This window comes from Pelophylax lessonae (genome assembly GCF_965119305.1).
Source record: "Pelophylax lessonae genome assembly, chromosome: 10".
Classification (NCBI taxonomy): domain Eukaryota; kingdom Metazoa; phylum Chordata; class Amphibia; order Anura; family Ranidae; genus Pelophylax; species Pelophylax lessonae.
This window is the reverse complement of record NC_138777.1, coordinates 20,516,190-20,584,579: the sequence shown is the minus strand read 5'-3', so window position 1 is coordinate 20,584,579 and position 68,390 is coordinate 20,516,190. Positions and strand designations below refer to the sequence as shown.

Here is a 68,390-nt window from a genome sequence, read left to right as displayed (position 1 = left end):
GAGAGAGAAAGAGAGAGAGGGAGAAAGAGAGGGGTGAGAGAGAGAGGGGTTGAGAGAGAAAGAGGGGGATGAGAGAGGGAGGTGAGAGAGAGGGGGGTGAGTGAGAGAAAAAGAAAGAGAGAGGGAGGTGAGAGAGAGAGAGAGAGAGAGAGGAGGGTGTAAGAGAGAGAGAGGGGGGGTGACAGAGAGAGTGGGGGGTGACAGAGAGAGAGGGGGGTGAGAGAGAGAAAGAGAGAGAGAGAGGGAGAGAGAAAGAGAGAGAGAGAAAGAGAGGGGTGAGAGAGAGGGGGGGGGTGAGAGAGGGGGGTGAGTGAGAAAGAGGGGGGTGAGAGAGGGGGGGGTGAATGAGTGAGAGAGAGAGGAGGGGGGATGAGAGAGAGGGGGGGTGAGTGTGTGTGTGTGTGAGAGAGAGGAGGTGGCCAATAGAGTCTCAGATGGAGGGAGGGTGGCTTTTTTGCTGCCCCCCTGCAAAGTGCCACCCTAGGCCTGGGCCTTGCTGGCCTAGGCCATAATACAGCACTGCAGCAGAGCTCAGCCTGGTGGGAGGGAGAAGCAGCACAAGGAGCTAATTAGTTGTGCTGCAGTACAAGGAGCATGCTGATAGAAGGACAGGGCAAAGTGACAGAGAGATGACCTCATCCGTCTGCTGCTTCTTCTTTCACTGTCCAATCGCATGCTGAGGGAGGGACAAGACTTAAAGTGTTACTACGGTAAACCCACACAGTAAAATCAGTCTGTATATGCAGTAAAGCATGCTTGTTATACTCCCTGTGGAACCTAAGGGGTTAATCCTCCGCATTGTTAAAAAGGCTGTTTGATCCTGTCTTCTCTGATTCTCCCCTTCCACAGTCCCCAATCCATCTCCTGATAGAACAGAGCACTCTGCACAAGCTCAGTTTGGTGAGTATTGCTAGAGAATTTTATTTTTCTTCTTGGGAGGGTGCATGTGACCAGCACAGGGCCAATCAGCATTGTCCAGACCGAGGGTCAGGAGTCCTGCAGCCTCATAGGACAGTCAGAGGAGAATGAAAACTCCTCCTACAAGCTTTAACCAGACACTGATAGAAGTCACAAGACTGCTATATACTGCTGATGAGAAAAGGTATTTAGCAGTTTATATTTAGTAAAATAATTGCATTTCCATGTTCTGTGTAGTGTGGGAGAGCAGATATAGTGACTGCAGGCTCCTGGGGAGAGCAGATATAGTGACTGCAAGCTCCTGGGTTTAGGAACACTTTAAGGCTCAATGCACACTAGTGGTTTTTTTTTTTAAGCTAAAAAAAAAAAAACACTGGTAATAGCTTTTTGTAGTTGCATTTTAGCAGCGTTTTTGGAGTGTTTAGGAGCGTTAGCGTTTTTGCAGTAAAAGGAAAAAAGCTCAAACAACGCTATTAGTATTGTTTAGGAGCATTTCTGCTAGAAAAACACTCCCAAGAAATTCTACAAAAACAATTTATTTTCTGCTCCTAGACACTGAAAAAACGCTAATCGCCTAAAGTAGTGTGCATGGACACATAGGATAACACTATTTAGCTTTTAGGAGCTTTAAATAAGAAAACGAGTGTGCCTGGAGCCTAAGTGTTACTGAACCGCAGCAGAGCTGGGTAAAAAATCAGAACTGGATGGACAGAAATGACGGGTAACTCAGCTCCATATATAAATTTATCTGCATTTTGATTTTTTTTTTTTTTTTGCCTGGAGTTCAGCTTTAACAAAACAGAGTTTAGTGAACGTCAGCAGTGAACTTCAACTCATCTCTAGGAGTCATGTGATAACAATAAAGTTCTCCAGCCCCACCCCCGCCTCCGTACATCAGCCTGTGATGTGAGTAAGAGGAAACACCTGCTATGTGAGAGCCGGAAAGGTGCAAGTCTGCAAAAAAATCATTTATTTGCAGCGTTAAGACAAAGGGAACACATGGGGGGGGGACCAAATTGCCAGTGGCGTCTCCAGCTTTCATTTTTAGGGGGGGCACATGGGGGGCCAGGGACAAAAGTAGAGGGGCCAACTATAAAATGCAGATAGATCGATAGATAGATAGAATGCACTCCAGAGGTCTTGATACAAATTCACCTTTGTTTGATTTGTGCAATATACAATACACCTGTTCCTTGGGGGTCCTGTCCTGTTCCTTAGGGGTCCTGTCCTGTTCCTTGGGGGCTCCTGTCCTGTTCCTTGGGGGTCCTGGACCCCCAAGGAACAGGACAGGAGCCCCCAAGGACAGGACCCCCCAAGGAACAGGACAGGACCCCCCAAGGAACAGGACAGGACCCCCAGGAACAGGACAGGACCCCCCCAAGGACAGGACAGGACCCCCAAGGAACAGGACCCCCCAGAACAGGACAGGACCCCCCAAGGACAGGACCCCCAAGGAACAGGACAGGACCCCCCAGGAACAGGACAGGACCCCCAGAACAGGACAAGGAACAGGACAGGAGCCCCCAAGGACAGGACCCCCCAAGGAACAGGACAAGACCCCCAAGGACAAGACCCCAAGGACAGGACCCCCAAGGAACAGGACAGGACCCCCAAGGACAGGACCCCCCAAGGAACAGGACCCCCCAAGGAAAAGGACAGGACCCCCCCCAAGGAACAGGACAGGACCCCCAAGGACAAGACCCCAAGGACAGGACAGCACCCCCCAAGGACAGGACCCCCAAGGAACAGGACAGGACCCCCAGGAACAGGACAGGACCCCCCGGAACAGGACAGGACCCCCAAGGAACAGGACAGGGCCCCCAAGGAACAGGACAGGGCCCCCCAGGAACAGGACAGGACCCCTGTGGTCTAGCCAGTCTCCAGACCTTAATCCCATAGAAAATATGTGAAGGGAGCTTAAGGTTCGAGTTACCAAATGTCAGCCTCAAAACCTTAATGACTTGGAGAGGATCTGCAAAATCTCTACTGAGATGTGTGCAAACCTGGTGGCCAACCAAAAGAAACCTCTGATCTCTGTGATTGCCAATAGGAGTTTCTCCACCGAGTACTAAGTCATGTTTTGCGAAGGGGTCAAATATTTTCACTCATTAAAATGCAAATCAATTTACCGTATATACTCATAGTATAAGCCGACTTTTTCAGCGTGTTTTTTTATGCTGAAAAAGCCCCCCTCAACTTATAATCGAGTCACGGTCTCACTTACCTTTTCCCCAGTCAGTGCGCATGCGCCGCCGGCGCTAGGGAAAGCCCGTACACATTTGGCTATTCCCGGGCAGGCGGCGCATGCGCGGTGACGTGTTGGCGCCAGGCGGTGCCATTTTTAAATGTAAGGCGCCTCTTACACCCAACACCATAATCCCCCCTCCACCAAATGATTTGGACCAGTGCACAAAACAAGATCCATAAAGACATGGATGAGAGAGTTTGGGGTGGAGGAACTTGACTGGCCTGAACTAATTCATCCGAAAGGGGTTCTATCGGGGTGAGGTCAGGACTCTGTGCAGGCCAGTCAAGTTCCTCCACCCCAAACTCACTCATCCATGACTTTATGGATCTTGCTTTGTGCACTGGTCCAAATCATTTGGTGGAGGGGAGATTATGGTGTGGGGTTGTTTTTCAGGGGTTGGGCTTGGCCCCTTAGTTCCAGTGAAGGGAAATCTTAAGGCGTCCGCATACCAAGACATTTTGGACAATTTCATTCTCCCAACTTTGTGGGAACAGTTTGAGGATGGCCCCTTCCTGTTCCAACATGACTGCGCACCAGTGCACAAAGCAAGGTCCATAAAGACATGGATGAGCAAGTTTGGGGTGGAGGAACTTGACTGGCCTGCACAGAGTCCTGACCTCAACCTGATAGAACACCTTTAGGATGAATTAGAGCGGAGACTGCGAGCCAGGCATTCTCATCCAATATCAGTGCCTGACCTTACAAATGTGCTTCAGATGGTCAAACATTCCCATAGACACTCCTAAACCTTGTGGACAGCCTTCCCAGAAGAGTTGAAGCTGTTATAGCTGCAAAGGGGGGGCCAACTCAATATTGAACCCTACAGACTAAGACTGGGATGCCATTAAAGTTCATGTGTGTGTAAAGGCAGGCGTCCCAATACTTTTGGTAATATAGTGTATATTAGAATGGCAAATAGGCTCAAACTGTGCTTTGCGTTTGTTCATGTTGTTAAAGGAGAATAGATTTGTATACATGCTGATCAAGTGTATCCTGTAAAAACGGATCAATAAAGCTTTGAAACAGAAAAAAAACCCAAAAAACCAAACTCATCCTTTGTGCCAAAGTCCACACACCCGTGGCTCCATGGGACTCTATAAGGAAAAGGAGTCACCCAAGCAGCAGACATCAGGGCCAGCGCCCAGGGGTAAGCTCAATCTGCATGGAAAGTATAAAGGAATACAAGAAGGAGCAGAAAAAAAACTGGAAGTTATTTCAACAGCATCTAAAAATAACTGAGAAAAATGAAAGTTTTAATATCACTTTAATGTTTTATAAACCTTGCTTCCATGTGTAATGATGGCGGCCACCACTGACACCCATGGGGGCCGCCATACATGTTCATTACATATACAAAGTCCTCTTCTTGGTAGTGTTGTACTGGTGATTGTGTTTCACTGCAAGTCTACTGGTCAGACCCGACTGGATGCAATAAACCTCTTTTATATATAAAGGCAAAATAAACTCATATTCACAGTCATAAAGCAGGGATGCTAATGATGCTCTGATACGCAGATGACCACTAGAGGGCGAGTAAATGGAGTGCATGAGAATACGGAATGCAATGACATAAATAAAGAAGACGATAAGAAAGTGATGTTAAAAATGAGACAAGGCCATATGACCTGGAAATGAGCCCCTTCCGGAATAATCTCTTTCTATAAACTTTACATCCAGTACCTGCTAGAATGTTCACCATTCCCGTATTGCTGAAGTGTCATAGTAGTGTGTTTAGAAGACCCTTTTATGTCACAATTTTGCTATATTATACAAAACTCGATAGTCGGTCGGCATAGGTCTTCAGCTAGGCTCACACTGGGCCAGGGGGCAGGGGGGCAATTTCCCCCCGGGCCGCTCTGATGCCCCGTAAATAGGCTGCAGTACTTCTGCCATAGACATGCCTAAAGGATTCCTGGTGAAGAGAAGTAAAAAATCGCTGCCGCTGACCTACTGAGTGCGGGATGAAGACAAGGACAGAGTGCAGCCCCCCCCCCCCAGCATGGATGGTGTAAACTATGTCTGAGCAGAGGCCGATTCCATGTCCCACTGGAGACTCTCCTCCCCCAGGCAGTCCCATCCAAGCTGTCCCAGCCGAAACCGAAAATGTAGAATGCGCTTGGCTGAAAACCCGAAAATTACAGTTTTTAAAAAATATTTATATTTTTATATATAATTGTATTATACTCAACTTTTTAATTAATATCATCAATTTAAATGAATATAAATTAATTGTTGGCCATTATTGGCACCTTTAGCGCAAGAAAAGGAAAATCTATCCCAATTCTATGTATGTCTCACACTGGTCTGTTGCGGTGTTAAAAATCCTCCACAAAAAACGCACCTCCCCTTTTTGCATTGAAGACAATGAGGGGAATTTTTGCATTGAAGTCAATGGGGGGTTTCTGTATTTAAGTCAATGGGGGGGGGGGGCATTTTTGCATTGAAGACAATGGGGGAGACGATGGGGGGAATTTTTGCATTGAAGTCAATATGGGGGACATTTTTGTATTGAAGTCAATGGGGGGGGGGGGGGTTCTGTATTTAAGTCAATGGGGGGGGGGGGCATTTTTGCATTGAAGACAATGGGGGAGACGATGGGGGGAATTTTTGCATTGAAGTCAATATGGGGGACATTTTTGTATTGAAGACAATGGGGGGCATTTTTGCATTGAAGACAATAGGGGGGACATTTTTGTATTGAAGACAATGGGAGGGGGGGGGGCATTTTTGCATTGAAGACAATGGGGGGGCATTTTTGCATTGAAGTCAATGGGGAGCATTTTTGCATTGAAGTCAATGTGGGGGGGGGGGGCTTTTTGCATTGAAGTCAATGGGGAGCATTTTTGCATTGAAGACAATGGGGGGGGGCATTTTTGCATTGAAGTCAATGGGGGGGGGCATTTTTGCATTGAAGTCAATAGGAGGCAGCATGCTATTATCGGCACAGTTTTTTAAATTTTTGGCGAAGTGCGAATAACCTTTTTTTCAGCTGACAAATTTCAGTAGCTGATAAATCAGTGCATCCTTTGTTAAACCACTATTGGGTCATTTTTTTTTTTTTGGTTTTCTGGATCCCGCTGGGGAGATTTCCCTTCACTTCCTGTCCTAGAGACGTAACGAGAAATGAGAGGAAATCTCTCCAGAGGGAATGGAAGTCCCATCTTAGAGAGTTGTCTCCTCTGGAAGGTTTTCCCTCACCTCTGGTGAACACTCAAATTTTTGGATTTCCCTTCACTCTTTATCTCACCAGGAAAAATAAAAGGGCAAACAGGCACACAGAGAGCAATAAAAGACCTCATAATGGCTTTAAAGGGTAACTCCACTTTCGCGAGGTAAAAGAAAATAGCAAATAAAAAACAATTAATATAGCATGTACAATTGCTACATACTGTAACTGACTGTTATTAATACGACCTTTCATTTTCTACCTGCAGAGCCGTAATTTCCTGTAACATGCAATATGGCTACCTGGAGCAGGGCCGGGACAAGGGGTGGGCAGGAGGGATGGTTGCCCTGGGTGCAATATGTTATTGCATGGATGGGGGGTGCGCCTTGACCCTACACCTAAGGGAAGGGGGCGCAGTTTGGCATCCTTGCCCTGGGTGCTGGATGACCTTGGACTGACTTGGAGGCATTCTTTACACAGATTTTGTACAGAAAGACCAAAGTGTAATTTCCTGCTTGTGTGATTGGCTCACTGATTTTCCCAGCATAGGTGTGCGCACAGGGTGTGCCAGGTGTGCCCAGGCACACCCTAATCACCCTGTGCAGAACAGATTCCCTCTACTGCCCTGGCTCCCCTCCCCCTTATCCCCACAGCTCTTCCGGCTTCCCTCCTCTCCTCTCCAGCCGGCTGTTGCTGTGGGGATGTTTTAGGATTAAATGGGGAAAGGGGCCGGTAAATATATAATTTGCCGGCCCCCTCCCTTTCTGAATGAACATCGTGAGTGATCGCTAGTGTGTGTTTGAGCTTTGGTGTGCACACTATAATGCATTAGGCTGCGCACACCTATGTTTCCCAGTCTGCACTAAAATACAAGTCATATTTTGGGCATCCCCTGCAACAAAAATGTCCATTTTGGTGAGATACTCCCAATGAGAAGTCAAGTCTAAAGGGATGCAGGCCCTGCCACTTTCCTCATTTGATCCCTGCAAGTGCAGCAGCTGATTGATAATGATAAAATCACTACAATTAGATTCACTTTTGGACAAAAAAAAAATTGCTCTTTCTTCAGGATAACAAAAAGGAAGGAATCTGCAACAAAGTTTGTTAAAATCCCTGCAATGTACAGAGATCACCCAGAGGGGAATGTTATTTTTTGTCCACAAAAGAGGAGTTACTCTTTAACCCTTCTCTACCGAAAACCCAAACGAATCTGAAAAAAATAAAAAAAAAATCCTTTGCATGGACTTTTTAGGGAAGATCTAAGCGCAGCCTTTATCATATTCTATTATGGCCCCAGAGGGTGTCCCGAATCTCTGTAGGGTTTGGCTGTATGGCATTGATATTAGTGGGACCAGCCCACCAGTCTATATGTACAATATAGTGCAAGCACGGCACCCTACAGTGACAGAGATCTTGTGCTGTGACATCATAACGAGGGATCCTCAGCCGATCACCTGCGATTCCGATCACTTCTTCCCCATGTATTTGCTGTAGACCTGGAAGACCTCCGGGTTCTGCTTGGCAAAGCTTTCTGCTGTGTTCTGCTGCAGCCAATCGGAGGAGCGCATCTGGTGCTGGAGCTGGACTATGAGGTCGCTCAGGTTAGAGCCGGAGGGTTCGCGGTGGCTGGAGACGTAGATGACCTCGTCGGTGCTGTCCGCCTTAATGTCTTCTTCTGCCGGGTTTCTCAGCTCCAGGTGAAGCTCCTTCTCCCTCAACTCCAGGACCTTCCGGATCCGCTGCATTCCTGATGGTGGGAAACAAAAGACAACAGACCAATGCAATCTGAAGGGTGATGTGACCGAAGAGACAACAATTTTAATTTATTATTTAACATAGCAGGCCTTAGTACAAGCCAACATGTTCTAAAATGGATGTGTACTGCAATAAGGCGAGGAATTATAACACAGATCTGCAGAGATTTCATTTTGCTGCCTACTTGCTTACTGAAAGGGCCATTATCTTTTAGTGGAAAAGCCAAGACATCCCTTCAAAAAAAAGGGATGCAAAGCAACATTTGTTTTTCTCTTTTTGTAAAGCACTGTGGTTCCTTGGGGTGAGCACCGTGTCTGCTTGAGGGTGAGCACTGTGGCTCCTTTAGGGTGAGCACTAAAGCACCTTGGGGGGGGGGGGGCACTGTGGTTTCTTGGAGGGTGAGCATTGTGGCTCCCAGGAGGGTGAGCTCTGTGGCTCCTTGGGATAGAGCACTGTAGCTCCTTGGGGGGTGGGCACTGTAGCTCCTTGGGATAGAGCACTGTAGCTCCTTGGGGGGTGGGCACTGTAGCTCCTTGGGGGGGTGACCACTGTGGTTCCTTGGGGGGTGAGCACTGTGGTTCCTTGGGAGAAAGCACAGTGGCTTCTTGGGGGAGAGCACTGTGTCTCCTTGGAGGGTGAGCATTGTGGCTCCCAGGAGGGTGAGCACTGTGGCTCCTTGGGATAGAGCACTGTGGCTCCTTGGAGGGTGAGCACTGTAGCTCCTTGCGGGGTGGGCACTGTGGTTCCTTGGGGGTGGGCACTATGGTTCCTTGGGGGTGGGCATTGTGGTTCCTTGGAGGGTGAGCACTGTGGCTCCTTGGGGGGTGAGCACTGTGGCTCTTGGGGGGTGAGCACTGTGGCTCTTGGGGGGTGAGCACTGTGGCTCTTGGGGGGTGAGCACTGTGGCTCCTTGGGGGGTGAGCACTGTGGCTCCTTGGGGGGTGAGCACTGTGGCTCCTTGGGGGGTGAGCACTGTGGCTCCTTGGGGGGTGAGCACTGTGGCTCCTTGGGGGGGTGAGCACTGTGGCTCCTTGGGGGAGAGCACTGTGTCTTCTTAGGGGAGAGCACTGTGGCTCTTTGGGGGGTGAGCACTGTGGCTCCTTGGGGGGGGGGGGTGAGCACTGTGGCTCCTTAGTAGGGTGAGCACTGTGGCTCCTTGGGGGGTGAGCACTGTGGCTCATTGGAATATAGTACCATGGCTCCTTGGGGGGGGTGAGCACCATGGCTCCTTGGGGTGAGCACTGTGGCTCCTTGGGGGGGGGGGTGAGCACCGTGGCTCCTTAGTAGGGTGAACACTGTGGCTCCTTGGGGGGGGGGGTGAGCACTGTGGCTCATTGAAATATAGCACTGTGGCTCCTTGGGGGGTGAGCACTGTGGCTCATTGGGATATAGCACTGTGGCTCCTTGGGGGGTAAGCACTGTGGCTCCTTGGGGGGGGGGGTAAGCACTGTGGCTCCTTGGGGGGGGGTGAGCACTGTGGCTCCTTGGGGGATGAGTATTGTGGCTCCTTGGGTAGAAGGGGGTGAGCACTGTGGCTCCTTGGGGGATGAGTATTGTGGCTCCTTGGGGAGGGGGGGTGAGCACTGTGGCTCCTTGGGGGATGAGCACTGTGGCTCCTTGGGTAGAAGGGGGGGGGGTGAGCACTGTGGCTCCTTGGGGGATGAGTATTGTGGCTCCTTGGGGGATGAGCACTGTGGCTCCTTGGGTAGAAGGGGGGGGGTGAGCACTGTGGCTCCTTGGGGGATGAGTATTGTGGCTCCTTGGGGGGGGTGAGCACTGTGGCTCCTTGGGGGATGAGTATTGTGGCTCCTTGGGGGGTGAGCACTGTGACTCCTTAGGGGTTGGACCTAAACTTGTTTTATGGGCAGAGGTCATTGATGTCTGCATGCTCAGACCAAATTCAGTAGAGTCAGCATGTGCCGGTAACTTAGCAATAATTCTAGGACTAGTTTTCACACCTAAAACAATTTTAATTATATATGTAGGGATGTGCCAGGCTTGCTTTTAGTACACAGGTTACCAAAACAAAGCATTAAAGAAAGTCTAACCTGATTTTTATTGTAGGCTGACAAATGAACCAATAGAAACTTATCTTTTTTAGCCCCTGTTTAATCACTCACATATCTTATTTTAGACCTAGTGACATCATCACTAGATCTCTGTGCTTCTCTATGCAGTGCAGACAGATCATGGCTGGTGGGGGGAGGCCAGCAGGGCCCATGACAGCACCTCACCTCTGTACTCCTGTCAAGCGTCTTCGGCCCAAATGCAAGCAGTGGCCATGGAGAGGAGTTATGCAAATATCACAATGTAAATGTACAGCTATGCGTAAATTGCCAGTGCTATATAAATGCCTGTAGTAACAAAAATGACATCAAAAAGCCTTGATGAGTGAGTGTCAGTCTGGAGGAGGGGCTTTCCTAGGCAGGCTGCAATGGCATGCAATACTGTCCTAGGTAACGTCCACATGCGGCGCTGAGCTTTCATGATTGAAAGAACGGAAACCCAATGAATGAAAGGGGTGGGCCTGAAATTGTCAGAGTCAGGAAATAAGACCTAGATGATGCTGGGCATGCTCCAGCCAGGAAATGAGGCAGACTCTGACTTGCTGTAGCTTCTAATGCACACAGTTGGAAGCTCACAGTGTGCAGTGAAATCAGAGTAAGTCAGTACAGGTGGGGAGTCTGTACAGCTGTGCAAGACTGAAGGAAGGGTGGAGTTTGGGTGTAAGGACTGTCCTCATAGCATACACTTACCTAGAAGCAGTCGGTGAGTCTTGTCCGAGAATATGATTCGAAACCAGCCCGGCTCACAACATTCAAAGGCTTTCCCGCAGGACAGGAGAACTTTGTTATCCAGAAAATATCGCCACAGAAGGACTTCCTCCTCGAAGGTCGGAGCCCTGAGATACTGCGGGATGAACGGAGAAAGATGAGGTCAGGACAAGACACGGGCGTTTCATCATACGAAGCCAAAAAGACTGCAGGATCCTCGCTTTACTCCACAAACGCATCAAATACCAACTTGTGAACTGGCCCATTGTAACTTTACTGCACTATGCACAATCATGTGTGTACACACACACACACACACACACACACACACACACACACACACACACACACACACACACACACACACACACACACACACACACACACACACACACACACACACACACACACACACACACACACACACACACACACACACACACACACACACACACACACACACACACACACACACACACTTCTGTTCTTCCAGGTAGGGGGCGCAGGCGCACTGTTTCTGCTGTGATTAGTTGCAGCAGAAGCCAATCAGCGGGCGGTGGACAATGGATGACCGCTGGTACCCGCCGATCGGTGAGGAGCAGTGGCGGCTGGTGCTCCATGGGCCGGGGGGGGGGGGGGGGGATGGGGTCAGCAGATGGACCACACCATACCCCCTTCCCCCTTGGACCACACCAGCCCGCACACCGGTCGCCGGCTCACTCACCCTGGACCAGGGCTTTTTTTTCAGCAGGAACGCGGGGGAACGCAGTTCCGGCACCTCCAGCACTGAATATATGTAATAGCAAGGGGTATGTAGGAGGGTCTATTGATGCTGGCTGCTGGGGGATCAATTGTCACTGGTAGGGATCTGTTTTTGTGTGAAGGTCTATTGTTGATGGTGGGGATCTATTGTTGCTGGGGAGTTTCATGTTGCTAGTAGGGATCTACTATTGAGGGAAAGGTCTATTATTGCTGTCTGCTGGGAAATCTGTTGTTGCCGCTGGGGTTCTAATGTTGCTGGGGGGTGGTATTTTGTTGTTGGTGGTCCATTGTTGATGTGTGTGTGGGGGGTGTGTCTATTGTTGTGTGGGCTATCTAAATGTTGCTTGGGGGGACCCTTTTGTTGTTGGGGTGGGGTCCATTGTTGCTGGGGGGGCCTTTTGTTATGTGAGGGTTCTATTGTTGCTGGCCCCAGGGGATCTATTTTACTGCTTTTCTTGTTATTAGACAAGAACAAATTCAATACAATTATTTAGCACCACAAAATGATTATTGGGGCAGTACTGGGAGGTGGGTAGAGGTGGAACCGATAAACGGTGCTTGGAGGTGGGTAGGGCATAGAGACAAGGGGGGACTCAGAAGGGGGGGGGGGTTCCTGCACCTATTGTCTGAGAAAAAAAGCCCTGCCCTGGACATATGGAGGGCAGTCAGCAGCAGCGGCGGCGGCGGCTTCCCCCTCTCTCGGTCTCCTGGGTCTCCTCCATCCTCCTCTTCGGCCAATGGCATGGCTTCTTCTTTCGGGCTAATTGGGAAACGGGTCTCAGGACCCGCTTCCTAAATGGCCAGGAGGAGAATCCGTGTGACAATAGCGAATATTCATTCGCTATTGTCACACAACTGGGTGGGCTCGGGGGGGCGCAGTGCTCTGCGCCCCGAGCCCACCCTTTTTTGAAGCCTATTAGTGTCTCTGGCTCTTATCACGTGCTTCGAAAAAAAAAAAAAAAGCCCCATTTGAATCCATACATCCGACACCCTCCATGTAGATTAGGGGGCCAGATGCATGGATGGGGGGGGCGGCACCCCTGCGCCCCCAATGGCCGGGCCGCCCCTGGTGAGGAGACAGACTACACCAGCCTTTCTCAACCTTTTCAACACAGAGGAACCCTTGAAATAAATTTCTGGTCTGCTAAAAATGAAAAACCTACAACATGACACATTAGTGTGACAGTCAGTGGGAAGAATGCTCCTTACTCTTGTCATCATTGGGAAGAATTACCCCCCTTACAGAGAGCTAAAAGGAACAATGGTGTCATTGGAAGCTTATCTGAGAGGCAAAAATTGCCGATTGCTCAAGGAACCCCTAGCAACCTCAGGAGGAACCCTGGTTGAGGAACCCTGGACTAGAGGGAGCTCTGTCTATGTAAAAAATACAGAGCTCCATCCTGACGGGGTGGGGGAGTGATAGATTTTATTTCCCTGCAAAGAAGGGGGAAAAATCCATCACATCCCTTAGTAAAAGCATAATTTTTCGGGAAAAAAAACACTTCAATGAATAAGAAAAAAATCTAAAAATAGTAAAGTTAGCCCAATTTTTTTGGGCTAACTTTACTGTTTTTAGTTTTTTTTTTTTTTTACTTTTGGGCTAACGCTGAGAATCGTGATCTCTATTTTAAGCAAAGAAATCGTGATTCTCACTTTATCCAGAATCGTGCAGCTCTAGTTTGTAGACACTATAATTATATATTGTGCAAACCAATTAATATACGCTTATTGGGATTTTTTTAACCAAACATATGTAGCATAATGCATATTGGCTCAAATTTATGAAGAAATTTGAATTTTTATATTTTTATTGGATATGTTTTATAGCAGAAAGTAAACAATTAATTGAATTAATTTTGGAATAAGGCTAGAACGTCACAAAATGTGGAAAAAGTGAAGCGCTGTGAATACTTTCCGGATGCACTGTATGTCATTTTTGATTGTATCTATAGCTCCACTTGAATGCTACGCTGCGATCCATACCCTCCCGAAGCCTGGTCATGTGACCAATGCCTTATGACCGGGCACTAAGTGATTATCCTCCAGAGAATCACATTTGATAGTAAAATAAATATAATGCTTGGCTTGTTTTCATTCTAAATGAGAACGCATACGACAGCTGTACCATTCAACTCTCACCTTCCGAAAGTCAATCCAGATAAAAAATCCAGCTCCTCGGTTTAGAAAGGGAACATTAAGAGCTCGGAGTTCGTCAGCCACAAAGTTCTGGGCAGCCCGCAAGCGAGTGTGGTTCACCCGCAAATAAGTCTGGTTTATCCAGTCTGTTATAGAACATGCAGGGAAATAGATGAATATAAAAATATTGTTAGAATAGAACTATGATGCATAGTGTGATATACAAAGCTGGTTTATAGCACAGACATAGCCCAAAGGTATTTACTACTGTCTCTTTGCTTATTGGAGAACTTTTTGCTAACTTCCAGCTTGCAAGCAGTGTTCAAAAGTGGGAATGATCAACCAAGCTCCAGCAATGGTGACAGTGCCAGCAATGATACCCCCAGCATGTATCAGGGACAGCAATAACCTCAGTAAGTGTCAGTGCAATCAATGATAAACTAGAGCAATAGCCCCCACTAAGTGTCAGGGCAAGCAATAACCCCCTGCATCTGTCAGGGTGAGTAATGATAGTTCCCAGCAATAACCACAAGCAATAGTCAAGGCCAGCAATGACAACCCCTAGCAAGTGTCAGGTCAAGCAATAACCCCCAGTAAGTGCCGGGGCCAGCAATGATAACCCCTCATCCCAGCAATAACCCCAGCAAGTTTTAGGCCCTGCCATGATAAACCACAGCAATAACCCCCAGAAAGTGTCAGGGCCAGCAATGATAACCCCCCAGCAAGTGTCAGGCTCTGTCATGATAAACCACAGCAATTAACCTCCAGTAAGTGTCAGGGCAAGTAATGATAACCCCCAGCAATAAATCTTCAGTCACTTTCAGGACCAGCAATAACCCCCAGCAATAGTAAATGCCAGCAATGATAGCCCCTAGCAAGTGTCAGAGCAATACCCCCAGTAAGTGTCAGTTCATGCAATAATCCCAGCATGTGTTATAGTGAGCTATGATAACCCCCTAGCAATTGTCAGGACCAGCAATAACCCCCAGCAATTGTCAAAGCCAGCAATGACAACCCCTAGCAATAACCCCAACAAGTGTCAGGCCCAGCAATGATAAACCACAGCAATAAACTCTGGTAAGTGTCAGGGCAAGCAATAAGCCCCTGTGTGTGTCAGGGCAAGTAATGATAGCTCCCAGCAATATCCTCAATAAGTCTCAGCAATGATGAAACCACAGCACTACTCCAAGTAAGAGTTAGTGCAAGCAATAACCCCAGCATGTGTTATAGTGAGCAATGATAACCCCTCGGCAATAACCCTTTAGCTAAAGTCAGGGCCAGCAATAAACCCCAGCAATAGTCAGGGCCAGCAATAAATCCCAGCAATAGCCAGGGCCAGCAATAAACCCCAGCAATAGCCAGGGCCAGCAATAAACCCCAGCAATAGTCGGGACCAGCAATAAACCCCAGCAATAGTCGGGACCAGCAATAAACCCCAGCAATAGTCAGGGCCAGCAATAAACTCCAGCAATAGTCAGGGCCAGCAATAAACCCCAGCAATAGTCAGGGCCAACAATAAACCCCAGCAACAGTCAGGACCAGCAATAAACTCCAGCAACAGTTAGGATCATTAATAAACTCCAGCAACAGTCAGGGCCAGCAATAAAACCCAGAAATAGTCAGGGCCAGCAGTAAACCTCAGCAATAGTCAGGGCCAGCAATAAATCCCAGCAATAGTCAGGGCCAGCAATAAATCCCAGCAATAGTCAGGGCCAGCAATAAATCCCAGCAATAGTCAGGGCCAGCAATAAACCCCAGCAATAGTCAGGGCCAGCAATAGATCCCAGCAATAGTCAGGGCCAGCAATAAATCCCAGCAATAGCCATGGCCAGCAATAAATCCCAGCAATAGCCATGGCCAGCAATAGAAATGATTGATAACATTTTGGGGGTGCTGTAACACAACCAAGCACCTCCTGGCCCTACCACTGGTTATATATATATATATATATATATATATAACTGCTGCGTTATAAGTGGGTAGAATTAGCATCACTTTCTGCTTAGGTGACAAAATGCATGACAGGGAGTCTGTGTCCCCAACTGGGGCATAAGACTCAAAAGATAACACTTCTGGATAATGATGCTTTTAAAAAAAATAGTTATTAGCAGCTGAGTCCAATCAGCTTCGAAAGTTACAGTCACATGCCAAAAATACAGATCCCTATCCGTGTGCTAAAGTTTCTATGTATTGAGCCAAAAGATAGCAATTAAAAGCTGACTGGGAACTACTTTAGGACTACTCTGCCCAATCAACTTCACATCTCACCGCGGTCACGAAGCAGCTGAGCCATCTTGTACTGAATAGGTCCACAGACCCCATGAAAGTAGCAGAGAGAAGCCACTCCATTGCAGACATCTTGATTCTGAGAGTAGAGGGTGCCGAAACGCAGCCCGGAGACAGCAAAGTCCTGATGGGGAAAAAAAGGATCTGATAAGGCAAGGGGGCTTCCTTTGTGAATCTGAACAATGTATATTAGCTTGATGGCAGTATATAAAAAAAAATAAAAGAAGGATTATGCACATGAAGCCACCAGTACTTTAATCACTTGCAGATTTTGAGCGTAAGAGATATGTATTAAAAATCTTCAAGTGGTTGTTAACCTCAGACATGAAAAATGAACAAAGCATATCCCTATATAGCAGCCTTTTTCAACCAGGGTGCCTTGAGGGCCAGCAATAAACCCCAGCAATAGTCAGGGCCAGCAATAAACCCCAGCAAAAGTCAGGGCCAGCAATAAAACCCCAGCAATAGTCAGGGCCAGCAATAAACCCCAGCAAAAGTCAGGGCCAGCAATAAATCTGGGGTGCCTTGGCAAAATGCCTAAAAATTGCCCCAAAATGATATACAAGCCAGCGGGTGGGTGAAGCCTGCCTTTTATTTACACAAAGCCACAGGTTTAAAAAATGACAGCTGGTAATTGCTCTGTTTTAACCTCCCTGGCGGTCTAATTATGTCAGGATTTCGGTTCTAAAAGCGGTACATTGTTTTGCATGGAAATCTGTTGTTTTATATTTTAAAACTCACCTTCCCCTGCGATCCCCCACCGTCCTCCAGCCATCCTCTCGCTCTGTGCTTGGCCGATTCCGGTTCCCTTCCCTGCGAGCTTTGCGACGCAGGGGGGTGGAACTGGCAGCAATTTCAAAAATGTAAATAAACCAAATGAGATGATAGAAAGCTGTGATCCTAACGGATTACACTGTATCATCCCATTTCACCACAGGATTTCACCTGGTGACTTTTCCAGTGCCCTGCCTGTGCTTTTCCAGTGCTTTGTGCCTGGAAAATAGAGAACGACCATGGCATCCAAAAAGCGTTTTTTTTTTTGCGCAAAAGCGCTTTTAGACGAACTGGAAAACAGCGACAGCGAAACTGAGTTACTTGAGGAACTGAGCGATAGCGATTCGTGGGAAAATTCGTCATTAGGTACGGAAAGTGAGGACAGCGACGATTCTGATGTCTCTTTCTGGCACATCGCTTGTGGAATTTGGGAAGTATATCAAATGATTCTTCAGAATTTCCAACGGAGCGATGTGCCAGAAAGAGACATAAGAATCGTCGCTGTCCTCCCTTTCCGTACCTGATGACGAATTTTCCCACGAATCGCTATCACTCAGTTCTTCAAGTAACTTCGTTTCGCTGTCGCTGTTTTCCAGTTCATCTAAAAGCATTTTTGCGCAAAAAACTGAATTTTTGTAAAATCTTACCTGTAAAATTCCTTTCTCTGAGTCCTCCGACAGTCGCTGCCTCTTCATATTCGTCACAACGGGGTATTAGACTTTGCTCCGAAGGAGTAGCTAGGCAACAGAATATGTTAACATTAAAGCTTTTAACATATCCCACCCTCAAGGGGTGGTCCCCTCAGTCAATACCCTCCTACTTCCTGCAACCATATCTCAGTTTCAGTGGAATAGCAGTAGAGTATACAACCAAACCCCAAAAGAGGGGCGGGGGCGGCGACTGTCGGAGGACTCAGAGAAAGGAATTTTACAGGTAAGATTTTACAAAAATTCCGTTTTCTCTTACGTCCTCCGACAGTCGCTGCCTCTTCATATTCGTCACAACGGGGACGTCCCAAAGCAGTGCAAACATGAGGGGTGGGAAACGCATCCGTGCCGTAAGGCAACGCCGTCTCCACATCAGAGAAAGGAACCTTACCAAAGGAAGGAAACCAGCTGGGCAACAGGAAAAAAACTTGCTCAACAGGAGCAACAACCCAGGAAAAACAAATAACCAGGGGATAAAAAACGTATCCCAACAGCCAGGGATCCCAACAAGGGACCCTAGGAAACTGCCGCACTAAGAACCTTGCGGCCAAAGGAAGCATCCGCCGATGCCTGAACATCTACCTTGTAGAATTTTGTGAAAGTGTGTACGGTCGACCAGGTCGCCGCCTTACACACCTGGGCCACAGAAGCCCCATGACGACAGGCCCAAGACGTACTCAGAGATCTAGTAGAGTGCGCCTTCACAGGCATAGGGGGAACTTTCCCCTGCAAGACATATGCCTGTTCAATGGTCTGCCTGATCCATTTGGCGATGGTAGAGGCCGATGCCGCCATGCCCTTCCGAGGACCCTCTGGAAGAACAAACAGAGAATCCGTCTTTCGAAAAGACTCAGTCGATTTAAGGTAAACCCTAATCGCCCGAACAACATCCAAAGAATGCAACCTCACCTCTTTCGGATGTTTAGGCTTCGCGCACAGCGAAGGCAAGACAATATCCTCATTGAGATGAAATTCTGAAACTCGCTTCGGAAGAAAAGAAGGATTAGGTCGCAAGACCACCTTATCCAAGTGAATAACCAGATACGGAGACTTGCAGGACAAAGCCGCCAGCTCCGACACTCTGCGAGCCGAAGTGATCGCAACCAAAAAGGCGACCTTTTTGGACAACATGGACAACGAGATCTCCCTGATCTGTTCAAAAGGAGCACGTTGTAACACAGATAGAACGAGATTCAAGTCCCAAGGGGGCAGAGGATCCCTCCTAGGAGGTACCAGATGCCGCACTCCCTGAACAAAAGTGCCAACCAAAGAGTTGGAAGCCACGGGACGTTGAAAAAGAACGGCCCGCGCAGACACCTGACCCTTGATCGTAGCCAGCGCCAAACGCTGATCGACACCTGCCTGAAGGAAGGACAACACTTGAGAAACCGAGTACGTGCGGGGTGAAAACCCCCTGGACTCACACCAGGCAAAATAGGCCTTCCAGGTTCGGTAGTAAACCTTCCCCGAGGAAGACTTCCTCGCGTTGACCAATGTATGAATGACCTCAGGGGAGAGACCCCTCTCCTTCAGGACCTCGGTCTCAACAGCCAGGCCATCAAAGCCAGCGACTGTAAAGCAGGATGGTAGATCGGCCCCTGAGACAGGAGATCGTCTCGAAGAGGTAGACGCCACGGGGCGTCTACCGCCAGATTCACGAGGTCTGCGTACCAGGACCGGCGAGGCCAGTCCGGCGCCACAAGAATCACCGTGCTGCGTTCCGAGTGCAACCTGCGAAGGAACCTAGATAGCAACTGAATCGGTGGAAACGCATACATCAGCTTGTACTGATGCCACGGGACCACTAACGCGTCCGACGCGTCTGCCCGAGGGTCGCGCGTCCTTGCCACGAACCTTCTCACCTTGTTGTTGAGACGAGACGCGAACAGGTCCACATCTGGAAGACCCCACTTCACGCACAACATCTGGAAGACAGCCGGGTGGAGAGACCATTCCCCCTGATCCAGGGTCTGGCGACTCAGATAGTCCGCCTGCCAGTTCTCCACCCCCGGAATGTGAACTGCCGTTATCGCCGGGACATGAGTCTCGGCCCAAGACAGAATATCGGCCACTTCCCGAGCCGCTCGGGCACTCCTGGTGCCCCCTTGGTGGTTGATGTAGGCCACCGCCGTGGCATTGTCCGTCTGCACCCGAACCGGACAGCCCTGCAGCCGGTCCGTCCAACGACGAAGGCAGAGGTTTATTGCACGTAACTCCAAAATGTTGATCGGAAGGGAGGACTCCCCCTCCGACCAAGTTCCCTGGGCAGACAGAACGCCCAGAACACCACCCCAGCCCGACAGGCTGGCATCCGTGGTGATCACCGTCCACGAGACAGGACGAAAGGACTTGCCCCCCGATACCATCGGGGACTGGAGCCACCACAGAAGATCCCTTCTGGTGCGATGGCTCAACGAGATCTGAAGATCCAGAGATTGAGGTCGCCCGTCCCACCTGGACAGGATCTCCGCCTGGAGACCCCGCGTGTGAAACTGGGCGAAGGGAATCGCTTCGAAGGCCGAGACCATCAATCCCAGACATCTCATGCACGCCCGCAGAGACAAGAGTGGAACGTCCCTGAGGGACCTGACTTCCTCCTGAAGAGTCCTGAGTTTGTCTTCCGGCAGGAAGACCTTCGCCTGGACCGAGTCCAGGATCATTCCCAGGTAGGGAAGACGAACCGACGGACTCAGCGTCGACTTTGGAAAATTTATCATCCAACCAAACTCCTGTAGAGTTTGCATCGTGACAGACAGGTCCTTTTCCAGACCCTGGCTGGACGCAGACCGAACCAGAATGTCGTCCAGATACCCCAGGACAGAGATGTCCTGGGCTCTCAACAAGGCCAGAACCGGTGCAAGCACCTTGGTGAAAACCCGTGGAGCCGAGGCGAGACCAAAAGGTAACGCCACGAACTGGTAATGATCCTCCGCAACGGCGAATCGAAGGTACCTCTGGTGACCCTCGAAGATCGGGATGTGAAGGTACGCATCCTTCAAAATCGATGGAGGCCATGAATTCCCCCGGAACCAGGGCAGCCACCACCGACCGCAGGGATTCCAAGCAGAACTTGCGAACCCGCACAAAGCGGTTCAGAGCCTTCAAGTCCAGAATTGGACGAACCTTGCCCTCCTTCCTGGGCACGGTGAACAGATTGGAACAAAACCCCCGTGAGGGAAAGAATCTGCCCTCCGGCCGAGAGAGAAACTCGATCTTATAACCAGATCGAACGATTTCCTGAACCCACCGGTCCCGCACGCGGACCAACCAGGGTTGAAGAAAACCGAGCAAGCGTCCCCCCACCCCAGAACTGGGTGAGGGCGCCCCTTCAGGCCGCACTGTTATGGGCAGCGGGTCCGGACTGACCGGACTTCTGTTTCCCAGACCAGGGCGCCCTTGTAGTGCGACCGAAAGGCACAAAAGGACCCCTGAGAAGGCAGAAAATTAGCATGCTTCTTCCCAGGAGCTCCCTTAGCCTTGGGGAAATGGGGCAAGAGAGTGCTCTTACCTCCGGTGATCCCTTTTATCAAAGCATCCAAGGACTCCCCAAAAAGGCGAGACCCATCATAAGGCAGATTGGCTAAGGTTTTACGCGAAGACTGGTCCACAGACCAACACTTCAACCAAACCAGGCGGCGAGACAACACCGCCACACTGTGCACACGTGCAGCCAACGAGACTAAGTCCAAGTCCGCATCACACAGATACATGACACCCTGATGGATTTGATCCACCATAGCCAGTGTCGTCGGCGAGGCCGAATCAGCCACTAGGACGCGCCTAAGCATCTGCATCCAACTTGCGACAGCCTGGGCTGCCATAAGAGAGGCAAACAGAGCTTTTAGCATCGAACTCGCAACAGAATAAGTATGACGGGCAAGAGACTCCATTCTCCTATCCGTGGCATCACGGAACACTGGGGAATCCTCTGCAGGAATCGCAGTGGATTTGTTTAAGACCGCAATTGCGTGATCCACCGGGGGTGGCACACACCACCGTTCATCAGTGGAAGGCGAAAAAGGATAACGCAGCTTGAACCTACTAGGTACAGCAAAAGGTTTGCGTAAGTGGCGCCATTGTTCCTTAACAGCGCGCTGAAAATCATCAGTGCAGGGAAAAACCTGCGGTGTCCTGCGTTTTCTCTGCGTCCCATAAGCCGCCAAGGCAGCGGGAGGACACACTTCATCCTGCAAACGCAGCGTTTGTTTTATGGAAGCAATTAGTTCATCCATGATTGCAAGCTCTTCAGGCGAGCCAGGGGGAGAATTATCAACCCCTTCAACTTCAGCCTCCACCTCGGACCCCTCGAGATCCAGGGAGGAACGGGACCCCGATAAGGAGACCCCCGCCCTAACAGCCCCATCACCCTCACCCTCAGAATCAGAGGAAATAGAAACTCTGGGTCTTTTAGTAGATTGAGCAGCCACCAGCATCTGCACCTGAGCAGCAAGGCCAGCCACTATAGCGGTCAAATCCCCCCCTGGGGGGGAAACAGCAGACCCCTGGCTTTCCACCAAGGTGGCAGGAAATTTGCCCTCCTGAGAATCCATTGCCCCAATATAATATGCCGGAGAATAAAGGGTTAACTGCCCCTTTAACAAGCGCGGCGAGCGCAGCCCACCACACCTCACACAAGCACAATGAGACCCCCACAGGGACAATAAACTGAACACAGGCAATGGATATAGGAAGAACAGAAGTATAAAACCTGAGGAGATCCCTGCCGCTGCTGCTGCCTCGATCGGTGCACCCAGGAGAAGAGGAAGTGATGAAACCAGGGCGCTCTATTAAAGCCTATAGAAGGCTACAAGAAAATGGCCGCCTACATGTAGAACATGCGGCCGGAGCGAGCGCAGGCAAAATGGCGCCGTTTGGCGCCGAAACCGCCGCTCCTACAATACAGTTATGCAGATAACACTATCCATGCAAAAAAACATGGCAGATCGCCGCAGCGATCGCTGTATCGTGCCCCAACATGACAGAAAACATGCCCCACAGCACACAGCTCTGCACACTGAACACAGGCTGACACAGACAGTGTCACACAGCTCCCCCCCCCCCCCTTGCAGCCCACAGCATGCAGCAGAGTGGAGTGATAGGGAGACAAAACAGTGTGAACAGGAGCAGGTTACACAGTCCCAGACTGACACCCCCCCCCAATATACAGGTCCCCACATAGATACACTTACCTCTCAATGGCGTGGGGGACCCGCACAGGCGAACAAGCCGCTGCACATGAGGCAGGGAGAGTCGCATACAAGACGCACAAAACGGGGGTTAAGAAACCGCACAGCGTCCAGTGAGGTAGCCACCTCACCAATCATCCCTGCACCGAACAGGGATGGGTCGTTCACTGCGCCAGGAGCGTTACCTGGCTGAACGCTCGATGGCAGGCTGGGAAGCCACTGACCCACGACCTGTGACCAAGGGGATCAGCCCGAGACCCAGCCCGCATAATCGTCTTCATCAGAAGAACCAGCTAATGCTGACAAAAAGAACAGCTAAGTAAAGAGAGAGAGAAAAAACTCAAACAAAAATCCAAAAAGAAGAACAGAGTCTGGGGCAAAAAGCCCCAGCACAGAGAGAACCAGCTACTCCTGACAAGCTAGACATTGAAACTGAGATATGGTTGCAGGAAGTAGGAGGGTATTGACTGAGGGGACCACCCCTTGAGGGTGGGATATGTTAAAAGCTTTAATGTTAACATATTCTGTTGCCTAGCTACTCCTTCGGAGCAAAGTCTAATACCCCGTTGTGACGAATATGAAGAGGCGGCGACTGTCGGAGGACGTAAGAGAAAGAAAGCTTTTTGGATGCCACGTCGTTCTCTATTTTCCAGGCACAAAAATCTGGAAAAGCACAGGCAGGGCACTGGAAAAGTCACCAGGTGAAATCCTGTGGTGAAATGGCAGATACAGTGTAATCTAATTTACACTTTTGAATTGGCCGCCGGTTCCACCCCCCCCCCCCCCTGCGTCGCCAACGCTGGCAGGGAAGGGACTGGAAGGCAAGTGCCGGCATCGGCTGAGTACACAGTGGGAGGACGGTGGGGGATCGCAGGGAAGGTGAGTATCATTCTGGGGTAATCCTGAGTGTGGCTTGGGGTTACCGCATTTGGTACTGAAAATTAACCCCGAGCCACACTCGGGAATACCACCAGGGAGGTTAAACAGCAGGAGTGGCTGTCAAAATGAGGGCACTCTGGTGCAAAATGACACTTGCAGATTGTTGCAGATTGCAACCCTTAAGATGTTCTTCCTGTCCCGAGACATAACAGCAAGTTAAGAGTGATCTCTCCAAAGGAGGGAAAATCTTCTCTTAGACCAGGAGTCTCCAATATTTCTAAACCAAGGGCCAATTTACTGTCCATTAGACTTAAGGGGGGCTGGACTGTGGGCATCGGGAGTAGAAAAGGTCCCAACGTCAGTAGGAATAAACAATGCCCCAGATTTGGTGTAAGTAGGAGGAACAGCGTCCCATTTTTGGGGTCACTGATCCCCATTGCTTGTGTCATTGGGAAGAATTCTGCCCCTTCATCAGTGTTAGTGGGGTGGAGGTGGGAAGCACCCCACTAACACCAAGTGCTGGATATAAGCAAGTGGGACACCAGTGCCCCACTGTTGGGATCAGTGGAGAAAAGCCATTTCCCAAGGGCTGGAAATAAGCAAGAGAAGGGCCACATCTGACCCCCAGGCCATGGTTTGGAGACCACGGTCTTAGACAGTTGTCATTAGAACAGGGGCCTCCATTGGAACGTTTCCCTCTATTTCTGATGACAACTAGAAATTTTTGGATTTTTCCGCACTTTCAGTCCTGTTGATAATGGTTACTAGGACAAACCGAGGGAGGAGACACAGACAGGAATAAAAACCTGACAGAGTTCTTTTCTACTTTATAGAAAACAACAAAAAAAAGTTGACTTTCGATACACTTTAGGTTCATTATAACACCCTCACTGCACTTACCTTACTAATCCCCCACATCACATGGGTCCTTTGTGGGTCAGGAAGCCTGTGAGAACACAAAACTTGTAAATAAATCAAATAATGAGCATTTTTTTTTTTTTTTTTTACACATCAATTTAGGAAACAAAGAAAACAAAAACTAAAACTTTTCATACAAATAGTTATTTTTGAAAATGAATCGACCATTTGAAACTATGAACTGAACCCAAAAAGTGGTATTCCTCTAAAATAAAACTTCACCTTTGTTTGGAAATCCTCCAGTCTGTTAAAAACCAAAAGAGATAAAATATCTAAAAAGGAGTAACCAAAGGTTTGAAGGATATCCACAATTTATTTATTAAGGTACTTTCTGTGCATCCGGAAATGTATTCCCAGCGCTTCACTTTTTCCACATTTTGTTATGTTACAGCCTTATTCCAAATGGATTAAATTCAATATTTTCCTCAATATTCTACAAACAATTCCCCATAATGATAATGTGAAAGAAGTTTGTTTGCCACTTTATTAAAAAATAAACCAAAAAAATCCCATGTACATAACTATCACAGCCTTTGCTCAATACTTTGTTGAAGCACCTTTGGCACCAATTACAGCCTCAAGTCTTTTTGAGTATGATGCTACAAGCTTGGCACAACTATTTTTAGGCAGTTTCTCCCATTCTTCTTTGCAGGACCTTTCAAGCTCCATCAGGTTGGATGGGGAGCATCGGTGCACAGCCATTTTCAGATCTCTCCAGAGATGTTTAATCAGGTTCAAGTCTAGGCTCTGGCTGGGCCACTCAAGGACCGTCAAAGAACTGTCCCGTAGCCACTCCCTTGTTATCTTGGCTGTGTGGTCATTGTCCTGTTGGAAGATGAACCTTTACCCCAGTTTGAGGTTTAGAGTTCTCTGGAGCAGATTTTAATTAGGGATGTCTCTGTACCTTGCTGCATTCATATTTCCCTCAATCCTGACTAGTCTCCCAGTTCCTGCTGCTAAAAAAGATCCCCACAGAATGATGCTGCCACCACCATGCTTCACTGTAGGGATGGTATTGGCCAGGTGATGAGCGGTGCCTGCTTTCCTTCAGACATGGCGCTTGTCATTCAGGCCAAAGGGTTCAATCTTTGTTTCATCAGACCAAAGAATTTTGTTTCTCATGGTCTGAGAGTCCTTCAGGTGCCTTTTGGCAAACTCCAGGCTTGCTGTCATGTGCCTTTTACTGAGGAGTGTCTTCCGTCTGGCCACTCTACCAAACAGGCCTGATTGATGAAATGCCGCAGAGATGGTTGTTCTTCTGGAAGGTTCTCCTCTCCCGACCTGAGCTCTGTCAGAGTGACCATCGGGTTCTTGATCACCTCCCTGACTAAGGCCCTTCTCCCCCTATCGCTCAGTTTGGCCGGGTGGCCCGCTCTAAGAGGAGTCCTGATGATTCCAAACTTCTTCCATTTACGGGTGATGGAGGCTACTGTGCTCATTGGGACCTTTAATGCTGCAGAATTGTTTCTGTACCCTTCCCCAGATCTGTGCCTCCATACAATCCTGTCTCGGAGGTCTACAGACAATTCCTTGGACGTCCTGGCTTGGTTTGTGCTCTGACATGCACTGGTAACTGTGGGACCTTATATAGACAGGTGTGCGCCTTTCCAAATCATGTCCAATCAACTGAATTTACCACAGGTGGACTCCAATCAAATTGTAGAAACGACTCAAGGATGCACAGTGGAAACAGGATGCACCTGAGCTCAATTTTCAGTGTCATGGCAAAGGCTGTGAATACTTATGTACATGGGATTTTTTCGTTTTTTTTTATTAATAAATTTGCAAAAATTAAAAAAAAAACTTCTTTCACTTATGGGGTATTGTTTGTAGAATTTTGAGGAAAATAATGAATTTAATCCATTTTTGGACTAAGGCTGTAACATAGCAATATGTTGAAAAAGTGAAGCGCTGTGAATACTTTTTGGATGAACTGTGTAGAGCGTCATCAATTTACACAGAACGTTAAATAAATATATATTTCAATGTGCAGAAGAGTATATCTTGGTTTATGCAAATATTGACTTTCAGAAAGTCTGAAGTTGCAGAGGAAGCAGTGAAGAGCGAGGTGACCATAAAGGGCCTACCTGGAACCTTCTAGGGTTTACTATCCAATAGGCCTGTTTTTACATCGGAAATCAAAAGCAGAATGGGTTATAAACTTACTTATCAAAGCTCAGGACGCTGTGGAATGTTGACGAGTCATCAAAAACTGACAGCATATAAATCTCATCTACTATAACGTGCAGGGAGTGCCTACGAGAGAAGAGAGTAATGCGTTATACATCATCTTGGGGGAGAACATGCAGCAAAGATCCTTGGCAACTTTTTTCTTTAGCTTTGGTAGTGCTTAGGACTTTTTTCTTGCTTTATGTCCTCCCGGATGGGGAGATTTGCCTTCACTTTCTTTTGCTGGGAGGGGTAATAAAGGGAGATCTCCCCCAATTGGGGCACAGACAGTAATTTGACAGTAAAGACTGTAACTAGTCCTTGCTAAAGTAAGGAAATACTAATAATGGTTGCTTACCCTATGGAGAGATTACCCCTTTCTTCTTGCCCTGGTGATGCCTATTGCTTAGACAGAAAGTTTGAGGAAATCTCTCTAGTAGGGACACAGACCACAAAAGCCACTACAGATGTTGTAACCATTTCTGATTCTGTCCAAAATGTAAAAGAAAAAACCACAAGGTTCCCTGTGCAATCATAAGGTGACAGCACCCCCGCCCTGCTGCAGTAATTACCTGTATGCCCATGGGTACTCTCTGTCTACATGTGCCTCCAGCCCCTGTGTCATCTTGAGAGTCTAGCACACCCAGTAACCCCAACAGCCTCTCCAGTCCCCAGGTCACCTACTGATTTTAGTGCACCCAACATCTCAAAGAGTGTCTCCAGTCCCTGTGCCATCCTGTGACTACAGCATGCCCTGTGACCCAAAGAGTGCTTCCACTCCATGTGTCACCTAGTGACTCCAATGTGCCCAGTGGCTCAAATTAGTCCAAGTGCACCTACAGTCCCTGTGTCATCTGGTGACTCCAGCACACCCAGTGACTCCCAGGAGCACCTCCAGTTCCTGTGTCATCTTGTGGCTCCAGTGCCACCAGTAACTCCAAGTGCGCCTCCAGTCCCTGACCCACCTAGTGACTTTAGTGCACCCAACATCTCCAAACGTGCCTCCCGTTCCTGTGTCATCTTGTGACTTTAGCATGCCCAGTGACTCCATGAGTGCTTTCAGTCTATGTGTCATGCATGTAGTGACTCCAGTATGTTCAGTGCCACCCAGTGACTCCAAGTGTGCCTCCTGCCCCGTGTCATCTAGTGACTCCAGTGCCCCAAGCAACGCCAAGAGCATTTCCAGCCTCAATGCCATCTAGTGATTCCAGTGCCCCAAATGACTGCAAGAATGCTTCCGGACCCCTTGTTGTCTAGTGACTCCAGTGAGGTTTGTGCCTCAAGTAACTCTAAGGGCATCTTGTCATCTAGTGACTCAATGACACAGAGTGCTACAAGTGACCCCAAGAGCACCTTCAGTCTCCAAGTTATCTACCGATTCCAGTGCCCCAAGAGACTCAGAGTATTTCCAGCACCTTTGTCATCTAGCAACTCCAGTGCACCTTATGCCTCAAGTGACTCCAAAAACACCTCCATTCCCCTTGTCAACCAGTGATTCCAGAGTACCCCATACCCCAAGTGACCCCAAAAGCACCTCCAGTCTCCATGTCATCTAGTGGCTCTAGTGCCCCACATGATTCCAAGAGTGGCTCCAGCCCCCTTGTCATTTAGTGACTCCAGTACACCTTGTGCCCCAAGTGACCCCAAGAGCACCTCCATTCCCCTTGTCATCCAGTGACTCCAGTGCCCCAAGTGATCACAAGAGCACCTCCAGTCCCCATGCCATCTAGTGACACCAGTATGTCCAGTGCCCCAACTGACTCCATGTGCCCCTCCAGTCCTCATGTAATCTAGTGACTTCAAGGCTGTCCTATGTACGTCAGTGACATGAAGAGCCCACTACGCTCCTGCATCACCTGGACAGTCCCTCTCTCAGTGGATACAAACCACTGCTTGTGACATCTTTACAAATCTCTGCTTAGTAGTCATACTGATATTTCTTGGCTAAAATGCGAAGCCAAGCACAGTAAAACCAATATGCAAGCACAAAAGAGACACTTAGCACAGAGCCGCAGCCCTGCCAGGCAAAGTCACATCATACTGCACCTTTTGGCAAACTCCAGGAAGTCCAACATTTCGGAAGTGGAGTAGACGTCTCCCAGAGGATTGTGGGGGTTTATCAGGATAAGAGCCTTCACACTGGCACCCTGGAAGAAACACAGCAGACTATGGCTAGGGTTCTGCCAGCAGAGAAGAACACAAACTGACATTTATGTGACACAGTACACACTATGCTCAGACTTACCTCCTCTCTGGCCGTCTGCAGCGCTGACTCCAGCTTCTGCACAGTGAGTTGGAAAGGCCGGTTCTCCGAAGATGATACCTGACAACCAGAGACAGCTTTTTAGGTTTTGTTTCTTGAACACAACATCATGTCATTCTCGTAAATAATTTTCAAATCATCCTTTATATATGCATGCGATGTAACCATCCTTTATAGGAACGAGTTGCCAGTGGAGTGCAGTACAGTAATCCAATGCAATCAGTCAGAAGTCACCTTTCATTGGCAAATGCCATTGCATGAACTGAGTGTGTTGCTTATAGGATTTGATGAAAAAAAGCAGGTAAGAGGGCCGCTACCACTGCCATTATGAGTGCTGTTAAGACAGGTAAAGACAGGTGTGGCTTGGAAGGTCTCCATAAGCCCGTGTACTCCAAGCCTCGGTGCATAGCTAAAAATTGTCCCTCTAAAGCCCTTGTGCCTAACCTGTTGATGGCACAAGGGCCGCATTTGGCCCTTTTTGTATACGACGTGCAGTCCTTGGACCTCAGCAGTCTGTAGTGAGAACCATAGGAGTGCACAGATCATTGCATTAGGGTGTACACCCCAAAGCTCAGAGAACCAAAGCTGTGTGTGTATATATATATATATATATATATATACAGTGGGTACGGAAAGTATTCAGACCCCCTTCAATTTTTCACTCTTTGTTATATTGCAGCCATTTGCTAAAATCATTTAAGTTCATTCTTCTTCCTCATGAATGTACACATAGCACCCCATACTGACAGAAAAACACAGAATTGTTGACATTGTTGCAGATTTATTAAAAAAGAAAAACTGAAATATCACATGGTCCTAAGTATTCAGACCCTTTGCTGTGACACTCATATATTTAACTCAGGTGCTTTCCATTTCTTCTGATCATCCTTGAGATGGTTCTACACCTTCATTTGAGTCCAGCTGTGTTTGATTATACTGATTGGACTTGATTAGGAAAGCCACACACCTGTCTATATAAGACCTTCCAGATCACAATGCATGTCAGAGCAAATGAGAATCATGAGGTCAAAGGAACTGCCTGAAGAGCTCAGAGACAGAATTGTGGCAAGGCACAGATCTGGCCAAGGTTACAAAAAGATTTCTGCTGCATTTAAGGTTCCTAAGAGCACAGTGGCCTCCATAATCCTCAAATGGAAGACGTTTGGGACGACCAGAACCCTTCCTAGAGCTGGCCGTCCGGCCAAACTGAGCTATCAGGGGAGAAGAGCCTTGGTGAGAGAGGTAAAGAAGAACCCAAAGATCACTGTGGCTGAGCTCCAGAGATGCAGTCAGGAGATGGGAGAAAGTTGTAGAAAGTCAACCACCACTGCAGCCCTCCACCAGTCGGGGCTTTATGGCAGAGTGGCCCGACGGAAGCCTCTCCTCAGTGTAAGACACATGAAAGCCCGCATGGAGTTTGCTAAAAAACACCTGAAGGACTCCAAGATGGTGAGAAATAAGATTCTCTGGTCTGATGAGACCAAAATAGAACTTTTTGGCCTTAATTCTAAGCGGTATGTGTGGAGAAAACCAGGCACTGCTCATCACCTGTCCAATACAGTCCCAACAGTGAAGCATGGTGGTGGCAGCATCATGCTGTGGGGGTGTTTTTCAGCTGCAGGGACAGGACGACTGGTTGCAATCGAGGGAAAGATGAATGCGGCCAAGAACAGGGATATCCTGGACAAAAACCTTCTCCAGAGTGCTCTGGACCTCAGACTGGGCCGAAGGTTTACCTTCCAACAAGACAATGACCCTAAGCACACAGCTAAAATAACGAAGGAGTGGCTTCACAACAACTCCGTGACTGTTCTTGAATGGCCCAGCCAGAGCCCTGACTTAAACCCAATTGAGCATCTCTGGAGAGACCTAAAAATGGCTGTCCACCAACGTTTACCATCCAACCTGACAGAACTGGAGAGGATCTGCAAGGAGGAATGGCAGAGGATCCCCAAATCCAGGTGTGAAAGACTTGTTGCATCTTTCCCAAAAAGACTCCTGGCTGTATTAGATCAAAAGGGGGCTTCTACTAAATACTGAGCAAAGGGTCTGAATACTTAGGACCATGTGATATTTCAGTTTTTCTTTTTTAATAAATCTGCAACAATGTCAACAATTCTGTGTTTTTCTGTCAGTATGGGGTGCTATGTGTACATTCATGAGGAAGAAGAATGAACTTAAATGATTTTAGCAAATGGCTGCAATATAACAAAGAGTGAAAAATTTAAGGGGGTCTGAATACTTTCCGTACCCACTGTATATATATATATATATATATATATATACACACACACATACACTATTTTAACAAAAATATTGGGACGCCTGCCTTTACACACACATGAACTTTAATGGCATCCCAGTCTTAGTCTGTAGGGTTCAATATTGAGTTGGCCCACCCTTTGCAGCTATAACAGCTTCATCTCTTCTGGGAAGGCTGTCCACAAGTTTAGGAGTGTCTATGGGAATGTTTGACCATTCTTCGGAAAGTGCATTTGTAGGGTCAGGCACTGATGTTTGATGAGAAGGCCTGGCTCGCAGTCTCCACTCTGATTCATCCCAAAGGTGTTCTATCAGGTTGAGGTTAGGACTCTGTGTAGGCCAGCCAAGTTCCTCCACTTTACCTTTTTTTACCTTCAGGCATTCTATGCAAGAAGCTAAAAATCTTTCTATTTGCAACAGCCCCCCCTAATACTTACCTGAACCCCATCACGATGCAGCGATGTGCACGGGAATTCCAGCTCTCCAGGGACTCTCCCTCCTCATTGGGAGCCATTGACTCCCGCTGCAGTCAATCACAGCCGTTGAGCCAATGAGAAGAGAGGGGGCGGGGCCTTAGCCAAGGCTCTGTGTCTGAATGGACACACAGAGCAGTGGCTCAGAAGCGAGCCTGGCAGGAGGGGGTGCCCTGGAGCGCCGGTTTGGGACCCGAGAAGAGGAGGATCGGGGCTGCTCTGTGCAAAACAATTGCACAGAGCAGGTAAGTAGGACACGTTTGTTATTTTTAAAACAAAACAAAAAAAAAAAAACAACAGTTTAACCACTTTCCTACCGGGCACTTTGAAAGACATTTGCGCAGTCACACTACACTGTACCCAAATGAAATTGTTCATTTGAAAAAAAAAATCCTTTTTTTTTTTTAAACATAGAGCTTTCTTTTGGTGGTATGTAATCACCACCGTTTTTTAAATTTTTTGCTAAACAAAAAAAGACCGAAAATGTATAAAACGAAACGTTTTTCATATTTCGTTACTAAAATTTTGCTATCAAAATTTTGCAAACCGGTCATTTTTCTATTTCACTGATGGGCACTGATGAGGTGGCACTGAAAGGCTGCATTGATGAGGAGGCACTGATGGGAACTAATAGGTAGAACTAATGGACACAGATAGGCAGCACTGATGGGCACTGATCAGGAGGCATGGATGAGGCTGCACTGATGGGTAGCACTGATGGGAACTAATAGGTGGCACTAATGGGCACTGATCAGGAGGCACGGATGAGGCTGCACTGATGGGTGGCACTGATGGGAACTAATAGGTGGCACTAATGGGCACAGATAGGCGGAACTGATGATCCTGCACTGATAGGGTGCACTGATGAGGTGCCACTGATGGGCACTGATGAGGCGGCACTGATGAGGCTGCACTGATAGGTGGCACTGATGTGCCAAACTAAAGTGCAAATGCCGTATGTCTCTCTCAATAGCAGCTGTGTTAATAGGTGTTATATAGCTCTAGCCAATATATATATATATATATATATATATATATATATATATATATATATATATATATATATATATATATATATATATATACGCAGATAGATCTTCAATTTTAAATTATGCTAGTGCAATGAGTATTTTGTATATAGGAAAAGTGCCAGTGCAATTAAATATAATAAATGCGCAAATTATATCAATTATTGGAAACCACAATTAATCAAAAAAAATATATATCAAAAAGTATATAAATTATAATGGTGACAAATCAATCAATATTGGGAGAAATAATCAAACAAATCCATAAAAATCCTCCAGTGATAAAGTGCAGAGTGCTGCTTGATCACAAACGAAGATCCTCTCACCCACAGTGCTGTAATAGTTTGTCTAGATCAAACTCACCAGAAGCTCTGCTGGTAAAATTATAAACCAGCAAGCAACCCTAAAGCCTCGTACACACGCGTCGAAAATCGGCAGGGAATTTTCGTCCGATGACCGATCTGCCGATTGTCGGCTTGTTAGTATGATGCTTCCGACAACCGACTCCGACTTTTCGGCCGAAAAAAATTCTGGTGTGCAGACTATAACATTTTTGTCCGCCGTCAAAACACGTCCGATTTTCGTGCAGTCAGTACAGATTTCGACAGGGAAAAATCTGATGAGCAAGACTGGGCATGCTCAGAGGAGAAAGAACACAAAGAAAGCAAACCAACACATGACATCACTTCTGAAGTAGAATTTTGTTGGGCGAGAAAATTTGTGTGCAGTCTAGGCACATTCCAACCAACAAAACACAACTCTGGACAAAAGACGGACGATCGGTCGGCCGATAATCGTTGCGTGTGTACTAGGCTTAAGGCTCCTTTCACGCGGTCCGCTGTCCGGTGCGGACCGTTCTCTGGATTGATCCGCCGATCCCCGCTGAGCAGGCGGATGACAGCTCCGTCTCCGCTCTGTGCGCAGAGAGGGAGGTGTCAGAGCCCCGCTGCTCTCTATGGGGGAATCGGATGAGAATGGACCGCCTGTCCGCTCTCATCCGATCCGATCCCCTGGACGGATGGAAAATAGGGTTTCCATCCCTCCGGATTTCACGGACAGGATCGGATCGGATGTGGGTGTCAGCGGACATGTCTCCGCTGACATCCGCTGCCCCACAGGGATGCATGAAGCATCCGATCAGATTCGCCTAAAAAAACTGTACAGGCGGATCTAATCGGATAGTTTGTGTGAAAGGAGCCTATTTCTAGATTGTAAGCTCTAACGAGCGAGGCCCTCTAATTCCTCCTGTATTGAACTGTATTGTCTTCCCCCACATTGTAAAGCGCTGCGCAAACTGTTGGCACTATATAAATCCTGTATAATAATAATAATAAACCCCAACATCAATCAGCATTGATTAGCAGCACTGGTGGGCACTAAGGGGACCGATGTCCCTCTAACAGAAGCCGATTAACGGCTTTCTTCTTTTCTTCACGCTGACAGCGGTAACCGGCTTCGTGATCAGCTGTCATTCGCTGACAGTTGATCACGTAGTAAAGGGCCTGCTGTGATTGGCCCTTTGCCCTGCAATCAGCTGAGTCCCAAGGACTCGGCGATCAAAGAGCGCGCCGAGAACAGGAAAATGTCCTGTTACACCCTTCAGCTTTCAGCTATAGCGTGGGCGCCAAGTGGTTAATATCGCTTTAATGAAATACCAGCTTTGGGAGGATTTGCATAAAATCTCTGTAATCTCTAAAATCTGATAACATTTCATTATTGATTTGCAGATCATTGAAGCCAACACAAATCCCAATCACTCACCTTGCTGGTTAGGTGCACATAGGCCAGCTTAACACCGCTGTACAGGAAAATACTTTGTGTGATTCCTCCATAGAACGGGGTGGCGATGAGAATGGAATCTGTGAGACACGAATGAAGAAGAGACAAACAATGAAAGAAATTGATAACGATTGGCACATTAGATGGCTTCAACTACTGTTCCGAATACAGAAAACCATAGAATCTGCAAAGGCACATCTAAGCTGGTCACAGTCATAAGGCAAGGGAGCCATTGACTATGCAATGAGCAGACACCAAACTCATCTGCCTTAAACTGCCCATACACTATACAACTTTCTTATTCAATTTCCTTTAGATTTACCTTCAACTATATAGTGCAAGGGCCTGACAGATTGCATACAAATTGAAAGTGTTTAGGTTTGGCCTCATATTATATGCTTTTGGTAAATCTAAAGGAAAATTGTACAAGGGAATTGTATAATGTATGGCCAGTCTAAAGCTGGATACACACTATTCAACTTTTGTGGTTAGATTTCCTTCAGATTTACCTTTTCTATGTAGTGCAAGCAGGGCCGCTGATAGGGGGGGACCACCAGCCCTCTTGTAGGGGGCCCGAGCACACAGGGGGGCCCACACAGAGAGGGGGATTAGTGATGGACAACAAATACAAAAATCTTCCTCCAGCACCTGAATCTGATCTGTCCCTCTCCCTGCTATCAGCTTTTATCTGTTGAGAAAGACAGTCATCCCTCACTAATCCTCCTCCCTTGTGTGGGCCCCCCTCCCAGCACTGACTCTAATGTTATCTCTGCTCAGGAGTTTATTTGTAACTTTGTTTATCTCTCTCTGTCTCTCTGATCACTGAGCTCCAACTACCCAGCCTGTATATTTTTCTCATCTCATCTTCTTTTTTATTTAAGAAGTTTATAGTTTTTTTTTTTTATATTTAGCAGGAATTATGTGAGTTATGTTATATTTGTGTCTGCTAATAGTGATTTTGTTGTAATTTTAGCTAAATATATCTTTAATATTTTCTTGGGGGGGCCCTGCCAGGTAGTCTGTATGGGGCCCCACGATTTCTAACAGCAGCCCTGAGTGCAAGTGCCTGCCAGATTGCATACAAATTGAAAGTGTTTAGGTCTGACCTCATATTATATGGTTTTGGTAAGTCTAAAGAAAAAAGTCTTCAGAAAATCTTATAGTGTGTATGGCCCATAAGCCTAGGTTCATACATATGCGGTGCTGGAAACACAGCAATCTCCGAGCATTTCCAGCACTGCATTGCGATCCGCCGTGTCAATCTCATTTGAATTGCACAGGAATGAAGTGAGGTTCCTGTGCGATTAACATGCGGGTTATAGTGTGAACCGGGGCTTAAAGTGTTACTAACCCCACAACAGAAAAATCAGTCTGTATATGTAGTAAAGCATGCTTGTTATACTCACTGTGGAACCTAAGGGGTTAATGCTCTGCATTGTGTCCCCTTTGTGCCCACCAGTACAAGAACTTATTTTGGGCGTCAGGCGTCCTGCGATTCTGTTTACACGATTTTACCGCAATTCATTGGGTGACAATCGTGGCAAAATCGTGCCGCATTTGGAATTCCATTGCAAGTCACAAGAATCGCGAGCAGAATTGCGGCAATTCTGCCCGTGATCCAAAAACGCCTCTATGTGAATGGAGCCTAAAGGCTCCATTCACACCTGAGTCTATCATATTCAGGCGTTTTTTCAGGCATTTTTCAGGCGTTTTTTGCAGGTGTTTGGAGGCAGGCATTGACATCTAACAAAAACGCCTGTAATCTGCCAAAAAAGACGCTCTTTTTTGAGCTTCAGGGGTTTTGCTTGAGGTGACAAATAGCTCAGATGTGAACGGGGGCCATTGAAATGAATGGGATTTTCCTTGTTGGGCGTTTTGAGACTTCAGAGATGAGAGTTTTACGGGCTGAAAACAAATTGACACTCTTTGAAGATACTGGCTGGTGTCCCACCTACAAACACCATCTATAAAAGCTCTGGATGGAAAATTTTAATTCAACAGATCATCCACTAACATCACACAGGTGGACGCTGGACGGATGGAAAATAGGGTTTCCATCCATCCAGATTTGACGGATCGGATCGGATGTCAGCGGACAGCGGAAAATAGGGTTTCCATCCGTCCGGATTTCACGGACAGGATTGGATCGGATAGCAACGGGTGTCAGCGGACATGTCTCCGCTGACATCCGCTGCCCCATAGGGATGCATGGGGGGACCGTTCAGATCTGCCAAAAAAACGGACAGGCGGATCTGAACGGTCCCCGCATGCATCCCTATGGGGCAGCGGATGTCAGCGGAGACATCTCTGCTGACACTCGCTGCTATCTGATCCGATCCTGTCCGTGAAATCCGGACGGATGGAAACCCTATTTTCCATCCGTCTGGAGGATCGGATGGGATTGGATGAGAATGGACAGGCGGTCCGTTCTCATCCAATTCCCCCATAGAGGAGAGCGGGGATCTGACAGCTCTGTCTCTGCACACAGAGTGGAGACAGAGCTGTCATCTGCCTGCTCAGCGGGGAATCGGCGGATCGATCCACCGCTGAGCAGAACAGGCTCCGTCAGGCGCACCGCCCGTGTGAAAGGGGCCTTAGAGTCCTTTGTGTTATTTAGCGCAGTTAAGTGTGATTAATTATTAGATCAGAAACACAACATAAAAAACATTTCTTTAACCACTTGCCGACCGCTCACTCGAGCTCTACTGCGGCAAAGTGGTTAGTTCCCGTCCAGCGACGTAGACCTACGTCGCTGGACTCCTCCCCTTGTGGGCGGCGCTCGCGCGCCGCCGGAGGCTCGCTCCTGCTGTATTCAGTCACAGCGGGAGTCAGGCCAGGGGAGGAGCGGCGGCGATCGCCACTGTTCTTCCCCGATAGTCGGGGAATCGAGTGTGGAGATCCGCCCGATTGTGTATGCAAAGCGGGCGGATCTCCTAAGTAAAAGGCAGGGACAGATAGCATGGTTTAGCATAGTCCCTGTGTCACTCAGTCACCTCCCCCCACACACGTTAGTAAGCACCAGGCATACATTAACCCCTCCCTCTCCAATAAAATTAACCCCTTCCCTGCCAGTGTCATTATTACAGTAACAGTGCATATGTATAGCACTGATTACTGTAGTAATGTCACTGGTACCCCCAAAAATGTCAGTCAAGGGTCCGATCTGTCCGCCGCAATATCGCAGTCCCGCAAAAAAAAAAAAAAAAAAAACGCAGATCGCAGCCATTACTCATTAAAAAAAAAAAACACCAAAAATGACATAAATCTTTCCCTTAGTTGGTAAACGCAATAACTTTTGCGCAAACCAATTAAAATACGCTTATTGTGATTTTTTTTTACCAAACATAGGTAGCAGAAAACAAATTGGCCAAAATTTAAAAAAAAATTTGATTTTTACATTTTTTGGGGGAATTTCATATAAAAAAATGTGAAAAATATTGTTATTTTTTCAAAATTGTCGCTATTTTTTTGTTTATAGCGCAAAAAGTAAAAATCACACAGGTGATCAAATACCACCAAAAGAAAGCTCTGTTTGTGGGAAAAAAAGGACGTAAATTTCGTTTGGGTACGGCGTCGCACGACCGCGCAATTGTCCGTTAAAGTCGCACAGTGCCGAATCGCAAAAAGTGGCCTGGACGTAAGACAGCAAAATCCTCTGGTGGTAAAGTGGTTAAAAAAAAAAAAGGCAGCTTAATCAGCACTATTTCTAGAAATCATACGGAAATCAGCTCACCTCCAGGATTGCAGAGGACAGCCGCCAGAGCGGAGAACAACGAGCCACAGCCATTCAATATGACCACCTGGGAGACAGAAGGAGATTATTACAATTGGACGGAATCAATCAATGGGGAATCAATGTATGATAACCCCACAAACCTTGTACCATGCATAGAACAGGGAGATGGAATATACCGACCTACAATCTATAAATCCTGGTTTATAGTATCAGGGACTTACAGTGCCTTGAAAAAGTATTCACACCCCTGTAAACTTTCAACATTTTTTCATGTTACAACCAAAAATGTAAATGTATTTTATTGAGATTTTATGTGATAGACTGACACAAAGAGGCAAATAATTGTGAAGTGGAGGGAAAATAATAAATGGTTTTCCCTTTTAATGTTTTTATTGAATTTTTGCAACATAAAAATACAATTGAGCAATATTCTTAATAAATGGTTTTCAACATTTTTCACAAATAAATGTGAAAAGTGTGGCGTGCGTTTGTAAAATAGCTTGGCCCCCGGCCACTTTATTAGGTACACCTTGCTAGTACCGGGTTGGACCTTCTTTTGCCTTCATTCTTCATGGAATATATTCAACAAGGTGTTGGAAACATTCCTCAGAGATTTTGGTCCATAGTGACATGATAGCATCACACAGTTGCTACAGATTTGTCAGCATCCATGATGCGATTCTCCTGTTCCACCACATCCCAAAGGTGCTCTATTGGATGAGATCTGGTGAGTGTGGATGCCATTGGAGTACAGTGACCTGATCTGGTGAGTGTGGAGGCCATTGGAGTACAGTGACCTGATCTGGTGAGTGAGAAAGTCATTGGAGTACAGTGACCTGATCTGGTGAGTGTGGAGGTCATTGGAGTACAGTGACCTGATCTGGTGAGTGTGAAGGCCATTGGAGTACAGTGACCTGATCTGGTGAGTGTGGAGGCCATTGGAGTACAGTGACCTGATCTGGTGAGTGTGAAGGCCATTGGAGTACAGTGACCTGATCTGGTGAGTGTGGAGGCCATTGGAGTACAGTGACCTGATCTAGTGAGTGTGGATGCCATTGGAGTGCAGTGACCTGATCTGGTGAGTGTGGATGCCATTGGAGTGCAGTGACCTGATCTGGTGAGTGTGGAGGCCATTGGAGTACAGTGACCTGATCTGGTGAATGTGGAGGCTATTGGAGTGCAGTGACCTGATCTGCTCAGTGTGAAGGCCATTGGAGTGCAGTGACCTGATCTGGTGAGTGTGGAGGTCATTGGAGTACAGTGACCTGATCTAGTGAGTGTGGATGCCATTGGAGTGCAGTGACCTGATCTGGTGAGTGTGGAGGCCATTGGAGTGCAGAGACCTGATCTGGTGAGTGTGGAGGCCGTTGGAGTGCAGTGACCTGATCTGGTGAGTGTGGAGGCCATTGGAGTGCAGAGACCTGATCTGGTGAGTGTGGAGGCCGTTGGAGTGCAGTGACCTGATCTAGTGAGTGTGGAGGCCATTGGAGTACAGTGACCTGATCTGGTGAGTGTGGAGGCCATTGGAGTACAGTGACCGGATCTGGTGAGTGTGGAGGCCATTGGAGTACAGTGACCTGATCTGGTGAGTGTGGAGGCCATTGGAGTAGAGTGACCTGATCTGGTGAGTGTGGAGGCCATTGGAGGACAGTGACCTCATTGTCATGGTGAAGAAACCAGTGGTGAGATGATTGGAGCTTTGTGACATGGTGCATTATCCTGTTGGAAGGAGCCATCAGAAGATGGGGACACTGTAGTCATAAAGGGATGGACATGGTAAGCAACAATACTCAGGAAGGCCGTGGCATTTTAACCATGTTCAGTTGGTACTAATGGGCCCAAAATGTGCCAATAAAATATCCCCCAGACCATTACACCACCAGCCTGAACCGTTGATAAAAGGCAGTATGTGTCCATGTGCCCAATTCTGACCCTATCATCTGAATGTCGCAGCTGAAATCGAGTCTCATCAGACCAGGCAAAGTTTTTCCAATCTTCTATTGTCTAATTTTGGCGAGCCTGTGCCAATTGTAGCTTTAGTTTCCTGTTCTTTGCTGACAGGAGTAGCGCCTGGTGTGTGACATCGTGCATTATCCTGCTGGAAGGAGCCATCAGAAGATGGGGATACTGTAGTCATTAGAAAACCTATTTAATAACAGAATTGTAAAATAAAATAATCGTTTGTACTTTTATAAATACTTGTCTTTTGGAATGATTTGCTGCTAAAAAAACCCTGGGGAAATTTTCTCTTGTTGTTTAATATAACTACCTGGAACCTTGATAAGCTTGTTACATTGTATCAGTGTATGCTATCATGACTTTGCCTATCATCACCCCACACATCGCAATTCCATTTTAACAAATTCAGAAAGTAGATGTTGGCATCCCAGGGTTGAGGGACCTGAGGACAGGCAGAAGGTTTACTAATGACCTCTTATGGCCAGCATAACAAACCCAACAGACTATCTCGATAATAGCAATCCCCACACAGTTATTACTTACGTTTTCTGAATTTAAAGGAATTGGGGATTTACAGTAATAAGTCAAAAAATGAGCCACTTCTTCTCTTAAACTGAAAGAAAGAAGAAAATACAGGATAATGGTAAAATAAAAAGGTTCAAGTCTCAAAGTGATTTCACTTGTGGGCAGTTTCATATTCCAATCTATGGGGTTCACTCTGTATTTAGGCCGGTCTGACAGTAACAAAGCATGCAAAAGGTTTCCAAAACTTTTGACACTTGTTTGGGGACCAGTGACACCATTTACAGTGATTTTGCCGCAATTGTCGCCCGATAAATCACGGTAAAATCACGCAAACAGAGTCGTAGGACCCCTGGTCAACCAAAAACTGAATTTTTGTAAAATCTTACCTGTAAAATTCCTTTCTCTGAGTCCTCCGACAGTCGCCGCCTCCTCTAAGTCATCACTATTGGGTATTGACTTCCGCTCCGCAGGAGTAGCTAGGCATAAGACTTAGTCAAAAGAACAAAAGCATTTGCATAGACACACCCATGGGGGCTGTGCCACTGGTCAATACCCCCCTGCAGTGACACTCCCAACTCAGTTTGGTAGAATAGCAGTAGGTAAACAAGAAAACAACCCCAAAAGAGGGGCGGGGCGGCGACTTTTACAAAAATTCTGTTTTCTCTTATGTCCTCCGACAGACGCCGCCTCCTCTAAGTCATCACAATTGGGATGTCCCAAAGCAGTATAGACATGAGGGGTGGGAGACGCAACCATAGAAAAGGCAACGCAGTACCCACATCAGAGAAAGGAATCTTACACGCACCGTAAGAGAACCTTCTGGGCAACAGAAAACAATGCTCAACAGGAGCAACAACCCAGGAAAGCAAATAACACAGGGTATAAACAACCCCAACAGCCAGGGACACACAAAAACAAGGGTCCCCTATGGCACTGCCGCATAGAGAACTTTGAGGCCAAAGGAGGCATCAGCTGATGCCAGAACATCCACCTTATAGAATTTGGAAAAGGTGTGCACCGATGACCAAGTCGCAGCCTTGCACACCTGGGCCACCGAGGCCCGATGCCAATAGGCCCAGGACGCACTCAAAGATCTGGTAGAGTGTGCCTTAACAGGGAAGGGTGGAACCCGTTCCTTCAAAGCATAGGCCTGTTCAATGGTCTGTCTGATCCATTTGGCAATAGTTGCTGCAGACGCAGCCATACCCTTCGGAGGTCCCTCAGGAAGGACAAAGAGGGAATCCGTCTTCCGAAAGGATTCCGTAGACGACAGGTAAACCTTGATCGCCCTGACAACATCCAAGGAATGCAAAGTAACCTCCATAGGATGCTTAGGCTTCGTACAAAGCGAAGGCAGGACAATGTCCTCATTAAGGTGGAACTCAGAGACCACCTTAGGAAGAAAAGACGAATGAGGTCGCAAGACCACCTTATCCTTGTGAACCACCAGGTAAGGAGAGCGGCAAGACAACGCCGCCAGCTACGATACTCTGCAAACCGAAGTGATTGCCACTAAAAAGGCAACCTTCTTAGACAGCAGAGGTAACGATATCTCCCGGATGTTTTCAAAGGGAGGACGCTGTAACGCGGACAGAACCAGGTTCAAGTCCCATGGAGGTAAAGGCTCCCTCCGGGGAGGGGCCAAATGTCGCACACCTTGAATGAAGGTGCGAATTAGGGAATGAGACGCCACAGGGCGTTGGAAAAGAATAGCCAGTGCAGACACCTGGCCCTTTATTGTGGCCAGCGCCAGGCGCTGGTCCACTCCAGACTGGAGGAAAGCCAACACTCTCGACACCGAGTAAGAGCGAGGGGAGAACCCCCTGGACTCACACCAGGCGAAATAAGCTTTCCAGGTATGGTAATAGGATTTTACCAGATGAGGTCTTCCGAGCCTTGATCAGAGTAGGAATGACCTCAGAGGAGAGACCCCTGTCCCTAAAGACCTGGGTCTCAACAGCCAGGCCGTTAAAGCCAGCGACTGTAAAGCAGGATGGAAGATCGGACCCTGAGACAGTAGATCTTCCCGCATTGGCAGCCGCCAAGGAGGCGCCACTGCCAGATGAACAACGTCGGCGTACCAGGACCGGCATGGCCAGTCCGGTGCTACCAGAATCACCATGTGCGGTTCCGAGGCTAACCTGCAAAGGAACCTGGACAACTGAATCGGAGGAAAGGCATACATCAGACGATACTGATGCCAAGGGGCTACCAACGCATCCGAGGCATCTGCCAGAGATCGCACGTTCTTGCCACGAACCCTTCCACCTTGTGGTTTAGCCGAGACGCGAACAGATCCACGTCCGGGGATCCCCACTTCGCACACAGCATTTGGAGAACCTCCGGGTGCAGGGACCATTCCCCCTGGTCCAGGGTCTGGCGGCTCAGATAGTCGGCCTGCCAATTCTCCACACCCGGAATGTGAACTGCTGAAATCGCGGGGACATGAGTCTCGGCCCAAGACAGAATGTCGGTCACCTCCCGGGCCGACCACTGCAGGGGGGTATTGACCAGTGGGACAGCCCCCATGGGTGTGTCTATGCAAATGCTTTTGTTCTTTTGACTAAGTCTTATGCCTAGCTACTCCTGCGGAGCGGAAGTCATTACCCAATAGTGATGACTTAGAGGAGGCGGCGACTGTCGGAGGACGTAAAAAGAAATAAGTTTTTGTACTTCGTTTGGGCGACATGCGCCATATGATTCTGTTTGCGTCATTTTACCGTGATTCATCAGGCGACAATCACGGCAAAAGCACGCCGCGTTTGGGGTGCCATTGGAAGTGACGGGAAACACATGGGCGTCCTGCGATTTGCCGTGATTCAGGATCCGGGACGCTGATATGTGAACGGAGCCTAATGCTGGCCATGCACTATACGAAAAATAGTTAGAACTAATTTTCGAAAAATGAACATTCGGCCGAGAAAGCAGACGATCGCGCCATCATGTAATGACCGAATTTCGATCGATAAATCGTTCAATGGACATAAATGAATCCATTTTTCGTTCACTTTGTCACATATGCTGGGTGCAAACAGTTCAGGAGAGAAACACAATTTATTGTTCGTTCGGCAGAGTTTTCAAAACTGTTCCTTTGTTTTTTCAGCACTGAAAAGTTAAAACAAATTTTCTATTTGTGCCAATTAACTGGACGAAAAACGAACGAATGGACCAAATGACAGATTTTCGAATGATTTTTCGGCTAGTGTATTGCCAACATTAGCGTTCACTCCCTTTTCTACTAATACATCTATATATAAATACATAGTGAAATACTCACAATCCATGGCCTTTCCAGTCTGGGTACTGCAGCAGGGGAGGCTCAACCACATTCATGTCACTTTGGGTCAGCTGTATGAATACAAAGACAAAGGATTATGACTGAACAGCCCCCCCACCCCCCTCCATCCCCACAGTGTGAAACTTGGCTAAAGACCACTCACTGCTGCTCTCTCTCCTTGTGCAGGGTGACCGGTCTAGTCTCCGCCCCCTCCTGTAGTTTTCTGCAGACAGCCTGTAGTGGGAGGGGACTGCTGAACCCCTCCCACAGCTCTGCTCTCTGCATAGGCTATGTACAGCCTAGTGATGATGTCACTACTCATTTTACAAAGTAATACCTGGGTTTGAAAAATCGATTTGGGACACAGAAAGAGGATTTATATCCTATTTGGAAATTGAACAAAATATATTTAAATTAACGTTTTTGTGCCCAGAGTTCAGCTTTAAAATCTCCCATGTTAAAGTGATTGTAAAGTCTTATTTTTATTTCCTGTAAAAATACCAAACATGTTATACTTCTCTCCTCTGTGCAGTTGGATTTGCACAGAGCAGCCCGGATCCTCCTCTTCTTGGGTCCCTCCTCTGTGATCTTGGCCCCTCCCTCCTGTTGAGTGCCCCCACAGCAAGGAGCTTGCTATAGGGGGCACCCGAGCCGAGTCACAGCTCCCTGTGTCCATTCAGACACTGAGCCCCAACCCGGTGTTCTAAAATTTTGTCGGACCCATGAAAATTCCGGACCTTGTCACTTCCGGGGACGCTACGTCATAACCCAGCTGGTGCGGCCCCGGTGCGCATGCGCACAAGACATTTTCAAGGTCTGATGAAATTCTAAGACTTAGCGAACAGCTGATTGAGGGGATGAGGGGCTGAGGTGGGACGTACACACCGCCGCGGGAAAATTGCTGTCACGGGTGAACCAAAGGTGCCGGAGACCCCAAAATTGTATCGCAGGTAGCCAAGACGCTCCCCTACAGCTGTATATTTTTTGTGAAAAAAAATCTCAATAAGAGTGTATTGATTGGATTATGTGAACGTTATAGCGTCTACAAACTATGGGATATATACTGAAATATTTTTTTTTTTTTTTATACTCGTAATGGTGGCGAACGGCGACTTATAGCGGGACTGCAATATTGCAGTGGACAATCGGACACTTTGCGGGAACCAGTGACTAATATAGTGATTAACCACTTTAGTACCAGTCACGTAACCTCTACGTCATCAGACTTTGCGGGGTTATACCGGGATGATGCCTCTAGCTAGAGGCATCATCCCGGTACCGTTGTTTGAAGCCGACGGTCGGCTTTCCGTCGGTAACGATCGATGCGGCTCGGGAGCCGCTCGATCGTTACCCGGGGGGGCGGGAGGGGACGTCCCCCCCCTCCCGCCGCCTTCCGCGGCTTTGCTCGGGGCTACCGTCCCACCGGGAGCCCCGAGCACCCAGCCGGCACGTCCGCCGGCTGGATGGAGTCCCGATGAATGCCGGAAACGGCATCGATCGGGTCTCCGATGACGTAACCCGGAGGCGGCGTCCATGACGTCACGTCCGGGTTACTGTGCTGCAAAAGGCGGCAGATTTGAAAAACGGCTGTATGCAAAAATGCCGTTTTCGGCGTTTTGCATACAGGGAAGTGTAGTGGAGGGGTCTAGGGTCTTTTAGACCCTCGATCCCTCCATAAAGAGTACCTGTCACGACATATTGCTGTCACCAGGGATGTTTACATTGCTTGTGACAGCAATAAAAGTGATCAGATTTTTTTTTTTTTTAAAAACCTGTAATAAAGTTTAAAAAAAAAGAAAAAATAAATAGGAAAAAAAAAAAAAAAAAAAATTTAGCCGTCCCCGTCACCGTTAGCTCGCGCACAAAAAAAAACGTATACGCAAGTCGAGCCGCAAATTAAATCGCTGTTCAAACCACACATGTGAGGTATCGCCGCGATCGCCAGAGCGTGGGCAATAATTAAAAAAAAAGAGCTACACTCTAACTCTAAACTGGTAACCGTTAAATAAATTTAAAGCGTCGCAGATTGAGATCTCTATTGACCGTAGTTTGTCGCCATCCCACGGGGGGGCGCAATTTTAAACCGTAACATGTTTGGTATCTATTTACTCGGCGTGACATCATCTTTCACAATATACAAAAAAAATGGGCTAACTTTACTGTTTAGTATTTTTTAAATGCAGTGAAATGTGATTTTTCAATTTTTTTCCAAAAAAATGGCGTTTTAAAGACCGCTGCGCAAATACCGCGTGACAAAAAATTTTGCAATGACCGACATTTTATTCTCCAGAGTCTTTGCTAAAAAAATATATATAATGTTTGGGGGTTCTAAGTAGTTTTCTAGGAAAAAATACTGGTTTTAACTTGTGAACAAAAAGTGTCCGAAATAGGGCTGGGGCTAAAGTGGTTAAAATATGCACTGTCACTGTACTAATGACACTGGCTGGGAAGGGGGTTAAACATCTAGGGCGATCAAAGGGTTAAATGTGTGCCTAGCCAGTGTTTATGTGTACTGTGTGTGCTGCTTTTACTAGCGGAAGTCATGGATTTTAGTCCCTGCTTTGCAGGAACACAAAATCCATCTCTTCCCCCAGAACGGAGATGTGCCTTGTTTACATAGGCAGATCCCCGTTCTGTATGTTTGAGCAACCATTGGCAAGTGCCCGGCACCCACAGATCAGCTTCTGCTGTGAATAATCACAGCAGAAGCCGACCGGCAGTGGCGCGCATGCACGCCCCCTGCAGGTAGAAGTGCAGGATCACGTTTCTATACATGATCCTGCGCAGAGCTGCCGCCCTGTAGCAGTATATCTGCTATAGGGAGGCCAGCAAGTGGTTCAACTCCTGACTACCAAGGAGTAAATCTAATAATTTCAGTAAAGTCAGTGCTGGACTAAGCAGCTAAAAAAAAAAATGAAAACTCACCCGTTTAGACATCAGGTCAAAGCAGAGCTTGTTCTCACTGGTGCCAAAGTTGATGATGCCCTGTGCAGAGTCACAGTTATTAATTACACTAAGCACAGAACTAGATAAAATTATTGCATTAAATTAGAGATAAACAAACAGCTGAAATAAATATGCAATAAGCAAGTTGGAGGCAGAGACTGAAGGGCTACTCCATCACTAATTTCAGGAACGGCAGGGGTGTAACTATAGGGGTTGCAGGGGTTGCAATTGCAACCGGGCCCCATGCTCCAGGGGGCCTGTGCAGCTCCCATGTACACCTGGATAGGAGGGGCGGCGGGGGCAGCATGTAGAGAAATCACTGTCCTCCTTTTTCCTCCTGTAGCTGTAGGAGGAAAATGGAGGAGATTGGTTCCTCTGTATGCTGCCCCCCCTATGCAGTTCACTTGTGTTCTGCTGTCTCTGGGCCCCTGTGTGCTCCCCTGGTCCCTCCTCCCTACTGTGCTCCCTCCCCTCTCCTGCCAGCTGCTGCAGGGGATGTGTCACAATAGAGAACCAGGAAGGGGTCGGTAAATATGTAATTTACCAGCTCCTTCCTTTTCTGAATGGACAGAGTCATAGTCAGTGACATTGTAAAAAAATAAAATAAAATGATAAAAAATAATACAATTAAAATACCAAAAAATAAAACCTGCTGACACCAGTGGGTGAACTTCCAGGATCGCAAAGGTCACACTTGCGACCGGGCCCTGGCATTTCACCACCATGGGGAGGACCCAAGATGGCAGGAAAGGGGCCCACTGCAGAACTTGTGAAAGGGTCCCGCTGCGGGACAGTAATAAAGGGCCCCACAACGAGAGTAAAGAGCCCCAGGATCAGTGGGAAGAGCCCCAGGCTTGAAGGATAGGGCCCCAGCCAGGGGTTCGGGGGGCACCTTCATGGTTTCTTGCCACGGGGTCCTGAAGGTTCTAGTTATGCCTCTGAGGAACGGCAATTTCTATATAATTACACTGGTCCAGCTTCCGGAACTGATGCCAAGCGGCTGCACTACACAAGAGGTTGGCCTTATACCGTTTTTATATAGGTAAGGTGCGGAGCTACCTGACGAAGTCACCTGGTGGCACTGCCCCCTTGTGATTTCACCAAACGGTGCGTGCTGGGTCAGTGACATCATAAGGGGGCTGTGCCACCAGGTGACTTCGTCAGGTGCACCCATCCTTACCTAAATAAGAACTTTCAAACTACAAGCCAGACATCCGGCGGTTTGCCTTAGTTGGCTAGGGAGCGATTTTTCTTTTCCGGGTCCGGCGGGTGTCATCATTGACAATGGATTTACATCGGGAGACATTAAAAAAATAAAAAAAACAAAGGAATTGTCAAAAATGGTCTCTGTGTTTTTACTACTTTTTGATACTTTTTTGGTGAATGAGTAGGGTACTTTCTACCCCATAGTCATTCACATGAGGGGGGGGGGAGCAGGATCTAGGGGCCTCCTTGTTAAAGAGAGCTTCCAGATTCTGATAAGCCTCCTGCCCGCAGACCCCCACATCCACCGGCCAGGGTTGTGGGGATAAGGCCCAACAACATGGGGACAAGGTGCTTTGAGGTTGGGGGGGGGGGGGCAGAGCTCATCCCTCTCTTTCCTGGTCTGCCAGGCTGCATACTCGAATAAAGGGTCTGGTATGGATTTTGGGGGGAACCCAAGCCTTTTTTTTTTTTTAGATTTTGGCAAAGGGCCAAGTATGGACTGGGGGGGGGGGGGGGGCACGCTGTTTTTTTTTTTTTTTTGTTCTTTTTTTACATTTTTTTATTACCTGCAATTTAAAAGTCGTTTCATTCATTTTGTTCTCCTTTCGAAATTTCATTTTTGCTGCAGGATGTTCTATTTTTACACTTTTGTATAACCAGCAATTTAAAAGTAATTTTATTTATTTTGTTTTTCTTTATAAATTTCATTTTTGCTGCAGGATGTTCTATACATGCTACAGATGTGCATTGGGCCTGGTATGCATTGGAGGGGGACCCTACGCTGTTTTTTTTTCCATAATTTTTATTTGTCTGCATTTTTGTTAGCATTCAGCGGTCTGCGGGAACCCGCTGACAGCTAATGAGTCATCCATTGTTCAGGACTCAGTGGCCGGTTTACGGGCCTGCTCCTTAGTAACCAGGTCAATCCAGCCAGCATGTCTGTTGTTTTTTTCAATCACAAGCTCTGCAGCAGAATGTATCAGTTTACACAGGTAAGCATAGGTGTGTGCAGCCTATTGCATTAGGGTGTGAACCCTAAAGCTCAAAAGCACATGAGTGTGTGTGCGCCTATATATATATATATATATATATATATATATATATATATATATATATATATATATATATATATATATATATATATATATATATATATATATATATATATATATATATATATATATATATATGGCCCCGGCACATTGAACTCCCTGCCAGCACAGTGAAAGAGAAGTGTGTAAGCAGAGCCAGTAAGAGTGAGATCTTTTCTATCTTTCTGCAGGCAAGCAATAATGCTAATGCACATGGGGTGAGTAGGGTGCGCCCCGGCACACCCTGTGCCCCGACACACCCTGTGCGCAAGTCTAAGCAGGTATTACAAACCATTTAACGCTAGTAGGGAGGATTCAAATGATCAGCTTTTATTTATTCACGTAAAACCTTTATCCCAAAAGGAAAATACTATTGTAACTTATTATAAAGTGGGAGCTGGAGTTTGGCTTCTATTTGTTAGTGTATATAAATCTGCTAATACATTTAACACTCTCCTCCCCCCAGACTGACAATGTTGCTGGCTGCTGTGCCTCCTGCGTTCCCTTATTAGAGTGCCCCCACTCTAGATGAATGAGGTGTGTGACTGGTCAGATCAAAAAAAAAAGACAAAAAAAGAAAACGAATGCAGCCACCATCTGTAAATGGTTGGTAAGCTGCATTACATTACATTTTTGGTTTTGGGTTTTATACCACTTTAACATTCCTTGGGATCTCCTCAGAAGGATGGTGGCATTGCTGATGCCCAATGTCATTGGCAACTTCCCATTCAGGGGCCAAAGAATTAAAAGATAGTCACAGTGCCCCAGGCAGGTAGGCTATTGGCAGTGCCACAGAAGCTACTAGAATTTAGTTAAGCCCTATAGCAGGGTCTCCAAAGGGCCAGTTAGACTTTAGTGGGGCTGGATTGGTGTCAGTGGGGATAAAAAATGTCCCGAGCCCAGCATCAGTGAGAATAAACATGGTCTCAGGGTTGACGGTCAGTGGGAGGAATAGTGCCCCATTGTTGGTGTCAGTGATGAGAATAGTGTCCCATTGTTGGTGTCAATGGGGAGAATAGTGCCCCATCATTGGTATCAGTGGGAGTAATAGTGCCCCATTATTTGTGTCAGTGGGAGGAATAGCGCCCCATCATTGGTGTCAGCGGGAGGAATAGTGCCCCGTCGTTGGTGTCAGTGGGAGGAATAGTGCCCCATCATTGGTATCAGTGGGAGGAATAGTGCCCCATCATTGGTGTCAGTGAGAATAATAGTGCCCCATCATTAGTGTCAGTGGGAGGAATAGTGCCCCATCATTGGAGCCAGTGGGAGGAATAGTGCCCCATCGTTGGGGTCAGTGGGAGGAATAGTGCCTCATCGTTGGTATCAGTGGGAGGAATAGTGCCCTATCGTTGGAGTCAGTGGGAGGAATAGTGCCCCATCGTTGGAGTCAGTGGGAGGAATAGTGCCCCATCGTTGGAGTCAGTGGGAGGAATAATGCCCCCATCATTGGAGTCAGTGGGAGGAATAGTGCCCCATCGTTGAAATCAGTGGGAGGAATAGTGCCCCATCGTTGGAGTCAGTGGGAGGAATAGTGCCCCATCGTTGGAGTCAGTGGGAGGAATAGTACCCCATCGTTGGAGTCAGTGGGAGGAATAGTGCCCCATCGTTGGAGTCAGTGGGAGGAATAGTGCCCCATCGTTGGAGTCAGTGGAAGGAATTGTGCCCCATTGTTGGAGTCAGTGGGAGGAATAGTGCCCCATCGTTGGAGTCAGTGGGAGGAATAGTGCCCCATCATTGGAGTCAGTGGGAGGAATAGTGCCCCATCGTTGGAGTCAGTGGGAGGAATAGTGCCCCATCGTTGGAGTCAGTGGGAGGAATAGTGCCCCATCATTGGTGTCAGTGGGAGGAATAGTGCCCTGTCGCTGGTGTCAGTGGGAGGAATAGTGCCCCATCATTGGTGTCAGTGGGAGGAATAGTGCCTCATCATTGGTGTCAGTGGGATGAATAGTGCCCTGTCGCTGGTGTCAGTGGGAGGAATGGTGCCTCATCATTGGTGTCAGTGGGATGAATAGTGCCCTGTCGCTGGTGTCAGTGGGAGGAATGGTGCCTCATCATTGGTGTCAGTGGGAGGAATAGTGCCTCATCATTGGTGTCAGTGGGATGAATAGGGCCCCATTGTTGGTATCAGTGGGAGGAATAGTGCCTCAAGGGCCAGATAAAGGCTACACACATCTGGCCCTATGGCTGCAGTTTGGAGACCCATGTCCCCTTTAAAGCCCCTTTATTTGCCAGTCTGGACTTGTTGAACATCATTCAAATTAAGACTATTTAGAGACATTAAATATTGATAACGGCCTGAGAAACATTTTGAAGGTATTCTTACAACGTAATAAAAGAGGAACTCATAATAAAAATAACTCACATTGGGGTTCTTGTCCTCATCGTACTTGTCTTCATGATACGCTCTGTATCCCTCCTCAGAGGAACCCCGGAAACCAGACAAGATGTTGCCACGACTGGACAGGTAGGGGCTGCAGTACTGCTTACAATTGTACATATCTCCTATTTCCGGCTCTTGGACTTTGCTTGTAGAGGCTCTCTTCAGAAGGTCGCCCTCTGGTGGAAAGGCAGAATTTGATGGCGGCATTGGTACGGACTCTTCTCCGCTTTGACGTATCATCCCCAGCATCTGGGCGAACACTGTGAACATGCGTAGCTCATGCTGGCGGTCCAGCTGCAGCCTCCGTTCCTCCAGACGAAGCCTCCGTTCCTCGGCCTCCTGCTCCTGAACCATCCTCCGTTCCTCGAGTTGGAGAAATCGTTCTTCTGAGGCTCGTTGAGCCATTAGCATCTGAGCGATGAGGTCCTCCAGCGGCTCCAGGGTTTTCCTTTTCCTCCAGAACTGCGGATGAGTGCTCTGACCTGAGGAGCCCGCCATATTGGATTCACTAAAACCTGGGAGGAGGTCAATAAAAAGAATGAATATCTGTTGCAAGACCAAATCTATCAAATGAAACATATCCTATAGCTGTCTAATTCATTGACTTCATCAGTCGGCTAGCCGGTTGCAGGCTTTATAGGGAACAAAAAGCATCTCCTCCATAGTTATGTTCAATTACAATGCTGCCCATAACCAAAACCTCCGGCAGAGAATTCCAAGTCTGGCCAATAGTGGTGAGTTAAGGTTTGGCCCAAACCCAGTTGGGTTTGAATCTACAAGAAACTGTCGCAGGATAACAAAGACATTGTCCAAATATGACCATGTTAGGTCATTGAGGTCACCAGCATCCCATTCCTTTTGCTATGTTTGGCTGCAGGGCAGGGAATTCCCTGGCCACAACTGATTGGGCTGCCAACCTTAGCTTTCCACTATGGACCATCCTTATGGACATGAACCCTTAATTCATACAGGTGAAAAATGGAGCGGACTTCATAGGGAATGAACGTATTCAGTGCTGTATCTTGGCCTAGGCCAACAAGGCCCAGGCCTAGGGCAGCACTTTGCAGAGGGGCAGCAAAAAAGCTGATGGGGCTGCACTGATATGCTGCCCTGATGGGCACTGATATGTTGAAATGATGGGCACTAATAGACTGCACTGATGGCCACTGATGAGCAGGACTGATAAGCTGCACTGATAGGGCTGCACTGATAAGGCAGCACTGATGGGCACTGATATGATGCACTGATAGGCTGCACTAATGGGCAATAAGAGGCCGCACTGGTGGCCACTGATGGGGCTGTACTGATGGCCACTGTTGAGGCCGCACTGATATGCTGCTGCACTGATGAGGCTGCACTGATGGGCAGTAATGAGGCTGCACTGATGAGCACTGATAAGGCTGTACTGATGGGCACTGATGAAGCTGAACTTATGGGAAGTCATGAGGCTGCACTGATGGGCACTGATAGGCTGTGGTTTACAGATGACAGGGCGGGTCATAAACAGGAAAGGGTGTGGCCTTTACAGGAAGGGGTGGGTCATATTTAAATTAGGGGTGACCAAGTTTAGTCAGGCCTAGGGCAGCACAAAACCTAAATACACCACTTAACGTTTTATGGAAATTTTTTAATGGATGCACAGAACATTTTTTTTTAATAGAATAGACTTCAAAGTCTTTTCTGGTCTCACATTTTCTCACCGGTGTCCCTATTTGTCTATCAGGTAGGTCTTCCTAGGTTTAGAGGAGTTGTTCTTCATTTATCTACAAAAATTATTTTCCATGTACCATTAAAAAAGGCCTTTCTACCCAAATTTATAGCTACTTACACCCCTTGGGTACAAACTGACCTCCGACCTTCCCATCAGTCTTGCACAGTTGTAGAGGCTCCTCTCCCGGACTGAAATATCTTACTCTGATTTCACTGCACACTGTGAGCTTCTCATAATGTGCATTGGAAGCTACAGTAAATTAGATAGAGCCTGCCTTATTTTCTGGCTGGAGGATGTAAAACATCGTCTAGCCCAGTGATCTCCAAACTTCTAACCTGGGGGCCAATGCGGAACATTGATTGCCTTTATCTGGCCCTTAAGGCAATATTCCTGCCACTGACATCAACATTTGGGCACAATTTCTGCCACTGCACCAACAATGGAGCACTATTCGTTCCACTGAAACCAATAATAAGGGACTATTCCTTCCACTGACACCAGCAATGGGGCACTTAGCCTGCCCCTGACACCACCAATGGGGCACTATTCCTGCCACTGACACCACCAATGGGGCACTATTCCTGCCACTGACACCACCAATGGGGTACTATTCCTGCCACTGACACCACCAATGGGGCCCAATTCCTGCCACTAACATCAACAATGGGGCCCAATTCCTGCCACTGACGCCAACAATGGGGCACTATTCGTTTCACTGAAACCAATAATGGGGCACTATTCCTTCCACTGACGTCACCAATGGGGCCTAATTCCTGCCACTGACACCAATAATGGGGCCCTTATCCTGCCAATGACACCACAAATGGGGCAGTTATTCTGCCACTGGCACCAACAATGGGGCCCAATTCCTGCCATTGACACCAGTAATGGGGCCCTTATCCTGCCACTGACACCACCAATGGGGCACTTAATTCTGCCAATGACACCACAAATGGGGCACTTATCCTGCCACTATCAATGAGGCACTTATCCTACCACTGACACCACCAATGGGGCCCAATTCCTGCCACCGACACCAACAATGGGGACAATTCCTGCCACTGACACCAACAATGGGGCCCAATTCCTGCCACTGACGCCAACAATGGGGCACAATTTCTGCCACTGCACCAACAATGGAGCACTATTCGTTTCACTGAAACCAATAATGGGGCCATTGAAACCAATAATGGGGCACTATTCCTTCCACTGATGCCACCAATGGGGCAATATTCCTGCCACTGAAACCAACAATGGGGCCTAATTCCTGCCACTGACACCAATAATGGGGCCCAATCCTGCCACTGACACCAATAATGGGGCCCTTATCCTGCCAATGACACCACAAATGGGGCAGCTATTCTGCCACTGGCACCAACAATGGGGCCCAATTCCTGCCATTGACACCAATAATGGGGCACTTATCCTGCCACTGACACCACCAATGGGGCACTTATCCTGCCACTGACACCACCAATGGGGCACTTAATTCTGCCAATGACACCACAAATGGGGCACTTATCCTGCCACTATCAATGGGGCACTTATCCTACCACTGACACCACCAATGGGGAAAATTCCTGCCACTGACACCAACAATGGGGCACAATTCCTGCCACTGACACCAACAATGGGGCCCAATTCCTGCCACTGACACCAACAATGGGGCACAAGTCCTGCCACTGACACCAACAATGGGGCACAAGTCCTGCCACTGACACCAACAATGGGACCCAATTCCTGCCACTGACACCAGCAATGGGACCCAATTCCTGCCACTGACACCAGCAATGGGGCCCAATTCCTGCCACTGACACCAGCAATGGGGCCCAATTCCTGCAACTGACACCAGCAATGGGGCCCAATTCCTGCCACTGACACCAATGTTTGGGCATTATTGCTTCCACTGAGACCAACTCTTTCTCCCCCGAATATCAAAGATCAGGCATTGTTTTCTCCCGCTGGTCACAGTCTGTCCAGTCCAAAGAACAGTAAACTGGCCCTTGCATTAGTAATTTTGGAGACCCCTGATCTAGCCTCTTCCACCCAGGCCTGACTGTCCCTGGCCCGCCCTGTTCATTCATTGGAGTCTCAGCACCACATGGGGATGTTACCTAGGGTGGTCTGCATATACATGTAGCCTGCCTAGAACCCCCACTCCCCCAGACTGACACCCACCCATGGTATTTGCAAGAGCCAGCCCACTACTTGTATCAGGGCTGAGGGCTCTTGAGGAGTACTGAGGCAGGGTGTTGGGATGTTTTCAGGAAGCTCTGTACAGCCCCCTGCTGTCCCCTCCCACCAGCCATGATCTGCCTGCATTGCATAGAGAAGCACAGAGACCCAGCGATGACATTGCTGTGTCCAAAATAAGGTATGTAATAAAAAAGAACAGTTGAATTAAAAAAAAAAAAAAGAATTTTAATTTTGACAATGGGGGTGGGGAGGAACCAGGGGAGTCAAAATAATGCAGAATAAGTTTCAGCTTGGGATTGGATAAATCCCAAGAGCTAGATATCAAATGAGACTAAAAAATGTCAGTTGCTATCTAACTTTTCATTAAGGCCCCTTTCACACTAGTGCAACCTGAAAGTTGCACGATTTGAAGCAATGTCTGTGCAATCTTGAGGTCTATGGACCACAAGTCGCATCAAAGTCGAACCAAAGTAGTGCAGGGACTACTTTGAAGTCGCACAGATATGAACGGCACTCATAGGAAATCATGGGGTACGGCTTGTCATGCAACTTTGCAGTCCCAAGTCGCAGGACAAGTCGAACAAGTGTGAAAAGGAGCCTTACTGGAGCTGTCAGTGAAAGCTCGTGCTCACTGTTGGCTCCTAATCTGAACTTTTAGGCTTCTGAATTCTGCAATAAATTTGACCTCAATGAGTTAAAGAAGAACTCTCAGTTATTTAGAACTACGCATGAAAAAGTTCCTGATAGGACAGAATATACAGCAGGGGTCTTGAATTAAAATTCAAGGGGGTCCAGTTGGTAATATAAAACAGAGGTCAGAAGCTCATGTTTGCACTGAAACACACCGCAGACCCCTTTTATATCACAGTTCCCCTGTATATCGCCTTCAGCCCCCCTTCACATCATAGTCCCCCCTTTACATCAGTGTCCACAGTCCCCCTTTACATCACATCGCCCTTTAAAACAGTCCAACAGTGTCCTCAGTTCCCCTTCACGTCACCATGCCCCTTTACATTACAGTGCTCCCTTTACAAATCAAAGTGCCCCCCTTGATGCATCGCAGTGCCCCCTTTAAACATCCCAGTGTTCCCCCTTAAATCACTGTGCCCCCTTTATGTATCACTGTGCCCCCTTTACCAATTACTAACTGTGCCTCTTTACACATCACAGTGCCCCCTTTACCAATTACTGTGCCCCCTTTACACTTCACAGTGTTTCCATTTACATTGCAGAGCCCCCCTTTACATAACCGTTGCCCCTTTAAATATCACTGTGTCCCCCTTTACATCACCGAGTCCCCTTTACACATCACAGTGTTCTCCTATATATGCCTACTTTAAACGTTGCAGTGTCCCCCCCCCTTTAAATCACCGTGCCCCCTTAAACATTGCAGTGTCCCCCTAAACATCGCAGTGCCCTCCTTCATCACTGTTGCCCCTTTAAACATCACAGTGTTCCCCTTTACATCCTCGTGCCCACTTTAAACATCACAGTGTCCCCCTTTACATCAGCATCCCCTTTACATTACAGTGTCCCCCTTTACATCAGCATCCCCTTTACATTACAGTGTCCCCCTTTACATCAGCATCCCCTTTACATTACAGTGTCCCCCTTTACATAAGCATCCCCTTTACATTACAGTGTCCCCCTTTACATCAGCATCCCCTTTACATTACAGTGTCCCCCTTTACATCAGCATCCCCTTTACATGACAGTGTCCCCCTTTACATCAGCATGCCTCTTTAAATCATAATGTCCCCCTTTAAATCAGCATGCCCCTTTACATCATCATGCCCCCTTTGAACATGACAGTGCCCCTTTACATCAGCATGCACCTCTACATCACAATGCCCCCTTTTACATCAGTATGCCCCTCTACATCACAGTGCCCCCTTTACATCAGCATGCCCCTCTACATCACAGTGTCCCCTTTATATCAGCATGCCCCTCTACATCACAGTGCCCCCTTTATATCAGCATGCCCCTCTACATCACAGTGTCCCCTTTATATCAGCATGCCCCTCTACATCACAGTGTCCTCTTTACATCAGCATGCTCCTCTACATCAGCATGCCCCCTTTACATCAGCATGCCCTTCTACATCACAGTGTCCCCTTTACATCAGCATGCTCCTCTACATCACAGAGCCCCCTTTTACATCAGCATGCCCCTTTACATCAGCATGTGCCTCTACATCAAAGTGCCCCCTTTACATCAGCATGCCCCTCTACATCACAGTGCCCCCTTTACATCACAGTGCCCCATCTTGTTTCCCAGCTCAGTCCTACCTAAGTAAAGGCACACAGCTGCTGGGTGTTCTCTTTCTTGGTGCTTTCGCCCGGCCACTGCTGTCATCCTAACAGCGGGTGTGGATGGGAGGTACTGCATATCGGAATGGTGGGCGGGAGCTGCCAAGCTTCCTAAATTAACTAGTGGGTAATTACCAGCTTTTTTCTATGAAAAGATTCCCATCCTCGTTCCCGATATGCAGCACCTCCTGCCCACCTCACCTCCTGCCCCCGCCCACTGTGAGGATAAGTAGGGCCGACCGGGCAGGAAAACCAAGAGAATACACCCAGGCTGATAAATGGCACGGCCACAGTCCAGACATTACTGTCGCTCAGTCGGGGTTTGGACCACGGTCCACCATTTTGTAAACCCTGATGTACAGTAATCGCAGAAAATTGCAGAAACTGTGTATATAGTCATTAAGAACAGTCCTTGAGCTCCAGGGAAATGACTTTGCCTAGATTAAAGAGGTGCAATCTGGGAAATATTGTCATCAGTCTACTGCAGGTAAGAGGAGGAACTTCCTCAGTTTCCTCTCCCCCTGGTGAAAGGCAGAAAGGAGAAGTGATCTATGTGATTCACTGTTTTTCGTCAGCATCTCAGTCTCGTAAGTAGGATGCCAGAACAAATATGGCGCTGTCCTTATGGGCAGATAAAACTATGGTCAGTGTGTACTATGGCATTTGAAGTACTACCCTAAAGGCCCGTACACACGCACCGATTGTTGGCCGTAAATTTTTGGCCAACATCCGATCGGCCGATTGTTGGCTTGTTAGTATGAGGCTTCCGACAACCAACTGCGACTTTTCGGCCGAACAAAATCTGGTGTGCAGGCTATAAAATTTGTTGGCCGTCAACAGAACGGCCGATTGTTCGTCAGTTAGTACATATTTCGGCCGACAAAAATGTGATGATCAAGACTGGGCATGCTCAGTGAAGAAAAAACACACGAAAAGTAAACCAGCACATGACATCACTTCTGCAGTTGGTTGTTGTTGGCCGACAAAATTCGTGTGCAGTCTTTAGCACTTTTCAACCAACACAACAACACTGGACAAAAGACGGCCGATCGGTCGGCCAACAATCGGTGCGTGTGTACGGGGCTTTACACGTTATTTAGCATTCAAGCACAAAGTTCCACTTTATGGAAACGTTCTACGGCCATTAAATTGTGTTGAAATGTAGTTTCCTACCTGAGGGGGATACGCTGACCTCAGCAGTGACCTCCACTCTCGATATAGGTGAGTCTTGGCCTCCTCTATCCAACATGCCTTGTTCATCATCTTCTTGCTCTCCCCCGGAATCATGTATATACGTCATAGAAGGGGGTTCTGGACTCAGACACTGTTCATCAGACTGCACATCCTCACATTTGATTTCCATCATTTCTGGGTGTGTTTGAGCATGACCATACTGAGCGAACGGACCATGGAACCCATCAGAGAGGGAATTCTGGAGCACATGCTGGTTCAAGATCCCCCCGGGGCCTAAAGACCCATAAGAGAGGGTTGGGCGGTGAGTTAACACCCTGTCCATCACTTCATAAAACTTCCAAGCTCTTCCACCTCGCAGGGTCTTGCTATTGTCCTTCAGCCTTCGATACTCCAGCTTCATTTTCTTAATCTTCTCTCGGCACTGGTCCCCCGTCCTGTGAATCCCTTTATCCCTCAAGGCATCAGCAATCCGGTTAAAGACGTGCTGATTCCGAAGACAGCTCTCCAGTTCCATCTGCACTGACTCATTTCCCCAGAGTTGTAGAAGTTCCACCACCTCCGGGTCTGACCAGTTACTTCCTCGTTCATATTTCTTCCCTCTGAAATCCATAGCCAAAAGAGAAGGAAATGTGGAACAGTGAGATAAAACTAAGTAAGTAACGAGGAGTGACCACCAGAGGCTTTTCTAAACTTCAGAACCTGGATCCACCAGAAAGTCAAAGAACATTCTTCAGCATTTTCTTTCTTTCTCCAACTTTTACAATGTCAAGTGGCACCTTCTGTAATTCTGATTGGACCTGCCCAACAAAATAAGAGTTCTGTAGTGAATAAAGAAAGTAGAGCCAATGATCCTTATGAGACTAAGGGAATTTCAAAGACCTTCCACACTTTGTAGACCAAGGTGACCGTCCCAGTGGCTTGGCCCAATCTCAGATATTAGAGCCAACTTGTTGAAATATATTTAAACTTTTCAATAATACAAGAGTTCTGTGTCAAGCAAAGGAAGGAACCCAAAGAATCTAAGGCAATCTCAAAGACCTTCCACAGTTAGCTTTAGTGGACTGTCTAAGTGGCCTGTCTATAAACCCAAATATTGAATTGAAATGAAACGTCTTCAACAAAATGAGTGATCCAAAGGGAAAAAAAGGAAGAATGCAAATGATGCTAAAGAATCTCGGAAAGGAAGGTCTTCTACAACTTGTAGAGGAAGGTGACCATTCTAGTGACTTGATCATGAACCCTTCTCAACAAACTGAGAATACGGAAGGGAATAAAGGAATCAGAGCCAACGATCCTAAAGTTCTTTAAAAAACTTGGAAGACCTTCCACAACTTGTAGACCAAGTTGACTGTCCCAGTGGCTTGACCTTGAACCTAGATCTTAGGACCAGCTCAATGAAATGTCTTTCATTTCTCAACAATATGAAAATTCCAAAGGGAATAAAAAGGAAGCAGAGCCAACGATCCTAAAAAGACTCTCGAAAAAACTTGGAAGACCTTCCACAACTTGTAGACCAAAATGACCGTCCACAGTGGCTTGACCTTGAACCCAGATATTAGGAATAGCTCAGTGAAGTACTTTTAATTTCTCAACAAAATGAGAATTCTGAAGGGAGTAAAGGAAGCAGAACCAACAATCCTAAAGGCTCACGAAAAAAAAACAAAAAAAAATTGGAAGACCTTCCACAACTTGTAGACCAAGTTTACTGTCCCAGTGGCTTGACCTTGAACCCAGATCTTAGGACCAGCTCAATGAAATGTCTTTCATTTCTCAACAAAATGCAAATTCCAAAGGGAATAAAAAGGAAGCAGAGCCAACGATCCTAAAAAGACTCTCGAAAAAACTTGGAAGACCTTCCACAACTTGTAGACCAAAATGACCGTCCCAGTGGCTTGACCTTGAACCCAGATATTAGGAATAGCTCAGTGAAGTACTTTTAATTTCTCAACAAAATGAGAATTCTGAAGGGAGTAAAGGAAGCAGAACCAATAATACTAAAGGAAAAAAAAAAACTGGAAGACCTTCCACAACTTGTAGACCAAGGTGATCGTCTCAGTGGCTTGACCTTGAACCCAGATCTTAGGACCAGCTCAGTGAAATTTCTTTCATTTCCCAACAAAATGAAAATTCCAAAGGGAATAAAAAGGGAGAAGAGCCAACGATCCTAAAAAGACTCTCAAAAAAACTTGGAAGACCTTCCACAACTTGTAGACCAAAATGACCGTCCCCGGTGGCTTGACCTTAGGAATAGCTCAGTGAAGTTATTTTAATTTCTCAACAAAATGAGAATTCTGAAGGGAGTAAAGGAAGCAGAACCAACAATCCTAAAGGCTCACAAAAAAAAAAAAAAAAACTGGAAGACCTTCCACAACTTGTAGACCAAGGTGATCGTCTCAGTGGCTTGACCTTGAACCCAGATCTTAGGACCAGCTAAGTGAAATGTCTTTCATTTCCCTACAAAATGAAAATTCTGAAGGGAGTAAAGGAAACAGAGGCAACGATCCCAAAGGCTCTAGAAAGAAAACTCGGAAGACCTTCCACAACTTGTAGACCAAGGTGATCGTCTCAGTGGCTTGACCTTGAACCCAGATCTTAGAACCAGCTCAGTCAAATCTCTTTCATTTCTCAAAAGGAAAAAGTTCCTAAGTGAATAAAGGAAGCAGAGCCAATAATCCTAAAGGATCTAAAGCGATCTCCCGGAGGTTCGTTCTTTAGTTTGCCCAAGGTGACCGTTTTCGTGGCTTGGCCCCAAACCCAAATCAGCTCAATGGAAGGTCTTCAGAATCCTCGTAACTATATTAATATATAAAAAGTTAGTTATATCTGTATACGGGAGACATAAGATTCCGTAAAATAATTACAATACAAATAAGTATAGTTTTTGGGAATAGAAGACGACCCTGGAATTTGAAATTTTATATAAAAGACCTTCTTCTGATAGGTTGGTTCTGGTTATAATACCGCAAATCCGGGTTAATAATGGATTTTTTTAGCCACCTCATATAGTAAATATTATGATTTGCAACCTAACAAACAAATTTCAGTAACTTTGTTTGAAAATAAGTCTATTTGTCATGGAGATATTTAGAAAATATCAGCAAAGTGACTATAAGGATACAATGTAGCCGGATATTACAGAAACCAAACAGTAAAAGAAGAGGAATACAATGTATCAGAAGATCAGTAGAGGAGATTGGGGGAGGGGTCCTATAATATGGGCCAGGCAAGTAATAATCATATATAATAGGGTCTGGTTTAACACGGGTTAATTCCGAGTGGGGGGAGGGGCATCTCAATGATGACACAATGTAACACCCATACGATGATAAGTAGGAGATATTGGGGGGGTCCTATAAAATAGACCCAAAATTAAGTCCGACAATTGAAAAGTTTGTCTCTAGCTGTCATAACAATGAAGTATTATGGGATGTATTTCCACTTACATGAATGGCTTGGCTTAGCACGGGTTAATTCTGATGGGGGGAGGGGCGGTGGGAGGAAGATACATTGTAATACAATGTAACAGATAGAAGAGATCGGAGATGGAAGGAGAAGAATGGACGGTGATCGCTGGAGATGGGGGGGGGAGGGTCATCCGGAGGGAGGGTCATCCGGAGGGAGGGGGGAAGGGCTGCGGCGCATCAATGATCCGATCGGTGAGTCTCCGCCCGGTTCTGGCCCGCTTGCACCCGGCACGGTCCGGTTCCGCCCGGTTCGGCTCAGCCTGGACTGGTTCAGAGGCGGTAGGACGGCTCCAAGGTGGGGGTAGATCACATCCGGGTCCGTGCACATGCGTGCTGCATTATTCCGGGATAACTTTGGTCCGTGTCAGTCATCCGGGAGGGACTGAGATATCCCCCCCCTCCCCCTCTCTACTGGAGAGCGCTGCCGCCACCTGATGGGCACTGAGGGAACTGCAGGCAGGACAGAATGGGGCACTATATATATATATAAATGTGTGTGTATGTGTGTATAAATATATATATATGTATTTTTGTATGTGTATTTGTGTGTGTATAATATATATATATATATATATATATATATATATATATATATATATATATATATATATATATATTATATAACGTATTATTTGTAATTTTTTTTTTTACAGATGTTAATTTTTTTAATAAAATTTTTAAAACATTTCTATACTATTTAATAGATAATATTAAAAAATGTTTATATAATATGTAAAAAAATTTTTAAACACACAGAAAAATACATTTTGTGTATATATATATATATACATACACACACACATACACACACAATGAGGGAATTATATCTTTATAATACATAAGGATCTATACTGGTATGGACTGGGTAATGTGTTAGGATCTATACTGGTATGGACTGGGTAATGTTAGGATCTATACTGGTATGGACTGGGTAATGTTAGGATCTATACTGATATGGACTGGGTGATGTGTTAGGATCTATACTGGTATGGACTGGGTAATGTGTTAGGATCTATACTGGTATGGACTGGGTAATGTGTTAGGATCTATACTGGTATGGACTCGGTAATGTGTTAGGATCTATACTGGTATGGACTCGGTAATGTGTTAGGATCTATACTGGTATGGACTGGGTAATGTGTTAGGATCTATACTGGTATAGAATGGGTAATGTGTTAGGATCTATACTGGTATGGACTCGGTAATGTGTTAGGATCTATACTGGTACGGACTGGGTGAGGTGTTAGGATCTATACTGGTATGGACTGGGCAATGTGTTAGGATCTATACTGATATGGACTGGGCAATGTGTTAGGATCTATACTGATATGGACGGGTAATGTGTTAGCAATGAAACAGTGGCAGAACTACCAGGGTTGCAGCAGTCGCACTTGTGACTGGGTCCTGGTGTTCTGCCATTGTGGGGGGGGGGGGGGCCCAAGACCTGGCATCTCCCCCTGTACATTCGGCTGTTAGTTCACTATGCAGTGGAGGGGCGGAAGGGGGCAATCGGCAATTCTGTGGTGCCCGCGAGCGGCGGGATCTCCCTGCGGCTACCAGTTAACTTTCCTTTGTATAGTGCAGAGGGGAGGGGCCTCTGTAGTTACCAACTGTCCTGATCTGGGGAGCAGCAGATCAGGCAGTGCTTAGGTACACATGCTCCTACTCCTGCAGAGGCATGCATTTTGATTGGGCTGGACTCTGGAAGGGAATGTGGCCAACCTCGAAGGTGATGGTGCCCAGTCCATGTTCTGGTGCAGGTATGAGGATCAAGCTGCGTAGAGACACCCTGTGAGCGACTGGAGCACACGGTGGAGGATTCCAGGTTGTAAATGTGCAGCAGGTTGAGCTTCTCTTAAATCAACAGATCTGGTAAGCAGCAAAATGTGACCATATGGAGACCCTGAGGACCCCTGGATTTCAGTTAAGGGTGGAGGTGTGCAACTTGGCGGCATCGGATGGACCGAAACATAGGGGTTGATTTACTACGACTGGAGAGTGCAAAACTTGGTGCAGCTGTGCATAGAAACCAATCAGCTTCCTTGTCAAAGCCTAATTGAACAAGCTGAAGTTAGAAGCTGATTGGCTACAATGAACACCTGCACCAGATTCTCAGTGAACCAGTTTTAGTAAATCAACCCCATAATGTACTAGAGGTGTTCTAGTCTATTGGATTTAGGTAAGGAGAGCATGGGGGGGCCTTTCAATGGAATGCATTCCTTCATCCTCCAGGAACTGGCTGCATACTCTGGCCACATGAGGACAGGGCATTGTCCTGCACCAGGAGGAACCTGTCCAGCTTAAAGAAATGACATCAAATTGTGAGCAAGAAGAGTGCAAGGGTGTTGAGTGGATGTGGAAGGTGAAGGTTTCCCTGCTGCTTAGGTTGCTTGCTCCGCACAGGTGCCATTTTTAGCCACTTCTGGACTGGAAGAATTTCCCCCTTAAAGCGGTTGTAAACCCTAATAAATAATAAAAAAAAAAAAACCTGCAAGACAAAGGCATAATGAGCTAGTATGCATCGCATACTAGCCCATTATGTGTAACTTACCTTAGAACGAAGCCCCGACACGGACCCCCGGACATCGCTGCGGGCGTTGCCATGATCCCTCGCCGTCTCTTCCGGGTTCGGCGGCTCCGGCGCGGTGACTGGCCGGAAGAGACGGCTCCGGCGCGATGATTGGCTGGAGCCGCGATGACGTCACTCCCGCGCATGCGCGCGGGAGTGATTTTTCCGGCAAGCTCCCGGCAAATTAATTGAAGGTCCCCCCGGACCTTCAGAGTGCATGCGCCGCTCGCGCTGTAAATATCTCCTAAACCATGCCGGTTTAGGAGATATTATTTGTACCTACAGGTAAGGCTTACCTGTAGGTTAAAGTGTCAAAAAGCGGGATACTACCGCTTTAATGACCAGGCCATATTTTGCGATTCGGCACTGCGTTACTTTAATGATTGCGCGGTCGTGCGACGCTATACCCAAATAACATTGATGTCCTTTTTTTTCCATAAACAGAGCTTTCTTTTGGTGGTATTTGATCACCTGTGTGATTTTTTTATTTTTTGCACTATAAACAAAAAAAAGAGCGACAGTTGTGAAAAATATTTTTTTCACATTCCGCTATATAACATTCTCAAAAAAAAAAAAAATTAAAAATCAAAATTTTTTAACATTTTATGCCAATTTGTTTTCTGCTACATATTTTTGGTAAAAAAGAATCGCATTAAGTGTAGTTTGATTGGTTTCCAAAAAAGTTATCGCGTCTACTAACTACGAGAAAGATTTGTCATTTTTATAGTTTATTTTTTTTTTTACTAGTAATGGCGGCGATCTGCGATTTTTAGCAGGACTGCGACATTGCAGCGGACAGATCGGACCCCTAACTGACATTTTTTACACTTTTGGGGGTACCAGTGACATTACTACAGTAATCAGTGCTGAAAATATGCACTGTTACTGTAATAATGACACTGGCAGGGAAGGGGTTAACATTATGGATGATCAAGGGGTTAAATGTGAGCTTAGGGGAGTGATTCTAACTGTATGGGGGCGTGGCTTCTGAAATGACCATAGAGACCTGTGATCCTATATAGAAGGATCACAGGGGCTCTATGATCATTCCAGGGAGAAGAACGGTCGGCTGTGTTTACAACAGCTGCCCGTTCTTCTCTCTAAGCGGGAAACTATCGCGGGTGTCAGGTGGCAATCGGAATCGCCTGACCCGTGCATCGGCTTCCCCGCTGCCAACTGGGGGCGGGATCGCGCCGCCGGCGGTGCCCGCTCACCCCCTAGCTCCCTGCTCGCGACCGATGTAGCACTATGTCGGTTTGCCTAGGGGAGCCACACTGCCGCAGTAAATACACGGCGTGTAGTCGACAACTAGTTAAAGAATGCTTTGCATATTCTCAGCAGATCCCCCCCCCACCCTGCACAACCAGGCACACCAAATCTTCACAGGCACTCTAGAGACAGAGAACAGTCTGTGACTTTGTTTTTGTGCTTTATTGAGGGTTAAGAACTTGGATGGGGATGGGAGGTTATGGAATTCCCACTTAACTTCAGCAAAAAATCTTTGGCAACAACTTCAGGACATCTTCCTATACACAGTCTATATACAGTCTATATACCGTCTCCTTGACACTCCTCCTGCACTTCACTTGCTTGCAGACTCCAGCTGGATCACTGTTAATGGATCTGACAGGCACCGACTGATTCAGCAATGGCCCTTTGCTGGCAGGAACTCAAAGCTCCTTGCTGTGTAACAGAATATAGTTATCAGCTTGTACTTTCCCCCCCTGTGGCTACTGGTCCCAGCACCACCTCTTCAAGCACTGCCAACCCACCTGGCTGCAGCTGCTCCTTTCAGTAGCCCTCCAGGCTAACTTTCCTCCAGACTGACTCACACCAGCCGCCCACCCAGCTGACTCTGCAGAAGATCTCCCATGGAATGGATGACGACTTGGTACACCGCCATCTTCAGGGAGAACTGGCTACATGTGGCAGTCTCTCCCCCCCCCCCCCTTGTAAGTCTCTAGTAGTGCTGTTCTAATCACACTGTCCTCTCTCTTGCTCCCGTGCCTCCAGGAATGGATTCCTCCGTGTGTTGTGGAAGGATCCTTCCAGCACCCGAGCCCCAGCCCAAGGTTGCCCCCCCCCCCTCAGAGTAGGGGGCACCCCAGAGGACCACCGACAGCCTCTACAGCACTATATCTCCATCTTCCACCCAACTGCCCCTGCTGGCTTGGCTCATACCTATTTATGCGGTAAGCCTTGCCCCCTACCAGCCGTATACTGGGCATTGGCTGAGGTCCTCATAAATATTCCAGGCAGCTCCTCCTAACCTCCACCCACTAGCTCTAAAAGATTCTACAACCTTCTAGATCAGGGGAAGGCACCAGGGAAGCTGTCAGGATGAGTCATCCAGCCCTGACTCACTGAACCCTGATCCAGATTCACAGCTCAGTTTTAGCCCTTAGCTAAACCAAATTTACCTACACTAACAAACCCACACTACCAACTAGCACACACACACACACACACACACACACACACACGAGAGTGCTACACAAGTTTGACAGGCGGTGCCAACTGCCAGGCTCTGCAGTGGCATAATATAATCCACTTCAAGACCATAATACCTACAGTGCATCCAGAAGATATTCACAGTGCTTCACTTTTTCCACATTTTGTTATGTTATAGCCCTATTCCAAAATGGATTAAATTCATTATTCTCTTCAAAATTCTACAAACAATCCCCCATAATGACAACGTGAAAGAAGTTCGTTTGAGAGCTTTGCAAATTAATTAAACATTAAAAACAAAACAAATCCCATGTACATAAGTATCACAGCCTTTGCTCAGTACTTTGTTGAAGCTCCTTTGGCACCAATTACAGCCTCAAGTCTTGTTGAGTATGATGCTACAAGCTTGGCACTCCTATTTTTGGGCAGTTACTCCCATTATTCTTTGCAGGACCTCTTAAGATCCATCAGGTTGGATGGGAAGTGTTGGTGCACAACCATTTTCAGATCTCTCTAGAGATGTTCAATCGGGTTCAAATCTGGGCTCTGGCTGGGCCACTCAAGGACATTCACAGAGTTGTCCCTTAACCACTCCTTTGTTATCTTGGCTGTGTGCTTAGTGTCATTATCCTGTTGGAAAATGAACCTTCGCCCCAGTCTGAGGTCCAGAGCGCTGTGGAGCAGAATTTAGTTAAAGATGTCTCTGTACATGCTACATTCATCTTTCCCTCGATCCTGATTAATCTCCCAGTTCTTGTCATTGAAAAACATCCCCACAGCATGATGCTGCCACCACCATGCTTCACTGTAGGGATGGTACTGACCAGGTGATGAGCGGTGCCTGGTTTCCTCCAGACATGATGCTTGCCATTCAGGTCAAAGAGTTCAATCTT

At 47.2% G+C, this 68,390-nt stretch overlaps 1 protein-coding gene across 1 annotated transcript; it reads right to left on the bottom strand.

The window, feature by feature from the left end:
* Positions 1-7,788: 7,788 nt before the first annotated feature.
* ACCS (1-aminocyclopropane-1-carboxylate synthase homolog (inactive)) lies at positions 7,789-59,800 on the bottom strand. Its single transcript, XM_082269918.1, has 15 exons — positions 58,993-59,800; positions 51,586-52,118; positions 46,906-46,965; positions 43,981-44,051; positions 40,722-40,791; positions 38,217-38,283; positions 34,466-34,563; positions 28,924-29,001; positions 28,725-28,825; positions 26,676-26,765; positions 24,492-24,537; positions 16,028-16,169; positions 13,763-13,905; positions 10,844-10,997; positions 7,789-8,079 (listed from the first exon to the last, which is right to left on the bottom strand). The coding sequence occupies exons 1-15, from the start codon at positions 59,621-59,623 to the stop codon at positions 7,799-7,801; spliced, it is 2,565 nt and encodes an 854-aa protein (XP_082126044.1). The 5' UTR covers positions 59,624-59,800; the 3' UTR covers positions 7,789-7,798.
* Positions 59,801-68,390: the final 8,590 nt, after the last annotated feature.

Excerpts from the sequence above, each read along its gene's own strand:
- ACCS (XM_082269918.1), bottom strand. The coding sequence starts at position 59,623 with ATGGATTTCAGAGGGAAGAAATATGAACGAGGAAGTAACTGGTCAGAC. Across the intron at positions 29,002-34,465 it reads ATGTGCACCTAACCAGCAAG|GTATCATCTTCGGAGAACCG; the intron begins GTGAGTGATTGG and ends TCTGGTTGTCAG. Across the intron at positions 24,538-26,675 it reads AGCGTCCTGAGCTTTGATAA|GCTTCCTGACCCACAAAGGA; the intron begins GTAAGTTTATAA and ends GTGTTCTCACAG.